Here is a 69,238-nt window from a genome sequence, read left to right as displayed (position 1 = left end):
TATCTCTGTATTGCTCTTTTTTTAAAATCATTATTTTTAGTTGTTAATGGACCTTTATTTTATTCGCTTATTTATATGCAGTGCTGAGAATTGAACATGCTAGGCAAAGCACTCTACCACTGAGCCACAACCCCAGCCTTTCTCTCTGTATTACTCTTGCAGAAGGCACTGGCTCTTGCCCTTCCCTCCCTCTCAAGAAGCTAGGCTTCACTGGGTGCAATGGCACACACCTACAATCCCAGGGCCTCAGGAGACTGAGGCAGAAGGATTGCATATTCAAGGTCAGCTTCAGCAATTTAGCAAGGCCCTCAGCAACTTAGCAAAACACTATCTCAAAATAAAAAATAAAAGGACTCAATAGTAAAGTGCACCTGAGTTCAATCTCCAGTACCAAAACAAAAAAAAAAAAAAAAAAGAAGAAAAAAAAAAAAAAAAACCTTGGCTCTTATTTCTCTCAAACAAACAAAAAAGAAGAGCTAGACTTCCTTAGTTCTCGGGTCTCTCTGACCCTCAGTTGGAGATCAAGAAGAGCCTTTGTGAGTGGTCCAAGCAGAAGCTCTTGCCTCTGCTCACTTTGGAAAGGTGAAGATGTCCAAACCCCCACCTTGCCTCAGCCTTGGCAGGGGAGCCCCAGGGAGTTGGGGGCCTGGTCTGGATTTGGAGCTGCAGGGACTGCTCATAGGGGTGGGTAGGAGAGTTCTGAGCACCTAGATTTCCACCAGAGACAGAACAGAAGAGACTTCATGACTCTCAAGATGCAAAAGAGGCTTCTGGCAGGGCAGTAACAGAAACAAGACCATTTTTTACACATCCTTTTTGACTATTTTATTCCTTGAGAGAGAAAGAGCCAAGTGTTTAAAGGGGGAAGGAAAAACTCCGTCAAATAGCAGGTTTGTTGTTCCTTGGGCCCAGCATCTGGATTTTCCAAAGCCTTTCCTACCCTATCCTTTGCCAGCCTAGGAATGAAAGCTGCCCCAGATACAACTCTGGCTGGGGTGGGGAGGGTGTCAGGCTGCCTGGAGCCCTGGTATTCATCCACGAGTACAGCTCCTGAAGGCTTGCCTTGGGGTCAGTGAAGGGCAGAAAAGCCCTCTGGCCTGGGTCCATGTCCCTGGTGCCTCTCCTGGGGTTCCATATACCTGGGAGCCTAGCCACCCCTGTGCCACTCACCCAGTACTGAGTTCACCTTTCAGAGGATAGGGGAGGATCCAACCAATTTAGGTTGGCACTGCCTTAAGCCCAGTCAGCTTTGGCTTCTGTGGCGAGAGCTGGTTTTTTTGGGCCATTCTCCAGGCCCTCCTTGGAGCTAGGCCTAGGGGTTCACCTTGCCAAGACAAATTGTGGTTGCCAGTGGAATGTGATAAAGTGGCCCCAACCTGGTAGACCTGCCAATAATGCCTCTACTGGTTCCCCAGCATGGAATTGTGCAGGTCCATAAGGTCAGGCCAGGCCAGGAGCAGGTACCAAGAGACTGCCAGGCATCTCTCTGATCCATTGGTGAGTGAGGCAAGGGTGTCCCCTCTCTTGGTCTTGGCTGAAAACCAAAAGCCTATCATCAAACCTCCAGGTTGACAGAATTCCTCCAAACCCATTTCCTCTGGGGAGCAACTCATTGCAGAAGGTGTTGAGAGAGGAGAAGTGCAGGGTGGCATAGGTGCCTGAGTGTGCCCAGGCAAGGGTTGGGTTTGCAGCAGGAGCTGCCTGAGAAAAAGAAAGAGCTCTCAGGAAGCCTCCTTTTTCTTCCACACAACCACTATGATGGGTCTACATTGCAATCAGGTCCTCAATTTATTCAGTGTGCAACACAGCCTGAGGTGGGATTCCCTGGAAGCAGATCTCAACCTGGGGATTGGGGAACACATGAAAGTGATTTCTGGGCAGAAAAAAAAAAGGAGGAGGAGGAAGAGGAGGAGGAGGAGGAGAAGGAAAGATCAGGACTGGGGGAAAAGCTAGACAAGAATATGGTCTCCATGGGAGGCTGGCATGGTCACCACTCTGGAGACTGGAGGGTTACATAGTTGGACCTGCCTTGTAGACAGGAGATTGCTTTAGTATCCCTGTGCCAGTCAGTCATTGGCTGCAAATTGCTGGAGTGGGAGTGGAGAATGTGGAGCACCTCCCTTTTGGCCATGAGCAATACTTGGGAGAGGAGGCAGCAGTGAGCTGTTACCAACCAGCCTTCACTATAGTGGAGGGGTGGGCGCACTGGTTGCTAAAGAGGATCTGGGTGGGATATTTGGAGCCTCCACTGTGCCCATCTACCTAGTCTCTCCAAGAGCAGGAGCAAGGCCTTCTTTTAGGGCACCCCAAGTTCTTGGGTGAAGACTCCCCTCTATTTCAAGTGAAGCTTACAGGATGTGTTCTAGGCCTCTGAAAAACAAAGGGCAGGGCTCCACCCAGGAAGATGAGGTGAGGCAGGGTAGAGCTCTGCAGCAGAAGTGCACACATACAGCAAACAGACAATTGACTTGATCTTGGTCACTCACTGGGAGGGCAGTAGTGGTGTCTTTGTTGTCTCTGTTAACACAGTTGTTGCCACAAACGTTGCTAAAATCAACCCCCTCTCTTGTGCTTGTCCTCCTCCCACTCACTCCCTACCCATGTTGGGTTCCCTTTCCCTTCTCTCTTACCTCCCAGGAGGTGACCCTGCACCAGTCCCCAAGGTAAAGTGATGAGTGGAAGTCTTGCTGTTCCTCTGGTCTCTTTCCAAGAGATCATCTTGGCTTCACCTTCTGTTTTCCTTTCCTTTTGATGCTCCACACAAAAATAAATACTGAGCCTGCTCTGTTTATCTCATTGTACAGCCAGGACAGCAATCCTAATTCTCCTTCAGGTAGTATAGACACTACAGATTGATTAGGAGAAAGATCACAGAAACATGAAAAGGAAGTCCACAGGGACACAGCTCAGTGTCCAGAGAATATACAGCAGCATGCTCTTGGAGGCTGAGTGCAGAGAAAGGGGCACTCAACAGGTGGTGGGAGAAGTGGGAAAATATAAAGGATGTGTAGAGAGCACTTTATGCACCAAGAAAATAAATCAAAGAGCTGTAGAAAGTTCCTAGAAGGTGGAGTAATGTAGTTTTCCTTATTCCTTCTGCTAACTTAAACTCAGTCATTATATATAAGATTATATATAAGACAAACATAAAAGGACTCGAGGAGAAAAGGAGGCAGATTATCTAGGAACCTCAGCATTTGAGAAAAGACTGTGGCAGAGAGTTCTCTGCATTATCCTTTTGCCCCATAGGTCCTGATTTGGAACTTTCAAAGCCAGAAACCAAATACCAATGTGTGCAAAAACAACAACACAATAACAGCACCACCAACAAAAACCTTGCTCTCTCTAGCCAAAGGATCAAATAAGGAGTGAGCGAATAAGACAGAAACTTAGAGATAATAACCACTGTACTCAGACCAAACCCCACAGGAAAAACTGTGGCCCCATCTATTTCCACACCAGCAAGCACCCAGCAGAGAGCCTGAATTCCACCCTTCAAGGGCTGCGATGTGATATCCCAACAACTGCTGCGAGAGTGGTGTCAGAGAAGAGCAAGTAGAGAACTGAGATATTCACCCATGTCAGCCAGGAAGGAGGCCTCCTCCCACCTATGTGTCTCACTGGCTCCTCAGCAAAAACCGCACAAGGAACCTGGATTTCCACCCACTGCTCAGTAGTGACAAGGGACCACTCACTGTCCCTGCTGGTGTCACAGGAAGTCCAGTGTGGGGTCACTGTTTTCACCACGGCCAAGAGATAATAAGGCTGTTCCCTCCCACACATGTACACCATGATGACCGTGGAGATGACCCTTGGAGCAAGAAAGACCTTCTACCCTTGGTCATCAGTAAAAAGGGACACCTACTCCAGAAGTCAACAGAAATCGTGGGGTACCTGGATTTTCTACCTCCATCTGGTAGAACGGTCCCCACCTCTTACTGAACCTTGCCCTGCCAGATTGGTGTCAGTAAAAGGCCAGTTTAAAACACATTTATAAAAGATTCAAAGTCTCATAATAGTACAAAATGTCCAGGTTGCAATTGAAATCACTCATCATGCCAAAAACCAAGATCAGAATGGGAAAAAAAAAAAATTCCTCACTGAAAAAAAAAAAAGAACATTTAACACTGAGATGACAGAAAAACTAGATTTAACCTATGACAGTTTTCAAGCAGTCATGATAAAATGTTTCAACAAACAATTGCGAATATGCTTTAAATAAATGAAAAAATAGACTCAGTAAAGAAACAGAAAGTCTGTGAAAAATAAAAGGTCTAAATAAGAATCAGATGGGCACATTAGAACTGAAAAATACGACCAATAAAAATCTCAGTGGGTGGATTCAGCAGCCAAATGAAGAGGACGAAGGAAAAAAAATCAGCGAACTCAATGACAGGCTAATAGAAATGACCAAATCTGTACAAAGAGAAAATAGAGGGGCTGAGGCTGGGGCTAGAGTGGTAGAGCGCTTACCTCGCACACATGAGGCCCTGGGTTTGATCCTCAGCACCACATAAAAATAAACAAATAAAAATATTGTGGTGTCCATCTACAACTGAAAAAAAAATATTTAAAAAAAAGAGAAAGAAAATAGACTAGGGGAAAAAGAAGATAAAGAAAACCTTAGAGTCCTTTGGGATTATTACAAAAGAGATAACATTAGTCTCATTGGAGTTTCAGAAAGTGGGGGAAATAATGGCAGGGCCGAAAAAGTCCTTGAAGAAATACTGGCTGAAAACTCCCCACTTAACTCTTATTTCATAGGCGCCCACAACCGTCTTCACCATTTGAAGAGAGACCTCTGATGTCTTGGCATGATTTAGTAACTTAATTCCATACAGTTGTGCTGATAAAGGCGTAATTAAAAGAACATCTGTGTCAGGCATGGTGGAACACGCCTGTAATCCCAGCAGCTCAGGAGGCTGAGGGAGGAGTTCAGCCTCAGCAACTTAGGGAGACCCTAAGCAACTTAGTGAGACCCTGTGGTAAATGAAATATTTTTAAAAGAGCGAGGATGTGACTCAGTGGTTAAGTGCCCCTGGGTTCAATGGCAATATTAAAAAAAAAAAAAAAAAAAAAACCAAAAAACTCCAAACCATCTGAACTTCAGAATTTCAAGAAACCTGAGGAGTTAAGTCACTATGTTGATTGTGCTCCCCTAATTCTTCTTCCTGCATGGAGATTTTAGTGAGTGATATTTTAAGTGATAGTTTTAGTGATTGGTAGATTTAGTAAGTGACAGTTTTACATTAAATTTTTGAGCCTATGGTCATTTGTTTCCTTCACGCTGTCTTTGAAAATTGGAGACATTTAGCTTGAGTCTTCTCTCTCATCTTTGTCTTTCTGTCCTTGGACATCAGATAGGTTTCTTTCTCAAACATAGTACATACAATATCTTTGTATAAATCATAAAAGAGTGTCTCTTCCTCAAGTTAAAAAAAATTGCTACATTAATATTTATTTCTTAACAACAATTAGGACAAATATACAGAAGCACCCTGCCTCTCCCTCAAAGCTGACAGCCTCCGTGTCACCTGCTATATGGGCTGGAGTTGTCACTGGGTATCCATGGGGTACTGGGTCCAGGATCCCCATGCATGCAAAATCTGTGGATGCTCAAGCCCTTATATGAAATGTTGTGGTATTTGCATATAACCTACATACATCCTCCCAGATACTTTAAATCATCTCTGGATTATTTACAATACATAATATAATATAAATGCCATATAAATAATTATAATACTGCATTTGTGTAGGGAATAATGACAAGAAAAATAGTATGTACATACTCAGTGTAGATTTATTATTCATTCTGAATATTTTTGATCTGAGTTTGGTTGAATCTATGAATTCCAATTTGGAGGTCCAAATCTGTTCCTAGGTAAGGAATGTGTTATTTCCAGAATCCAGAGACTGTTAAGCACTGTGCTTCCTTCTTTCTGGTAGGGATATAAGCAATTAGTCTCTTATTTTAGAGGCAATAGCCTGGCATTCCCTTGAACAATTGACCTATAAACTTTACCAAAAAGGCAGATTCGATAACTCTGAATCTTCATAGGGTTATCTCTCCTACTGTCTGAAGTATATTTGTCTTACCAAGATCTCCAGTGTGATAGCCATGTTGTGCTCATTCTGTAGAACTGGCATGATGTCAATAACATAAGGAATCATTGTATTATTCTGCAACATACAGGTAGTCCAGAGATCCTCAAACTATATTATGGTAGATGCCAAAAAAATTAACACAGCCCTAGAGCAAAACTCTAAGTTCATATTTTTTTATCACTTTTTGAAAATTTTTCTGTTCTTCTGTTTCATTTGGAGTGGAATTCTAATATAAAATTCACCATAATAGCAAGAAAAAAATTATCATCTCCACAGAGGCAGAAAAAGCATTTGACTAACCTGACATCTAACATAAAAATTCTTAGCAAACTAGGCATAGAAGGGTCTGTCCTCCTTTGATAAAGGGCATCTATGAAAATTTACCAATTAACATCAGACTGAATGCCCACTCTTACTCCTCTATTTGGGGGTTCCTTCTATGCTTCTTTGAATTTTTGTGAATATGTATGTCTTTCACCAAATTTAGAGGTTTTCAACCATTGTTTCTTAACTCCGATTTAATATAAGACTGGAAATCCTAGCAAGTGCAATAAGGCAGAAAGAAAGAAAAAAAAAAAGAATGGAAAAAAAAAACAGGTTAATCTTGGAAGGGAAAAATAAAACTATCTCCATTCTTGGAAGATATAATGATCTATTCAGAAAACCCTAAGAGATTTTTTTTAAAAGCTTTTATGTACATTTAGCAAGATCACAAGACTTGAGTCCATATACAAGTCAATCATATTTTAGTATCTCAGCGATGAACAATTGGAAAATGAGTTTTTTTTTTAATCTTAAAGTTTTGCTAAGAATAGGGTGGCTAAAACAATAGAAATTTATTTTCTCACAACTTTAGAAGCTGGATATCAAAGATCAAAGTGTCAGCAGAGGGCTTGGTGTGTAGCTCTGTGGTAGAGCACATGCTAAGCATGCACAAAGCTCTGGGCTCAGTCTTCAGCACACACACACACACACACACACACAAAGGAGCATCAGATCTGGTTTCTGCTGAGACCTCTCCCCTTGGCTTGCAGATGCCCACCTTCTCCCTGTGTCCTTAAATGGCAGAGAGAGCAAGTTCTGGCACCTCTCCCTCTTCTCATAAGGATACCAGTTATATTGGAACAGGGTCCACATGACCTTATTTAACCTCAATTACCTTGGCTCTGTCCCCAAACACAGTCACATTCTGAAGGACTGGAGGTTAGGACTTTAACAGATGAATTTGAGAAGATGCAGTTTAGTCTACAACAGTATTATTTAACAGTTTGATCAAAAATGATTATAGAGATATAAATCTTAAAAAAAAATGTGCAAGATCCATATGGTGAAAACTTCAAAATGTTAACGGAGATCAAAGAAGACCTAATAAATGGAGAAACATACTGTGTTCATGGACTGAAAAAAACACCGTGTTACCAGAGACCTAGGCCAGACCCCCAGAGTCTGGGGTCCCCAACCAATCAGGTCTGGCCACTTGCCCTGAAAACCAAATGGAAAAGTAATAGTGACAAGCAGGAAAGGAATTTTAATATAAGTATGGTCACATTGGGAAGGCAAGGGACCAGCATTTCCAGCCCTGTCTTTGGGGATACTAAGTGTGCACAGTCAAGCAGTCTTGGTCAAAAAAGTGATCTGACCGATCATTATTTCAGGATTGATCGGGTGGAACCTTGTAGGCAGCTTTAAGAGAGTTCCTGTTGCCTGGGAGGTAGTTTCAACTCATCACAAGCTGTTTATTGATCAAACATATTGTTCCTGGAATACAGTTTAAATACAATTTAAATTTCTGCAAATATTTTTGACCATTCTGTGGATTGTCTTTTCACTCTATTGATAATGTTCTTTGATGAACAAAAGTTTTTAGTTTTGATAAAGTCCAACTTACTTATTTTATTTTGTCAAAGAGAATGACTTAGAGCAAAGGAGACCCTGATTTTTTTCAGGGTTGCTTTTTTTTTTTTTTTTGGAGTTTTATATTGTAGTAAAATATGCATAAGTTCAAATTTATCATTTAGCCATTTTTAAGTGTATAATCAATGACATTAAGCACATTCACAACATTGTACAACCGTTGTTATTATCTATTTTCAGAATTTTTTCATCATCCCAAACAGAAAATCTGTTCCCATCAAATATTAACTCCTCACTCTTTACTCCCAGCCCCTGGCCATCTCAATTCCATGTTCTGTCTATGAATTTACCTATTCTAGACAAATTAAGCAAGTTGAATCATATATTTGTCCCTTTGTATTTGTCTTATTTTACTTAGCATAATGTTTTTAAATTTTATCCCTACTGTAGCTTACATCAGAATTCTATTCCATTTATGGCTAAGAAATATTCTGTTTGTGTTGATTATACTTTGTATATTCATCTATCTATTGATGGACACCTGGATTTTTTTCACCTTGTGGCTGTTGTACAAGTATCTGTTTGAGTTCCTGCTCATACTGAGAAATGTAACTGCTGGGTCACATGGTAATTCTGTTTAATTTTTTTAAGCAACCACTAAACTATTTTCCACAGTGGTTGCAACATTTTATATTCCCACCAATGCACAAGGGTTCAGCTTTCTCCATATCATCACCAACACTTTTTTCTTTTAAATTTTATTGATAAAAGTCAAATTAATTGGTATAAAGTGATATCAAGTTGTGGTTTCAATTTTAATTTCTCTAATGACTAACGGTGACCAATCTATTAATGTGCTTATTGGTCATTTGCATATCTTATTTGAAGAAATGTCTTTTCAAATCCTATGTCAATTTTTAAATTATGTTGCTTGAGTTTTTTGCTGTTGTTGTTGAGTTGTGGAAGCTCTTTATATATTCTGTATATTTAAATTTCTGTAAATATTTTTGACCATTCTGTGGATTGTCTTTTCACTCTATTGATAATGTTCTTTGATGAAGAAAAGTTTTTAGTTTTTTTATTTTTTATTTTTCGGTGGACACAACATCTTTGTTTGTATGTGGTGCTGAGGATCGAACCCGGGCCGCACGCATGCCAGGCGAGCGCGCTACCACTTGAGCCACATCCCCAGCCCCAAGTTTTTAGTTTTGATGAAGTCCAACTTACTTATTTTGTTTCTTCTTCGCTGTGCTTTGGGGTTATATCCAAGAAATCACTGACAAATCCAATGCCATGAAGATTTTTCCCATTTTCTTCTAGGAGTTTTATAGTTTTAGCTCTTAGAAGTTTAGGGTTTTGATCCATTTTTTAGTTGATTTTTATATACAGTGTAAAGTAATAGTCCCATTTAATTCTTTTACTTGTGCACACTACCTATTTTTAAGATGTATCATGAAGCTGTGGTAGTTGAAACAGTGTGGTATTGGTGAAAGGATAGATACATACTGACATGGTCAGCTTCCCTGCTTCCACCCCATCCCACCCCCTGTACAGTAAAAACAGGATCCTTAGGCTTAGGGTTGAACACCTTTTAGAGGAAATAAGACAGCCAAGCTAGCTCTCTGTCTTCTGGAAAGTTAGGAGTTAAAAGACGCACCAGTCTTCAAGGCTATGGGAATGAGATTATATGCCAGGAGATGGGAGGCTGGGAAAGTTATCTTAGTCTTCTGAGATTTTGTGGTCCACAAAATGCCAGCTAAAGCCAGACATCAGACTTTCCCAGATGATAAGGGGCAACTCCAAGTAGTGAAGGACAGGTGCACACATAGAATAGTCACGAAACTGACCCCCAGTTATTAGCCTAGTAAAATGCACACCCCCAGGGGAAGACTTATGATGGTAGTGAGAGCCAGGTACAGTGGCTCACATGCCTCTAATCTGTGATTTGAGAGGCTGAGGCAGGAGGATCCCAAGTTCAAGTTCAGCCTCAGCAACCTAGTGAGGCCCTTAGCAACTTAGCAAGATCCATCTCAAAATAAAAAACAAAAAGGTCTGGGGATGTAGCTTAGTGGCCAAGCACCCCTGGGTTCAATTCCTGGTACAAAAAAAAAAAAAAAATGGCAGTGCATGAAGGAGCATGATGCAGGGGCTAATGTCCCACCTTTGTCTGTGATGACACAGAAGGTCCCAGCTCCTGCCTACCCCACAGATGCATAAAAGCTGTTCATCTTTGTTCTTTGCTTGAACTGGCCTAACACACTCTTTCAGTGCTATAACTTCCTTCTGGCTTGAGCAGAAGTCCCTGATAAAGCCTTGCCTGTGCTTAAATTCTTTCCAGATCCAGTGTTCATTTCCACAACTCTGGATCCAAGAAGCAAGAGTTTGGTAACAATCCTAATGCAACAGACTGAAAATTCCAGAAATACACCCACACGAGTATGATCAACTGATTCCCCCCTTCCTATTTTTCCCTTTTGTTTTTCTTTATTTTGGCCAACTGATTTTTGAAAAAAATATTTTTTTTTTCAATAAAAAACAGTTTTTTTTTTCACTAAAACTTCCCCAAAAGAAGCTACATGGTGCCTTAATGCCAGATTCTGCCTATTAATGTTTGCCCCATTCTTGTCCTCAGAAGCTCTACTCTGAATTGCAGGGATGCCGGGAGCCTACATTCTGTAGGTTACAGTTGCAATTTTGCCTGTGGACTTCAAAGGCTAGAGATTATAAAGTAGAAGGTAGAGATTGTTGTTTCAGGCTGTAGCAATGGCAAGTGACCACAAGTGATCACAGGTGAACACAGATGACGGTGGGCTCCAGAAACAACATAAGCAAATACAGGCTTATGGACACAAGACCAAAGGTGTTATCAGCTTTCTGGGTGAAATTTTCTTCTCCCTTTTTCTCACCCAGCTCTTTGAACATATTCATATCCACTTTCTAGAATTAAAATTTCCCCTGCATGAAATAACTAGAATTGGTTATTTTACCAGCAACACATAGAATTCGCACATAATTCCTCCTTCAGTCTGACAGAAACTAATCTGAGCCTATCATTTATCAACACTCCCCGAGAATATCTGATGAGGCAAATTCAAATGCTCTCAGCTAATCTATCTTTGGTTCCCTTCTTCCTGGAGGAACCCCCATACCCAGCCCACTTTCCATCATGAACTCCCTAGAACCATCATCTCTGTTACTCTCTTGATTGACACAATCGGTGCAGGTCATCCCTGCTGACCGGCATTGTTGTATTTGCCATGTGTGTGACTTCCTGCCTACACTTCATAGTAACTGGCCTCCACTTGGCATGTCTCTCTATGTATTAAACTGTCCCCTCTTGACTGGAAGCCTCAGGAAGCTGGGTAGACATTTTGACCCTTGCATGCTTGGCAGGTGCTTACAGAGTGTAAGGGCACCTCCAGCAGAAATTTGCAGGCACAAATGTATTGCTTTGCCAAGACCCGTATCCAAGGCTCCAGGTAAGATCCTCTTTCCACACAGTCTTCAGAAGTCACCTGGTGAGAGTGGGTGCACAACAGGATAAGAGGTGGGCTGAGGCCTGCCCTTGGGGAGAAGATCTGGGACATGGAGACAACAGGAAGATCAGCTAAGGTGCCAGGTAGCTTTAATGAGCTGAAGCACCCCTACCCCCACTTTGTCCCTCCCTCCCCACTCTTCCCCTTCAGTTCTGGACAGGTCCAGCCTGTCCAAGACGTTGGCTCTCTTCAGCTTAATCCTTCTGTCCCCTCAATCGCTCCAGTCGCCTTCGAAGATCTGGGGGCACCTTGACCCCTGCTGCCAGCAGCTCTCTCAGTCTTTGTTTGGGAGTCTTGGTGAGCATGAAATTGCAGGGGACAGGGCCCTCTTCAAAGGTGACCCGGCAGGTCCGTGTCACTGAATGGTAGCCCTCAGCACTGGCGGTCACCATATAGTCCCCTGGGGTCAGCAGCCGCCAGTAATCCCCGCCCCAAGCTGAGGGGAGTAAAAGGCAAGGTCAGGGTCCAGCAATCCTCAGCTCCTGACCCAGCCTGAAGTCTTCGAGCTCCTCTCTCAATACCCCCCCAGCCCCTCCTTCACTCCCCCCCCCCACATACCCGTTGTAACGTCATGGTTAATCCCCTCCACGGCAATGACAGCATCAGCAATCCCAAGCTGTGTGTCTTTGTCCCGCACAACTCCTGCAATGCCCATGCGCACCTGTGTGGGAAAAGGACATCAAAACCCTTTCCCCTCTGCACAGAATGTGACTCTCAGCTAGCTTTCTGGCTCTGGTCCCCTGCAAACTCGATAAAGAGAGTATGTCTACTACATGTTCCTAGGTGACAACATTTCTGGTAAAATTTCCTCCTGGTTAATAAATTACATCTGGACTGGTAGGAAGAGAAACCTTTGGGCTTCCCCAAGTTTAGTAGCCATTGTCTTTTGTAGAACCCTTGGAAGTTGCTCTTATGGAGCCATCGCAAGGCATAGGAGTCCCTGATGAACATGATGTTTCTGTGTCAGGGAAGTTTCTGCCACTACCTAATGTTTTTTTTCTGAGAAGAGCTCTTCTGAGGATAGGTCTAGGACAGCTCTAGGACCACCTCTAGACTGCTCTGGGGTCTAGTCCCACTGGCTTACAATGCCTGACACTGTCCCACTTACAAAACATTTCCTGTCCTAGATCCTTCCAAAATTATCTGATGTCAGGTATCTTAGAAGATTCCCTGACAATCGGGCATGGTAGCACACGCTTGTAATCCCAGCGGCTAGGGAGGCCGAGGCAAGAGGATCACGAGTTCAAAGACAGCCTCAGCAACAGTGAGGCACTAAGCAACTCAGTGAGATCCTGTCTCTAAATAAAATACAAAATAGGGCTGGGGATGTGGCTCAATAGTTGAGTACCCGTGAGTTCAATCCCCAGTATCCCTGCAAAAAAAAAGAAGACTCCCTGGTGGTAACTACAGCCTAAATGGAGAGTGGAGTGGTCAGGACACAGGCATGCTGAGGGCTGTGGGGATTCACATCCAACCTGCTCCAGGTAGGTGAGGAGGGCGTCTTTGTTGTTCTCCCATTCTTGGGGCAGCTCGTTCTCATGAGGGAATTTGTCACAGGACAGCTCCACAGTGACCTCAAAGCAGTTGGTATGTAGGTAGCTGAAGTCATTCATGCCTAGAGGTATCACAGACACTGCAGCCTAAGGAGCAGGATGGGAGTCCCACCCTCCTGGGGCCCTCCCCCAGGAGACACTTCAGAGTGGGAATTGCCATGAGCACTGCACGTAAGAGCAGACTGTCTTATGGGGCAGGGATTTACAGGGATGGGGCCAACTCCACCCTCTGGCACATACTCCCGGGGACTGTGTGCCAGTCAGCCCCGTTGATGATGTTGCCATGCAAAGAGAAGTCCTGGCTGTGGCAGGGTCGGCGATCTGTGTCCTGCATGACCCGATTAGTGCCAGCATAGACAGTGCTGAGCCAGCGAAAGACAGCATCATCGGGCGTCGGGGTGAGTTCACGGGCAGCCCACGGGGTCCGAGTCATGTCGAATGGGTAAGACACCACCAGCTCACCCCCATGGAGATTGGCACTCAGCACAAAGGGGATCCGCTTCATCCACTCAATCACTGCCCGTGTTTCAGGAGCCACCTGAATAGGGGTGGGTCAGGAGGGCCGGACACAGAGACAAGGCTCCCCTAGGTGGTCCTCCACCACTGCCCCCAGAATACTCACAGTGGCATTGGGCAGAGTGTAATAAGTAGGCAGTGGCACATGATGGTTGGGGAAAACGTGGGGCACCAGCCCATCATCCTCGGCATCCCACAGTGGTGTGTTGAGGTCAGCAAAATTGTGGTTAAGGTCAATGCCCTGGTGGTTCCAGCGACCTTCTGCCCAGCCCACAAGCTCTGAGCCCTGACAGAGAAGGGGCTTGTTTAAGCCATACAGGCTCTGGGCACCAGGGCAGAAGGGGCAGGGGGCCCTCGTGCCAGGTGGCCTACCCTGCGGTAGGCGGTCTCATAGCCATCAGGGTTCATGGAGGGCAACAGGTGAATGCGCATCTCAGTGAGCAGCCGGGTCACTCGTGGGTTCCCACGCAGGAACTCATGGCACAAGAACTGCATCAGGAGCAGAAGCAGCTCCCGCCCCAGGGCCTCATTCCCATGCATGCCAGCCACATAGCGTACCTCAGGCTCTCCTGGGAACACAAGGGGCTAGCACCTGGCTCACACCCATGGTCTGCCCTGGGCCCACCTCTTCCCCATGCCACCTGCCAGTACCCAGCTCATGCTCCCCAGGCTGGTCTGACATTTCCATCACATATAGCTTCAGGCCCTGGTAGCTCTTCCCAATGCTGTAGATGCGGGTGATGTTGGGGCATTGCTCATTCACCTCCTTCATCAGCTGAGGGACAGAGGACAGCATGATATGAGGCATAGAGGGATTACATGCAGGGCTTAGATCACATGTAACTATGGAAGGATTTACAGAGTCAGTGGTGGCCCAAGAAGAGAGCAGCGTACCAGGAAGGAAGGGGCAGAGCAAGGGAAGTGCCATGACAGGGCAATTGGGGGAAAGCTTAGTGGTCAACAGAAGAGAAGCAGGAGATAGGGGTAGGAGACGTAGTAGGGGATGTGAGCAGTCAGAATTGTTATGCCTGGGTGAGAGAAGGACCCCAGCTAGGCAAACCAGCCTTCATAGGGTTATAGGGTCATATCTGACCTTCCTCATGGCCTTATAATTGTGATGCCGAAAGTCCAGAGGGTCAGAAGATCCCAGTGAATGGGCCTCCGGGGGTAGGTCATTAGGATCTGGTAGTGGATGAGTTCAAGGCAAAGGGTAAGTTCACAGTGGGGGATTCACCCTGTACATCCAGGCCCTGCCCATCCAGCCTCTGCCCAGTTGCCCACCTGAGACAGGGCAGGCCAGGATCTCTGCCCGGAGGCAAGGCGCACCTTCCTGGAACCAGGTCTGGGGCAGCAGACGAATGAAACGGGCCACCTGAGGCTCTGGCAGGAGGTTCAGCACTGGGGTTTCTGGGTCTGAATTGGCAGGAAATACCTGGGGACATCAAGTCCTTTGCTGAGGCTGCCCAAATCCCAGCCTGGCTCAGGATCCAGGGAAGAAGAGCAGGCCTCCAAGTTCACCAGTGAACCCTTCCTGGTAGTTCAGCTATAGATTTGCACTTTCCTCTGAATGTGGACCCCTTCCTTGCCCAAGCCCCTGCCCATGGGCAGCCCTAGAGAGTCATGTTTTCTGGCTTGGTCACAGCTCATTAGATCAAGATGGCTACATAACTTGGGAAAAGCCTATCTGTAGTCTGGTATAAAAGGGGTCACTGACTTAGAGAAACCCAGAGCAATGAACAGATGAGAAGTGATTCAAGCCAGAAGGGATGTCCCCAGAGGAAGCTGAGCAGGAGGTAGCATCCACCCCATGGCAGAGTTATCAAGGACATGGACACATACCAAAGCAGCCTGCTCCCAAGATACCTGCTGGTGTCACCCATCCTGACCAAAACACTCTTTCTCCTGGATCGGTTAAGTGGACATCTATTATCCTCAAAGGAGTCTCAGTCCAGCCAAGCACACCATGGTGGGTTGGGTGCCCAAATCCCAGCATAGAGGGTCCCAGTAACTATGGGACCACTCACCACATCCATCCCACTGCTGTGGTTCCGACTTGTCCACCAGGTCCGACTGTCATTGCTGAACTGGACCTTGTATGATGTAACCCAGTCATACCTGGCAGGAGAGGTGAGATATCAGTGCCCCCAGGAGTCCCACAGCAGCCCTCCTGTGTCCACCCACAACTACCTGGCCAAGGGCTGGCCTGCCTCACCTCCAGACAGAGTTCCTGCCCTGTGTGACAATGCCTGAGAAGCGGATGGGGTTCCTAGCATCCACCTGAAACCATGGCTCAGTGTCCTGCTGCTCAGCACACCAGGCACCATCGTATAGATCACCATCCTCCAGGCCTGACTGTGGACCCAAGACAAGGTGATCAGGCCCAACGGGCAGAGTAGGGTGGACTGGGACAAGAAGGGAGCAGGGGAGAAGGTCCCAGGTATTCCCCTGCCTACCCCTTGGACCTGGACTCTGAGCCAGGGTTGATTACCTGGATGTTGAGCCGACCTCGATGTGGTCCAAGACCAAAGGACTGGCTGCTGGATGCCTCAAACTGGCTATCTGAAACTCGCAGGGACTCCAGGCCCAAAGGGGGACAGCCTAGGGTAGAAAAACAGAGCATTAAGATGCTGAGCATGGTGGTGCACGCCTGTAATCCCAGCAGCTCGGGAGGCTGAAACAGGAGGATTGCAAGTTCAAAGCCAGTCTCAGCAACAAAGAGGCACTAAGCAACTCCGTGAGACCCTGTCTCTAAATAAAATACAAAATAGGGCTGGGGATGTGGCTCAGTGGTTGAGTGCCCCTGAGTTCAATCCCCAGTACCCTCCCCCCACAAAAAAATAAAAAATAGAACCAGAGAGAGTTGTCAGAGCAGGTAAGCTGAGCATAACTTGCTCCTGTGCTGGGTAGACAGAGGGGTATACCCGTGCCCATGAAGCCCCGAGAGCCCTAAGCCTGGGAAGTCTCTAGAAAGGAAGTACCTGGTTCTTGTTTCTCAGGGAGATTAGGAGACCCTGTTGGGCTGGTGGTCACCATGGGCTTGGCAGTCACTGGAGGACTGGGGCGAATTAATTTCTTTCGCTTCTTCACAATGACCTTTTTCTTTTTGATGACTCGAATCTGAATCTGTTGTTCTGAAGTCGCTAAGGTCCAGAGGGACAGCACCAGGGAGAAGGAAGAACAGCATGAAACCTCAGATGGAAAGATTTTCCAGCCAAGAAGACATGTGAGTCCATGGCAGGCTCAATGTATCAAAGGGCTTAGGATGGCAATGAAGGCATGCAGTTGGGCCCCCATCGACCTTTCCAGTCATTTCACTGGCATCCACTTCTTTCTGATAACCACATGGTTGGCCAGCCTTACTTCTGACCCTATGGAGAGATAGACCCAGCCACCAGAAACTGGTTGGTTGTTCCAAAGAGCTGAGTTTGGTTCTTTATATCCAGGCCTTGCAGTATCTGTCCATTTCCCCTGAAATATTATCCTTCCTCAGCTTCAGACCGGATTTCATGTCCCAAGGCCCCAGGGCTGCCTGTATTGGTACATTTGCCCTCTGGGCTGACTTGAAACATCCCCAAATCCACATCTGCCTGGCAGCTGGGCCTGCCTGCTCACAGCACAGGGCAGTACTGTAGTTTCTAACCGTATATGTGCCACAGCTGCCTTCAGAATGTGCCTCACATTTTGGTGTTGGGGCCCCTGCCCTTTCGCACATACTATTTTCTTCTCACCAGCCCCCTCTGGTCAGTTCATCCTGACTCAGAAATCCCTTCAGGGCCTGGATCCACTTACCTCTCTAGAAGCCCGCCATTGCCATCTCCTTGCCTTCCTCCCCTAGGCTTCCCCATCTGGGAAGTTGGGAGGTCATGCAGATGGCCTCTCCAGTCCAGAATCAGAGCTCCCTTCCTCCAAGCAGCCTCAGCCCAAAGCCTCGCCTCTCCCTCTTTTCCTTTTGTTCTTTCTCTCCAGCCCTTCTCCTTAAACTCTGTCCTGTCCAAGCTTGCCCTGAACCTTTTCCTCTGGTGCCTTTGCATCTCTTTGTCCCTTTCTTCAAGCCCTGGCCTCAGTTTCTTTATCTGAGAAAAGGGAAGGCTTGGGGCTAGAGCAGGCAGCATTCCACTGGTGTGTGTCCCAGTGCTGCTGGCTAAATCTGGCTGGGAATCAGGCCGGGATTGCTGAGTCAGCGACTATTGCTTTGGGCAGGGTGAGAGGGAGAGAGAGAGTGAGTGAGTGAGTAAAAGAGAGGGAGGGGAGGGAGGGAGAGAGGGAGGGACAGAAGGGGCGCCAAGGAGCAGAAGAATGGAGCAGGGTTTTCTGTGTGTGTGTTTGTGTGTGTGGGTGTGGGGGTGTGTGCGCGCGCGCGCGCCTGTTTGTGTTGAGGAGGGGGCACCATAAGGGGCCCGGAAGTGGGGCAGAGTGTGTGGGTGCGAGTATGTATGTGTGTTGAGGAGGGGGCGCCACAGGGGACCGGGGAGTGGGGCCACCACTAGCCGGAGCTGTGGGGTCTGGGTCCTGGAGCTCACCGTTAGTCTTCCCGGGCGGCTGTGCAGGACTGCTACGCGGAGCCGGGGTCGAGCCCGTGGCCTCGGTGGTCGCCGACGGTGTTAGGCCCAGCACTGAGGCGCTGGGCGCCCCCAGACCCAGGCCGACAGAAGGCGCTAAGGCCGCCAAGGCCAGCAAGAGACCCCACATGTCGGGCGCAGAACTCCGGCGCTCAGGACTGCGAGCGGTCGGTGGGTTTGCCTTTTCCTGCCTGCTGCTCAGGAGCCCCCCGCCCCTTCCTGCCTGCCCCACGCCCCTCTGCAGCCTCTGGTCCGCCCACTGCCGCCTCTCTGGCCCTGGACCTGCGAGGATGGGGGAGAACCGGAGCACTTCAGACCCCCGGGAGAGCGCGGGCTGCGACCAGGCGGCCCCGGGTCTCTGGACCTGCCCCTCCCTCTCTGGCCATCCCGGGCTAACTCGCCTCATCCGTGCGCTGTCCTTTACTATCTGCAAAGCCATATATGTCGCTAAGTCCTGGGAGGCGCTTGTCCCCACTGGGAGCACCTACTTTGCACGGTACACGATGCCAGGCACTTTATGCGTGGTCTTTCCGTCAAACCCCATTTTACAAAGTGGTAAATTGAGGTTCAGAGCGGCTGACTTAACCAAGGGAGCAAAGCTGAGAAGTTTGGGGTGGAAATAACCCGAGAGGGAAAGCCATCCAGAACCACAGGTTACCTTGCCAGGGCGGGCGGGACAGAAGGGGAAGAAGAGGACGGGGAAACTGAGGCAGGGCACTGGGTGCTGATGGGAAAGGACTTTCGTCCAGGAATCCTTCTGACAGACTACTCCAGGGACTCAACCAGAGTCGACTCTTCCCATCACCACCCCCACCCCCACACCGCCCCCAGCCCCGCCTCCCCTCTCTCCTCCCCTCCCCTCCCTGCTCCTTTGCTCCCTCGGCTGCCACGTTCTGTTCCGGGGTTACATAACTCGAGGAGAGCGGCCAGAGTGATACCCGGCGGGCTGGGGCCAGCAGGAGAGGAACAGAGACTGGACCCCCTCCCTCCCTTCCCGGCTCCATCTCCTAGCCCCTTCCCATTGTTCCCTTCCGGGAGTCCGCAGCCCTGATTCTCCATTCGCCCGACTACCCCAGATCCCGGAATTACAGAGCGCAGGACCATTCTTATCTTGCCTCCAAGGTCCCCTTTGAGTGCTTCCAAGCCGGGGTCACCTCTTCGGGGAAGAAAATGCGTCCACTACGCGCCTTTGGCCAGCTCTTTGCTGTCATCCCATGAAAACAGATGCCAGAGGCAGCCAAGAATCATCTGGAATGCTCGGGGTCCTGGGCAAATATTTTTTTATTTTATTTTATTTTTGCTAGGCCACTCTCTCTATAAGCAATTCGAATCACCCCAAATCAGCGTGTCAGCACCATGCTAGCGGAGCAAGTTCACACGATCCCTCGAAAGAAATACCGCAAGGCGCTCCCAAAACTGAGAACTACCACTGACAGGGAACATAACTTAGGCACGAGCCCTTTAGCTCCTCAGGGCATTTGGTGCACTCCACGCGTCCTGGCTAGAGGGCTAGAGAGTCCCCGGAAAGGGGGTAATTGGACAGGGCCCACGCGTGACCATATCCCTTCTTGGAGCACTCCACTTAGACAGCATTGTCTGGTCCAGGGCACAGGAGAGAGGAACATTGAAAATTTAAAGGGAACCGCTCCAAAGCGGGGATTCCCTTGGCACGGGGCTGAGACAGATGGACAGTATTGCAGACTGACACTTGCCTGCTTTCCCGGAGTGGGAGGCCACGGTCTGAACAGTTACTGGGGGGGTGGGGGCTGCCGGGGCTCCACAAATGCCCAGTCTGACAGCTTCTCTGTCTCTGGCCCCAAACGCCATTCAGGTTTCCCTGAGAGGTGTAAAAAGGTGGAGGGGGTGGGGTGGGGGGTTGGTGCACAAGAAACCGGATATCTTGCTGGCCTTAGGGCCTCCAAAGGCTGAGACTGAAGGATTGCATGCCAGGACAATTTAGCAGACCCTATCTCAAAAGGGGGGGAGGGGGATTGGTGGGGATGGGGGCGGGGCACTGGGGATGTAACTCAGAGTAGTTCAGTGCTTGCCAAAAATGCTTTAGGACCTGGGTTCAATCCCCAGTACGAGGGAAAAAAAAGGACATCTCTGCCTCCCAAACTTCTCAACCCCTTCCTCCAAGTCCTTCCTCATACAGCAGACAAATCCTGTCAAATTCCTCCAGCTTAAGTCCCTAGTGTGCTCACTGGCATGGTCCTTCATAACCAAGTTCTTTCCTACCCATTCGGTTCCAGCTGCATCTGCCTGTGCAATTCCCCTGGCTCCTATTTCTCCAGCCAGCCACACTGCCTTTCTAGCTGTTCATCCAACACACCAGCCCCACCCAGCTTCTGGACCTTTGCAATTGTTCGACAAGTTTGCATTCTCACAATTGAGAAATTTCCTTTCTCACTGAGATTTCCTTTCAATGTCACTTGCTTGCAAAGGCTATCCTGACCTCTCTAAAGTAAGCTTTATCTTCGTGGTCACATTCTCCCACCATCACCATCACCACTACTAGGAGGTAGGTACCCCTCCAGAAGAGCCTTTGCACCCATTGTTCACAGCCACACCTCAAGGCTTAGAACAGCGCCTGGTCCCTACTCACACTCAAAAGTATGTGTATGATATATTCAAGGTTATAGAGGACCAAACAGGGCCAGGTTATGCACAAGAGGAGAGAGCAGGCCATGAACCAAAAGCCCACCTAGCCAAGAGGACTAGAGTAAAACGATTGGCTTCCTCCCACCAGTCACTAATGGTTTGGATCTATGGGATCCTGGCACCACTTCTGTCCCAACTCCCACCCCCTCACCTTCTTTCTCACTGCTCTAAACTCCTTGCCTCTCTGCCATATTGCAATCCTTGGAGCTCCTCATGCCCTTCTGAGTCCCCCAGCACCTTCTCACATCCTTCTGCGCTTCCAGTTCAGCTATTGCCTCTGGCCCTAACCTTTCTGGGTATCTGGAGCTACAAAGGCACAAAGCCCCCAAAGGTGGTTGCTTCAGAGGCAGTAGCAGGTTTGTGCCCAAGTACCTGCCCAGCCAGATGTCTATATCTAGGTTAGAAGGTCTTTTGTGGTCTCATGACGATAAGTATGTATTACAAAGCATAACTAAGTAGGACTAGGTGGGAGCACCCAGCCAAAAGAGATTTTAGTGTAAGATTCTCAGTGTAAGAACCGGATGTGACTACACATATTTGGAATTCCAGTTACTCTGGAGGCTGAGGCAGGATGATCATAAACTCAAGGTCAGCCTCAGCAATTTAGCAAGACCCTGTTTCAAAATAAAAAATAAAAAAGTGCTTGGAATGTATCTAAGTGGTAGAGCTCTCCTGAGTTCAATCCAGAGCAGGTGGGCAGGAGAGGGAGAGAGACTGAGATTTTTAATTTAAGGAAGGGGCTAAAAATCTCCTGCCAGCTCTCTGGTATGGTCAAGTTGCTGGGAATAGAGAGGAGATACACAACTTTGGCACCAACCAGGTTTATTTTCACATCCCACTATGTTTTGTTTTATCCTTGGACACTAGGTCCGCCTTTCTACTCAGACTCAGTTTCCTCTTCCATAAAACGGGAACCATATCTTCCTCACAGGGTTACTGTGATGATGAAGTAAGATAATGTGTGGTCCCAGGAGCCCCTAGATTAGTCAGATGAATTAAAGGTAGGGGAAAAAACACAGCCCTCTTGTTCCCACATATACAGGTGGAATAAAACAAATACCAAGGAAAAGAAAGGAGGTTATGTGTCTGGCTGTACATGTACTGAAGTGACAAAATCTACTGCCTACCTGTGGCTCCCAATCTTCCGTTCCTGATGCTAAGGCAGAACTCATCCTCTGCCAGGTGCTTTATCTGTGATATAGATGAGCATTGATGGGGATTCCCATGACACTTAGATGCATAAGGTGACATTCCTCGGTACATGCCTATCTTCCCCTGACTATTGTCTCCCCAGATGTCTCTTTTTTTACCTCAATGTCTTTGACAGCCTTACCCTCAAAGTGTGGTTGAGGATGAGTAGTGTTGGCATCTCCTGGGAACTTGTTAGAAATTCGGAAACTCTGTCCCAGATGTACTGAATCAGATTCTGCATTTTAACAAGATTCTCAGAGGATTCAACCCCCAGAGATTCATTTGCACATTAAAGACTGAAAAGTACTATACAGAGGTTTAGAGCATGTCTGCCTAAAATGCATAAGATTCACAACTTTCTTAGATTGACTGTGTTTGATACTGTCACTGGAAATTTTATCTTAAACCACAATACATCATATTTCCACATATCAATAAGAAATAATCTTTTATTCATTCTAGGAGTTTTTTCCTGATCTCCATAGCATAATCCTATATTATTTGCTTTTTAAACTAAATTGTCTTTATCAAAATACTGCACAATAGAGTGTTTTGATAAAGATAATTTAGTATCAAGGTAAATCACATTTAGGTTTGTAATAGAAGACTCTTCCCTATGCCTTTCCATTTTCAAATCAATCACCTTTCATTCCTCTTGTTATTTCTCCTTTTTTATTTGCTTCTATTGCTATTTTTTGATTCTTCTGTTTACAAATTATCCCTGGATTTCCTAGTATGGAATTAAAGATGTAGCTCTCCTACGTGCACGCGCGCGCACACACACACACACACACACACACACACACAGATTTCCTTCCATCTTCCCAATAAAACTAAATCACCATTTGAAGTCAATGTTTAATACTTTTATTATGATCATGTAAATATCATTCAATTTTTGTGCTTTGTAGAATTAGTAAATGTTTTATTTTATTATTTGCTTGGTTTTCTGGGTACCAATTGTTAATATAACCCCACAATTTCCAATAGAATTGATTATTTACTCTGAATATATTTAACACTCCAATAATCAATTGATTTTATTTTCCTCTGTAGACTCTTCCTTAGAGCTCCTATCTTCTGGACCAGGCTATGTTGGTTGCCCTCTTCACATAAAGTAGGAGCCATACCAGATCTTTCTCATCATCCCTATTTTTAGACTAATTTCTTGAATGCCACATTGTCCTTTGGATTAGTTTGAGTCCTTGTTTTGCTGAAGCACATCTTCCAGTAGCTTTCTAAGAAAGGGTGCATGCAAGTCAAACTTTTGAGAACTTATACGGCTAAAAATATTCTGTCAATTGACAATCATTTGCACAGATATATGCTCCTATATTATACCTCATTTCCCCCTCAGAATTCTGAGGACATTTCTTTTGTCTCCTACCTACCAGTGTCAGGATTTAAAAGTCTGATATTCTGGTTTAATGTATGTGATCTTTATACCGTTAGGAAGTTCTTTGTAGAAACCCTCAATGATTTGAATTTTTTCATGTGCTGTGAACTGATGGGACCATATGGCCTAAAGACTTATGTCCCTCAGTTCTGAAAAGTTTCTTGATTTTTGAAAAAAATCCTTTCTATTGTAATTTTCTAAGACTAACATTATTCAAATATTGATTATCTGATTCTATTGACTTTTTCTCTTTTCTTCATGGGCTTCAGTTATTATTCTCTTTTCTGGGAGATTTCCTAACTTCTCAGAAGTATGCTGTAGCATTAATAAGTTCCATTGGTATCTTTTACCTCTGGTAACTGATCACAGTCCAGCTGCATTTCCATACTGTGGGTGATATCCAGGAATCAAAATGTCCATCCAGGAATCAAAGACTTGACAACCCCATCTTCTCATCCTTCCTTTTCTCAAATCATACTTTCACCATATTTCAGTGAGTCAAGGTTGACCTAGCGAATCCCACTTCTGACACCAATGCTTTCTGAGGGCCCAAGACGACCCTTATGTTCAGTGGTTCAGATGAAGAACTCAAAGAACTCAGCAAAGTGGTCATACACATGGTCACAGTTTATTTCAGAAAAAGGGTACAGATGAAAACCTGCAATGGAAAAAGGTACATAGGGCAGGGTCCAGAAAACGTCAGGGACAAGTTTCTGGTTGTGATATGGAAATGGAATTAATTCCATTAATTTTCCCTGTACAACGTGTGACAACATACACAGAGTATTGCCCAAAAGGAAACTCTGAGCCTTGATGTCCCAGAATTTTACTGGGGGTCAATGGTGTAGATATAGTTGGCTATCCATGTGGCTGACCTTAGTTCAACCCCTCCAGAGACCAAAGTGAGAGTGCATGGTCCAGATCCCCCAGAATGAATCACATTTGTTGGCAGAGACTATCTGATATGGTCCTTGACTCCCATTAAATGAAAACACTTGCATTAGGCAAAATATTCCAAGGACTTGGAGGTACCGGTACCTCTGCGGAGCCTAGAAAGAGATAAATTGTTCTTTAGAATGAGCAAGACTTAGATAATCCAGACTTGCTGAGTTAATTCTTTACTGCATAATATCCACCGACATATACTGGTGGTTCTCCACTCAGCCCCTTTACCAACTAGTGCTCCACCCCACTGCTGTGTTTGCTGCTCTTAGGTCACAGCTGTCTGTTCTTTTCTCCAGACAAATGCCCTCAGCTGATAGGTGCTGCCTTCACCCACCTCTTAACCACCACTTCTCTCTCCCCTTTTCTCCTTGGAGGAGCCACAGCCACTGACTGACTGGCACAGATACATGGGACAAACTCAATAGTGCAATTCACCTTGCAGAGCCAACTGCAGTCAGAGTCAGGTTAGAGTCCAGCCAAGACCACATCCTTGTTTAGATTTTATCCCGGCCCTGTCCTGCTTCCCTTTCCTCACTCCCCAAAAAGTTGTCCTCCTGAGAGTACTCCCTCTGCAAATAATGTGTACACTCTGCTTTTAGGAATTATGACCAGTATCAGGCACAGTACCTGGCACTTAATAAATGATTGTTGAATGAAAAATAAACTCTGGTTCCGTGCAGTGGTGCATGCCTGTTATCCCACCCGTGATACAGGCCTGTAATTCCAGTGACTCAGGAGATTAAGGCACAAGTTTCACAAGTTTGAGTCCTGCCTCTGCAAATTAGTGAGGCCCTAAGCAAGTTAAAGCCTGTCTCAAAACAAAAAATAAAAAGGGCTAGGGATGTAGCTCAGTGGTAAAATGCCTCTGGATTCAATCCCTGTACCAAAAAGACAGAAAAATAAACTGAGTAAATCACAAATGGAACTCTCTAAGAAACGTATGCAGAGCACCTGGCACACAGCAAATCCTTTTTTTTAATATATAAAATTTTTATTCATTAATTATATCTTTTTAGTTATACATGACAACAGTATGTATTTTGACATATCTTACATACATGAAGTATAACTTCCCATTCTTGTGGTTGTACATGTGGAGTTACACTGGTTGTGTATTTATCTATGAACACAGAAAAAATGTGTCTGATTCATTCCTCTGTCTTTCCTATTCCCATCGGTCATTGTTTAATCCAATGAACTTCTATTCTTCCCTCACCATCCACCAATTGTGTGTTAGCATCCGCATATCAGAGAGAACATTTGACCTTTGTTTTTGGGGGGATTGGCTTATTTTGCCTAGCATAATAGTCTCCAGTTCTATCCATTTACTTTCAAATGCCATAATTTCATTCTTCTTTATAGCTGAGTAATATCCCATTTTGTGTATATAAATGTATGTATACACACACACACACACACACACACACACACACACACACACATATATATATATATATATATATATATATATATATATATATCTCCAATACATTTTCTTTATTCATTCATCTGTTGAAGGGCACCTAGTTTGGTTCCATAGCTTAGCTATGCACACAGCAAATCTTTAAGGAGGATTAGTCACCCTCCATTCACCAACCTCTTGCATTATATAGTTTCCTCATCTTGGTGGAATCATTGGGATATTAACCTCAGATCTGTATGACCAGGAAAGAAATCTTACTCATGCATCCAGAATTGATCGGGCTTGGACAATCTTAAACCTCAATATTAATGTGCTTATTTACAAAGACAATTGGAACTTATGGGGGCAAAAAGCTAGGATCCTCCCTTATACTCTATCCTCTGTTATATATACCCTATCCCCTGTTATACCTGATCCCCTTATAGACAAATATATTTCAAAAGTCTAGTTGCTAGATAAAAAGAGCCAGAGTAAGAGAAATCGGTGGATGGTCCCAAGGGCTAGTGGTTTTGACTCTATGTTCTGCCAAGCCTGTTGTATGATCCTTTTTATCTATTTCCTCTTCTTAGGGGCTGTATGGTCACTGTCTTCCTTGCCCCTACCCCCATCACTTTTCCTTTGAAGTAAGATATGGGCACAATGACTCATTTCTACTCTTTCCTTTTAAGTCACTATACCACGATGTTGTGGAACACATACTATCCATTTACAGATTATCAGTGGAGATTTGTTTCTCTTCTAGGTGAACAGGCCCATCATTACATGTTTATCTTCCTTAATTTAAATATCAGAGGGTAAACTTAACCTGCAATTTGGTGCCTGCAATCTGTAGTTCTCTTAAGTATATAGCCCCTGTCCCATTTCTGGAGCCCTAGCATCCATAACACATCCCCTAAACTGTAGTGCTTAGAGGACACCTAAAAGGCCCCCTCCTATCCCATCCCCATTTGGCAGGTCACCTGAGATCCCAGCCCCAGAAAACCTCAGGTTGTATCCTGCATTCCAGGGATGCAGTTCTGAAAAACCCCACCCACACCTCACTCTCAGGGAAGAGAGACAGGGACAGAGAGATTGAATGGCTTGCTCACTCCTGCCTTGACAAACAGTTCTGGGAACTTACAGGAAGAAGAAAGCATCCCCTCCTCCCTTGGACAGCTGCCCAATCAGTGTTAGTTAATTTAAGGAAGGCAGAGTTGTCCTCTGCCTTCCTGACAACCCAGATCCCATGGGAGGGCCCTAGGACAAAGAGTGAGCAGAGGCAAGAGGATGAGTCTTAGTTCTCAGAACTCACCTGCTTGCTGGCTAAACTAGGCCACTAGAGCTTATGAGGCCAGACCAGCTGTAGCCCCCTCCCTCTCCCAGGGTCCTGCCTGGTAACAGGTCACAATGCCCCAGCTGTTCAGTCCTAGAATGGCTGATCAAAGTGGGAGGAGGTGAGAAGGGTTAGTGGGTGGGCAGGGTGGGGAGGGGAAGATACCCAGGAGCCAATTCCCTATACTCTGAGCTCACACTTGAGGACCTGCTAGACACCTACCCCCTCTTCCTCTCCACTCCTCCTCCCTGCTTCCAGCACTAGCTCTTCCCATCACCTCCAACTCCTCCATGACCCGGCTCTGCTTACCCAGGACCAAAGCCCTTGTAGATCTGAATCCACTCCCTTCCAAGGGCCTAGGTGCTGGGGAGGGATTGGGAAGTCCAGTCCATCCATGTGTGTCCCCCTGGCACCCTAGCCAGGCCCAGCTCCTGGACAGTGTCCTGGGGCTGGGGGCGCTAGGGCTGACAATTCGAGCAATCTTTTGCTCAGCTGGCCCAGCCCTGCTGCTGCTGCTGCTACTGGTCAGCTTCCTCACCTTTGACCTGCTCCACAGGTAAGTGGGCAGCAGCCTGGTAGATGGGCGTTGTACGCAGGTGGGCAAGTGGCTGACTTCCCTAAGCGCAGCTGCTTTCCCTTTTTCTCCACAGGCCCTCAGATCCCACCATACCGCAACACAGACTTCTCACAAGGGGCCAGAGTCAGGGGGCCGGTGAGGGTCCAGGACAGCAAGTGGCTCCTCTCCTCCCAACGGGGGCAATCCCAGGACAACTCAGCCTCCAAGACTCACTACTCCTGCTGGGCCTGGGCCTGGGGCTGCTCCTGGGAGCCCGAGGCATGCCCTTGGCCCTGCTGGGTGTGGCTTTCTGTCTCCATCCTTGGGCTTGACGGCTCTCCCAAAATACTGAGTGCCCTCCAAAAATACACTTGTCATCCTGCTTCTTGAGGCCTCCTTTCTTCCATCCTAGGCTAGGTATGGAGGAGAACACTTCTTTATTCTTAGCCTGAATCTCAGAGGATCTATGGCTCCACAATTCGGACAGTGGATGGCTGGGTGTGGGGCTTGGGACCAGCAAGAAAAGGCAGGATATGAAGCAGGGGGCTCCAGGCAGGAAATGTCAGGCTTCTCAGGGCCTGCAGGTTGGGGACAGCCATTCTGGCCTCCTCTGTGGTTCTAGAAAATGAGGGTCCAGAGAGGAAAACTTGCAAGAGAGTAGGGTGGGTTGGTATCAATCATAAGAGAAGGGGCAGGGATGGGAAGGGCTTCCCACAAGAAAGTCTGAGAAACTACCTCTGTTGGACTCCCCAGGGCCCCCTGCTAGCCAGGAGAGTCCATAGAGAGGGACTCTACAATGGCTCCTCTCTTGGCCAGACCCCACCCCAGCCCGGGTCACAATGGGGCTCCTCTGGGGAGGTGGGGGAGGGTAAGAGTTAGGGCTCGGATTGGCGGCCAGCCTGTCCTGGGTGCAGCAGGAAGCAACATGACTTAGGTGACTCTATCCAAAGGTAAGACTTGTTCAAAAACCCTACCCTGCCCACATTGATGCCCCCCTGTCCCATGCACTCCCACCTGCCCTGAGGTCCCAAGCATCTCCAGGGCTGCTCCTGCAGCTGGCCTGGCCCTATCCACAGGTGCACCAGCCGTGATGCAGCAGCCACGAGTGGAGACGGATCCCATCGGGGCCGGCGAGGGGCCGCAGCGGGCGGTCCCCTGGTCCGTCTGGGTCACCCGGCATGGCTGGGTGCGCTGGTGGGTATGCCACGTGCCCCAGAGCTGGGCCCAGTGGTGGACCACATCAGGTTTGCGGCAACCCCTGCAGCGCGTGCTGTGGGGTCTGGAGGGGATACTCTACCTGCTGCTGGCTCTGATGCTGTGCCACGCACTCTTCACCACCGGTACCCACCTGCTCAGCTCCCTCTGGCCTGTGGTGGCTGCCATGTGGCGCCATCTGCTGCCGGCCATCCTGCTGCTGGTGCTAAGTGCCCTGCCTGCCTTGCTCTTCACGGCCTCCTTCCTGCTGCTCTTCTCCACACTGCTGAGCCTCGTGGGCCTCCTCACCTCCATGACTCACCCAGGCCGTGCTCAGGACTTGGACCAATAGAAGGGCATCCCCATTCCGCTGCCTGTGTCTGTTGAGCCCTGACTTAGGGCGTGAGCCCTGGGGAGAGGGAGGGGAGAGGGACCTCAGCAGGCCCCAGACTCTAGTCTCAACACAAGTCAAAGCTGTGTGGTGTGACTGGAGCCAACAGGTAGATTGGCCTGGCCTCTTGCACCTTCCTCAGGCTGCTGCTGCAGGTACCTGGTGTGAGGGCCAGGCTTTGAGGACACAGGACAGATGGCTTGGCCAAGGGCAGAGCTTGGTCAAATCACTGAGAGCACCCATGTGGATGTGGTAACATCGCTGGGGTTGCCTTGGCAACTGGAAGCATCTTTTTGACACAGCTGCTCAGCTGTCTCAGATTCAGACTTTCTGAAGTAATTGGGTACCCCTGGACTTGCCATTGCTCCCACCAGTCCCCTTTTTCCACTTTCAGGAGGATCGCAGGCTCTAGAAAGGGCTCCACTGATAGAAACCTACACAGGAGAGGGCTGACCAGAAGCCCTGCTCACCTTCCTCCAGAGCTTTTTGCCCAGGCATTCCTGCTCCCTATTCTTCCTACTTTTTGCCTCAGTTTATACCACCAAATCTGGAAAATGGGCCAACCAGAGTAGTGAGTTTTACTTTCCCTCCCTCCCTCCCTCCCTCCCTTCCTTCCCCCTCCCTCCCTCCCTTCCTTCTTTCCTTCCTTCCTCCCCCACCCCTTTCTTGTGGTGCTGGAGACAGGACACAAAATTTTATGTATGTTAAGCACACACTCCAATATCAAGCTACATCCCAGCCCTTACCTATGCATTCTTTTAAGAGTCTACGTGACTGTTACAGAAAAACAAGCAAGTCCCATTGCAGTCACTTACACAATGTGTGGTTTTGGTCAATTCTTTTGAGTCTCAGGGTTGACGCAAGCCTGTCACAAGGTTGTTTTCAAAGGTAATACCTGCTTGCAAAATACTTTGTAAAGGAAAAAAAAAAGGAACATTCTGGAGGTCTTTTGACCAGAAAACTGATGAGAAAGCAGGAAGCCTCCCTAGGCTTTCAGAGAAATGCTTTGTCATATATAAAATTTTGGCTCTGATATGGGAAATAGAGGATGGATGGTGTAGACAAGATGTAAAAAGTCATGTGCCATGAAATCTCAAAATTTGCAGATGTTGAACTCTTATGATTGTGAAATGCTTGGTACTGGGGCTTGGTGTCAGAAGATGCTCACATGGCTGTGTGAATGGGGAGAAAACAGTTCAGGCATTTCCTAAACTGACTCAGCAAGCTGCTCACAGCCCAGAAAGGTTTTGCAAAGTGGTGTCACTTGATGCCCCAGATTCTGGCCATTTGCACATCTGTTGACTCTTCCAAACAAACACTGGGTAATAAGTTATTACCAAATAAAGTATATGAAAGAAAATTACCCACAGCTGGGACCTGCCCACTAACTCCCACTCAGTCCCTGATCCTCCCCAACTCCTGCCAAGACCTGGCTCCTACTTTACAGCTAACCCTAAAATCCTTGCTCCTGAAGCCCTAGACCCAAGATCACCTGTCTCCTGCCATAGAAATACTCATGCCCCAGGGACTAACCAGCCCCTAGAACCCTGGATCATTTTCCCCAAATCCACTTGCTATAGTTTTGTGCAGATGCCTTCAGCTTCAGCGTCTGAAACCCAAGAACCAGTCCTTTCCATTTCTCTGTAGTTTTCCCCTGAAACATGACCTGGTAGCAAGGGCAAGGTGGGATATGGAGGTGGCTTAGCTTTATGATTAGCATGATGTACTTTGCTGGGGCTAGGCTTAAATCTGAGCACTGTCACTGGCATTGGTGGCAATTACTAAGCCTTCCTGAACTTCATTTTTCTTAAGGATAAAACAAGGCAAGGCACTTGTCTTAGGGCTTCTGTGGAGCTCCCGGAATGTGGGGAAAGTGCTTGAACCAACTCCTAGCATCACAACCTAGAGCTGTATCATGACTATCCCACTTAGTGAGAAGTCAGACTCAGGATGGCTGATTACCAGTGGGAAAGTCAGGACTTTTGAGTCCCAAACCCCACAAACACTACTGAAGGGAAAGGCCATACAGGATAGAGGGAACACAAAAAACGAACTGAAGACTCTGCGGCTTCCCTTGTTCTCAAAATTTCCTGCTAGAGATAAAACCCAAGGCTATGGAGGTTATAAATCAAACCAGTTGATGTCTGGTGGGCCTGACTCTTCTGTATCTATGTGGTGGGGATGGACCCTAGGATGCCTGTCCTGTCCATCTTTGACTTGCTATGCCTTACTATCCAGGGACATCTCTCTGGACACTTGGGGCCATTCCAATCAAAGGAGAAAAGAGGTTTGGACCCATGCCAGATGCACAGGGGGTGGGGATGTGGGCAGGAACAAGAAAAAAAGCCTTTTCCCCACATAGATATATACCTTCCATCCTCCTACCCTGGTGCAGCAAGACTGGAGAGCAGAAGGATAATACTTAACTAAATTAGACCAACACATACCTTATGACCCAGCAACCCCAAATAAATTCTCACAAAAGTCCACAAGGGCCTTGCTCTTCAAATTATGGCAGGACCAGCAGTATAAACATCCCCTGGAAGCTGTTGAGAAATGCAAAGTCTCAGGCCTCACCTACCGAATCAGAAACTGCATTTTAATGAGATTCCCAGGTGATACTTGTGTGCATGAATGTTTGAGAAATGCTGTATAAGGGGATATGTTTGAGGATATTACTGCACTGCTCTTGGTAGGAGTAGGAAGATGGAAAGGATAAATATGGGCCAAGGAGAGGCGGCAACATAGATTAGTATTAAAATCTTAGGACTCATGAAAAGAAACCAAATGAGAAACAACACAATTCCTTTTGCATGAATTTAAAACATATGCCAGTAAAACTATGTATATGTATGTGTGTATATATATATATATAAGTGTATGTATATATATATATACACACACATATATATATACACACACACACATTACATGTATATATTTCACAAGACTACATAAAAACAAAAGATAACCAACATGGCATGGATCACAGTGGCAGGAAAATAGGAATGGGGTGTAGAGGTAAAAGATAATAAAATGAAAGACCTTGCAGAGAAGAAAAATGATGATGTCAACACAATTCCTGAAATTCCTTTTAATGTAGACATAGTCATCCAGTTAGAGTCAAAAGGCTTAAAAATGCAATAGACACGCTGGAATGAAAAAGTTCTAAGCTTTTCCAGTATGGACCAAGAAAGAACTGTCCCACTGACCTGTGTGACCTGGGTGGCTGAGCGGGTATCTTTGCTTGTCCTGCTTGGCTTTATCACCCGGTCTCTGGGCCCTCCCCCGCAGCCTGCTCTGATGGGGGCGGAGTGAGGGCGGGATCCAGCCACGTTTTGGCCTGACATGACAGGGTATTAGGAAACCGAGTGGAGGAGGGGTCATCCGCGAGGGCACTGGCAGTCAAGTAAGTCCCGGTCTTTGACTGGACGCACATACCCTTGGGGGTTCCAAGGAGCAGGTGGCAGGGGGGGGGGCGGGGGATATGCCCGGTAGGGCTTCCCTCCGCCCTAAGAAGAGGCTGCAAGGAGAAGGCGCAGCTAGAATGAGGCAAGGTCCTATAGGGCTTCGTTAGAGAGTGCTTGCTAGGGTGCATCCCTTGAGATGATCATCAGTGGCCCACCTGGGGGAAGGAAAAGGGCCCTAGGAAAGAGGAAACTGTGCAGCCCCGGGGAACTTCCAAGGGCTGGCTGCAGGAAGCCGGGAAGGGAGCATTTTCCTTCAGACTTGTGGGTGGTTGGGGTTGAGCGAAGCTGGGAGTGGGATGAGCGGCTCATCAGATCCAGCAGTCAGAGGCTGGAAATGGTGTTATCTGGGAGCTGGAGGCGGCCTGCACAGCCCTGCGAGGATGCTCCAGGATCGGGACGGGGCAGGCAGGCACAGCTGTGCGGGGGAGTGAAAGGATCGCATCCGGTTGCGGGTGCGGGGGGGGGGGCGGGGCAGGGTTAGGGGGTGGCACGAAGGCAACTGGAGCGCCTAGTCAAACAGTTGCTAACTTGAGGCTGGGGGAAAGTCGCGGTGGGGAATCCCTGCGCAGCATGGGACACTTGAGCCCAGCTGCGAGGTGCGGGGCACGGAGGGCGGCACTGCTCCTTTCCAAGGCTCAGGTGCATGATGGCTGGCAGGTGTCCAGGCTGGAATGTTGACTGTGGGGCATATCCGGAATGGTGAGGGCCTGAGACTGAGAAGGATTGGAGGGCCATAGGTAGCCAGGAAGGTGCTGGTGCTCCTGGAGCATCGGCAAGGCGCGCCCCCTAGAGGAAATCTCTGGAGTTGACAGTGCAAGATTGGGCTTGGTTGGGGGTGGGAGAAAGAGGGAAGAAGAGATGCTGGTCCCACAGACTTGGACACCACTGGGAGTGAGGAGACAGGGCCCAGGACGATGGAAGGGTATCTGGGACCCACGGTCATAACAGTGACAGCTTCGTTGCCGCCTTATCTCTTTCCCTAAGTGTCCAGCTTGGGTCCCCCCTCCAGACAACCAGAGGCATTGAAGCCAGAGACTCATGAGAATCTGGGGAAGGAATAGCACCAATGTAACCTGTTGATTTGTCAACTACTCTTGTCCCAGTCATGGTCTGATATGATCCCATTTCTTCTGGGATAAAGGGATGTTTTTCAGTAAGGTTCTGTCAGGGTCTGGAGGCACCTAATTTTGGACAAGTCATTTTTTTCTTTCCTGCTCAGCAAACGTTTCCATTTATATTTTGCAAATTTCCTTGCTTTCTTAATACTGATTCCTTGCCTTTTGAATATTTTCCATCTTAACAATAAAAGAACTTGAAAGCTGGGGTTGGGACTCAGTGGTAGACAGCTTGCCTAAGGTGTGATGCCCTGGGTTTAATTCAAAAAATAAAGAATTTAAAACTTGATTATCTGTTGTTTCTACTATATTTTCTGGCCTATACTACCTTCAAATGTCTAACCCAAAATATAAAATGAGAAATTCATCCATTTCTTGTATATATCAATAGTTCAGTTTTTTTATAGCAGAGTAGTATTCCTCTGTATGGTAAACCAACATTTATATATCTATTCCTCTGTTGATAGACATTGAATTTTTTTTTCAGCTTTTGGCTGTGACAAAAAACAAAAAAAACCCCATGAACATTCATGTATAATAAAAAGATACATTGTTGTATCTTTTTGAAAACATGTTTTAATTTTTCTTGGGTAAAAATCCTAAGAATGAAATGGCTGGATCATATGGTAGTTGTATGTTTAACTTTTTAAGACACTGCCAAATGGTTTTCCGAAGTGTTTGCACTGTTTCACCTTCCCACATGGCAAGGCGCGCCCCCTTGAGGAAATCTAGTTCCTCCATATCTTGGCCAACATGGTATGGTTAATCTTCTTAATATCAGGCATTCCAACAGGTGGACAGTATCTCATTATGGTTTTAATTTGCATTTCTCTAATGCTTAAAGATGTTTAACATTTTAATGTGCATATTTGTAATCCATTTATTCTTTTTCCTTAAGTGTCTGACCTTTTATTGGACTTTGAGATTTTTTTTTCCTGGATACAAATTCATTATCAGACAGGACTTAAAAATACTTTCTCCAAGAAATTTTTAATTTTAATGATGTGCAATTTTTTCTTTTATGAATTCCACTTTTGGTGTCATATCTAGGAAAACTTTGCCTAACTCAAGGTCACAACAATTTTCCTTTATTCTTTCTTCTAGGTTTATACTTTTAGTTTTACATCTAGATATGTTGTCTATTTTGAGTTAATATTTGTATATGGTGGGAGCTATGAATTGAGAGTAGTTTTTTCCTTATGTGAAGATACAGTGGTTGCAGCCTACTTATTGAAGACTATCCTTTCTCCATTAAGTTGCCTTTGTACCTTCATTAAAACTGACTTGTCCATATGTGTGTGGATATATTTCTGGATTTTGTGCTATTGATCTTTTAGTCTTTATGCCAATACCACAACCTCTGTCTTTAACTCTATAAGCCTTGAAATCAGGTAGTGTTAGTCCAACTTGTTCTTATCTAAATTATATCGGCTCTTCTAGATCCTTTATGTTTCTAGAAGTTTTAGAATCGGATTAGTTTCTACAAAACTGTTGGGATTTTTATTGTGCTTGTATTTTGTGTGTGTGTGTGTGTGTTTGAATTTGGAGAAAAATCAACATTTTAAGGTCTGACTCCTATCTGACCTCTTGGGCAAGTACATCTCTCCACTTATTGAGATCTTCTTGAATTTATCTCAGCAATATTTTTTAAGTGAATTCTTTTTTTTAAAATATATTTTTAAATATTTATTCTTAAGCTTTAGGTGGATACAATATCTTTATTTTACATTTATGTGGTGCTGAGGATTGAAGCCGGTGCCTTGTGCATGCTAGGTGAGCACTATACCACTGAGCCACAACCCCAGCCCTAAGTGAATTCTTTTTTCAAAATTTTTATATGTATTTTTAGTTGTTAATGGGCTTTATTTTATTCATTTATTTATATGTGGTGCTGAGAATTGAACCCAGTGCCTCACATGTGCCAGGAAAGTGCTTTACCATTGAGCCACAATCCCAGCCACCATCTTAGCAATACTTTTAAGTCATTATCTTTAGTCATATTTACCCAAAATGCTTCTTATTTTTATCATTGTAAATGGTATTTTTTATTTTATTTATTTTTTCCTTAGCTTTTTTATTTATTTATTTATTTTAGTCATACATGACGGCAGAATGTATTTTGACATATAATACATACATGGAATATACATACATCATTCATATTGTCTATTCTATTCTGCTGCCCTTCCTATCCTCCCTACTCCTCCCCTCCTCTCCCATCCTCTCTATCCAATCTAATGTGACACACTTTTTTTTCTTTTTCTCATTACAACATCATATATGTATTCTGTATAACAATGAGGTTCTCCTTCCATCTTCCATGCAACTCCCCTTCTCCCTCTTTTTCCCTCCCACTTCTCTTCCCTATTTAGTGGTAGTATTCTTCTCATGCTCTTCCTCCCTATCCCATTTTGAGTCACCCCCCCTTATATCAGAGAAGACAATCGGCATTTGATTTTTAGGGATTGGCTAACTTCACTTAGCATAATCTGCTCTAATGCCATCCATTTGCCTGCAAATGCCATGATCTTACTATTTTTTAGTGCTGAGTAATATTCCATTGTGTATAAATGCCACATTTTTAAAATCCATTCATCTATTGAAGGGCTTCTAGGTTGGTTCCACATTCTAGCTATTGTGAATTGTGCTGCTATAAACATTGATGTGGCTGTGTCCCTGTAGTATGCTCTTTTTAGGTCTTTTGGGTGTAATCCGAGAAGGGGAATAGCTGGGTCAAATGGTGGTTCCATTCCCAGCTTTCCAAGGAATCTCCATATTGCTTTCCAAATTGGCTGCACCAATTTGCAGTCCCACCAGCAATGTGAGTGGACCTTTTTCCCCACCCCCCCACCCCCCCCCCCACCCCCCCCATCCTCGCCAGCACTTGTTGTTTGACTTCAAATGGCTGCCATTCTTATTGGAGTGAGATAGTATCTTAGTTTTAATTTGCATTTCTCTGATTGCTAGAGATGGTGAGCATTTTTTCATGTATTTGTTGATTGATTGTATATCCTCTTCTGAGAAGTTTCTGTTCAAGTCCTGGGCCCATGTAAATGGTATTTTTTAAAAATTCTGTTCCTGCTCATTTCTAGTACAGAGAAATACAACTGATTTTTGTATACTGACCCTGTATCATAACCATGACCATGAATACATGAATATAAGGTCTATATAGACAATCCTGTTATCTGCTAATAAATTTTACTTCATGTTCCATAGTCTGTGTGCTTTTTATTTCTTGTGTTATTGTAATGGCTGGGACACCCAGTATACATTGAATAGAAATGGTAGAAGTAGACAGACTTGTTTCTGATCTTAGGGGAAAGTATTCCTTTTTTTTCTGTCATTAGGTATGATGTTAGCTGTAAGTTTTCTGTGGCATTGATGCCTTCTATCAAGGTGAGAATAATTCCTTCTATTCCTAGTTTGATGAATTTTTATCAGGAATGGATACTGAATTTTATAAAATGTCTTTTCTATATCTATTGAAATTACCATGTTTTAAAATTTTTAGTTTGATGTGAATTACATTAGCTATTTTTAAATGTTAAACCAAACTTGCATTCCTAGTTTTAAAAAGGAAGTTATACAGTTTGAAGGTGGTAGAGTAATGATGATAGTTTTCCATCTTGGAAATCACCCAAGTAAAGATGAAAATGAGGAAAAAAATGCAAATATTATGTCTGATGAAATCAGGAGAGAATAGAAACTATAAACAAATTAGGTGGACAGAGTGAAAAAAAAAAGAGTGTACATGGAGTAGAAATTGGTATATCCACTTTGGAGATTATCAGGGAGCATTTACTAAAGTTGAATAGATACATACTTTATGACCCAACAGTTCCACCTAAGAAACAAGTACATCTGTCTACCAAAAACCTTAAACAAAAGTGTTCATAGATGCTTTATTCATGGTAACCCAAACCTGAAAAGAATCCAATTGTCTATCCACAGAATAAATTGTTGTCTATCAGATAGGATAGTACACACTAATAAAAAGTCATAAATTACTGATAACCTGGATAAATCTCACAGATGTAAATTGGGGAGAATCCAGACACAGGAGTGCATTTTATATGATTTTGTTCCTTATAATTTCAAGAACAGGCTAATTTATAAAGCAGGTATGGTGGCTCCCATCCGTAATCCCAGCTAGTCAGGAGGCTAAGACAGGAGATTTCAACTTCAAAGCCAGCATGGACAATTTAGGGAGACCTGTCTCAAAATCAAGTATGAAAAGGGCTGGGGATGTAGCTCAGTGGTCAAGTGCTTCCCAGTATATGTGAGGCTCAGGGTTTGATCCCCCATATCACACATACATGTGCACACACCTTTTGGGGGAGGTATTTAATGAGAAGGGGCACAATGGGAAATTTCTGGGATTGTGGAAAAGTTCTACATCTTTGACCTGGGTTGTGGTTACATGGACTCACATTTGTAAAAAATTAATTGAGATATACTCTCTAGATTTGTGCAACTGGGCTAGGGTTGTGGCTTAGAGGTAAAGTGCTTGTCTAGCATGTGTGAGGCACTGAGTACTGAGTTTGCTCCTCCGCACCACATAAAAATAAATAAATAAAAATAAAGGTACTGTGTCCATCTACAACCATATATATATATATATATATATATATATATATATATATATTTTTTTTTTTTAATAAAATTAAAAAAAAAATAAGGCTGGGGATGTGGCTAAGTGGTTCAGTGCCCCTGAGTTCAATCCTTAGTAACTGCACCCCCCCCCACAAAAAAAGATTTGTACAATATATTGTATGTGAATTATGTCAATTAACAAGGAATCAGGGTTTCCCCCCCACACACAAAATAAGAGTAGTTTAATATGAAAACATAAAAATGATTTAATAAAAGAAACAAAAATAGAATTCACTGTATAAACAGAACAGAGCAGAATAACCAATTAGTCCTCATAATAATAAAAAGCAGTTTTATCATCTGATATCCATTCATGATCAAAACTGTTAGTAAACTAAGAATGGACTTTTTTTCTTTCTAGTACTGGGGATCAAACCTAGGACCTCATGTATGTTAAGCAAGAACTCTACCACTGAGCGTATCCCCAGCTACTGGAGAGGGATTTTCTTAACTGAATAAAGATTACTTGTAAAAAACCTAAACAATATCATAATTTTTAACAGTGGAAATTTAGAAGCAATTCCTTTTAAATCAGGATCCAGTTGAAAATGGTTAAGAACAGCAATTCCACATACCTTTGTTTGGGAATCTGAGTGCAGAGTAAGATGAGGAATACACAGGAAGACAGCCCATTCTAACATCTGTCTTTCAGATTCACCTGGTTTCCTTCAGTTTAGAATTTCATAACTTTCATGTGTTACAAATATTTTACAAGTACACAATAAAAATTTTAAAAACTTGAACAATTTTTAAATCCCATTTCATTAGGCTGAAAGATGCCAGATTATAAGAGAGTACCTATTGAATGATTCCACTTATAAAAATTCTATAAAATGCAAATTGGTCTGCAGTAACAGAAAGCAGATCAGTATAATGGTTGCTTGGGGACAAGAGCAAGAGAATGCAAGGAAATTGTAGGCGGGGTAAGAGGGAGAAATTATAAAGAAGTAGAAGGATAAATCTGATCATTTTAGGCTGGTGTGGTGGTGCTCACCTGTAATCCCAGCAGCTTGGGGGAGGATTGAAAGTTTGAGGCCAGCCTCAGCATCTTAGCAGGCCCCTAAACAACTTAGCAAGACTCTGTCTCAAAAAAGTAAGTAGAGCTGGGCTGTAGCTTCGGGGTAAAGTCCCCAGTATAATAATAATAATAATAATAAAAAGATTATCTTGATTGTGATGATAGTTTCACAGATGTATACATTATCAAACTGTACACTTTAAATATATGCAGTTTATTGTATATAAATTACACTTCGATAAAGCTGACTTAAAAAAAAAAGAATAGGTGCATTTACTTGCAATCAGAGTTTATCTTTCACTAGAGCATGTCTTAGATGTATCTGACATATGAACTGAACACAAACTGAACACAAAACCTATGCCACAAACTGAATAATATAACAGAAGGCAAGTTATCTACTTTTGTTGGAAAACTTCCATTTTAGATCAAATGTTTTGAAAAAAGCAATTCTACTAGTTTTAACTTTTCTTAAAAAAAAAAAATATTTCCCCTCTGGAAAGTAAAGGTTGATATCAGAGTAAAGTGCTCATACATTTTTTTGCTTCTTTTAGAATATCTTGGTATGGCAAAGGAATGGATCTAATTCTTTGAAAACCAAGATTCAAAAAACAAAACCAAGATTCCATGAGGAGACAATGCAAGACTGTCTTACTGAATGACTTGTTAATGGTCAATCATGGTTTCTGAGACAACACAGTTTGAATTCTGTTCAGAGCCAATAGTGGGCCTACATACTGGGGCAACATAAGATTTCCATTATTTTTGCATCTCAAAATAAAAGCCAGGAAATAATTTAAATGCAAATGATGGCGTGTATAAATCTATTTTTAAGTTTCTTGTTACCCAGTCATGATTGAATAAAATCTGTAATAGAGGAGCCAAATTTTTACAGGTGCTTTATACTACATGCTTATATGACAACAAATTGAAAATAATGTCTTTATTCTATTATGATAAAATTCAAATTTAAAGAGAATAGGATATTTCAGCACATTTCAATTTTAAAAGTGAAAAAATTAAGGCTAAAAAGGGTCAGGACATAGATATAAAGTAATTCACATTGCAAAATGGGGTAGAAGTGAAAGAGGTAGAATGCAGGGGAGGTTGAGCACGCAGAAGAGTCTCAAGATTGCTTACAGAGTGAGAATTCCAGAGTCAGGATGGAGTTCCAGAAGCAAGTGGAAAAACCCTGGAATTACTGAATAGGAGAGGTGACAGGGAATTCCTGGAGAACAATATGGCAAGCAACAGAGAAGGCCCAGCAAGCCTGGACAGCTCACATTGTTTTTATCCTGCAAATCAACCCAGGTGCACACTACTCTCTAGCAACAGTCAGAACCTCCAGAATTAAAGGTGCAAAAGTGTCTGGACACAAGAAAGGGTTTTGAGAAAGAAAGGCATAAAGCAGCGGCAAGGGGCTGGGAAAAGTAGATGCAGTTGAAGGGCTACTCCAGGATGGGTTTTGCTAAGGAAAAAAACTTCTTTTTCTGCAAAGAAAATTATCTATTCATATCTCTTTAAAAAATTTATTTTTGTTACGTGCCCTTTGTTTGTTTATGCCAACGAAATTCAAAAGTATTTGTTTCAGGCACTGGGTTGGTACCAAGACTGCTCTTCTAAAGGGTTTTATCAACTTGGGTTGCCTGTACCTGTTCCTCAGCACCAATGTGTTAATCACTTCCTTTTGCTTCCATTTAGTCTAGTAGATTGCTAGCCAGAATCAACAATTTTATGATCTACTATTTACCTCCTTTTGTGTTAGACATTAACATCCTTTTCAGAGGATTCATTAATAAGAATGGGAAGTGCAAGAATCATGTGCCATGCCCTCCCTCCATTCTACTTATTTAAGGGATCTTCATTTTTTTCTGCCACTACATCACTCATTAGCCCACTGCCATGTTCCATCCTGGACGCCTCCTGCCACTTCAGCCCAACATTCCACTGCTGATGCTCTTTGTAGGATCAGAATCCAAGGGTCAGGATCACTTGTCAAAGCTGAACTGCTGTACCTCTCTCTGCTTTTCTTAACTTCCACGTGGAGTTCAGCAAACCCTCTACACTACTACTCTGGTCCCGCAACCATGTTGGATTTCTTCTTTTGATTCCCACAACCAAAAGTTGGTCTTCATTTAATTTGTTCCCACTGCACAATACATCAAGTAAATAGTGAGTTTCTAACTGGTCTCCCACTTGGATTTGGGAGGTTCCGCTTTAGTTCTAAACACTTACTGAGTGCCACCATGGGCTAAGAATTATGCCAGATAAAGTTATCTACCTCCAGGGATAGATGAATATTGAATATATACATGATTACATGCAACTGGGAAATATAGATAAGAATTAGCCAGATCCAAAATTTTAGCCCTTGGTTTTTCTCAGGCCCAAAGAGCTGCTGACAATAAGAGACCTCTCCAAAATCTTTGCTAAATTTATGTGTTTTAGTAAAGATAGACATGAATGTGTTAGACAGCAGAAGAGCACATTCAGTGATTTCTAAATAGTGTGGCCAAATTTCCAATATCAGAGAAAGTGAAAGGCAACCTGACCAACTCTTAAGACCGTGGTTTGGGAGGCCCACTCCCTTTATACAGAATATGTCACTCTGTCCTTCCATGCCTTTATTGGTGACAGCAATGGACAAGAACAATGCCAGGCCCAACACCTGGGGTGCCAAGCAGGCCCTGCAGGGCTCCTGGCACATCCAGCCCCCAGCCCAACATCCAATCTACCCAGGCCATGTTCCCGAATGGGCATGTCCCCGTCTGTCCAGTTTGTATGTGTGGATCAGTCTGTCTGAGTGCCTGAGCCGTTGCCTACAGGGTCCCACCATCCTTGGCACATGGTAGGGGCTGTTGGGAACACAACGTGGCATTCCCCGGTGGACCACTGGGCCTCGGTGCTGACCATGGGAGACAGGGCCAGGGACTGGAGGTGGCAGGGGGCCAGGCACAAAGTTCACTCCAGGGCCACATCCTACAAAAGAACCAGCTGTCAGAGTGGGCTTCTGACCAGGGTGAGCAAAGCTCTGCCTTCAGGCAGCTCTGGTCTGCTAGGGTGATTTCTCTTGGCTTTGGTTTCCTCATTTGCAAAATGGGGATACCACTTCTCCTACCTCCAATGGGTAAATTATGATAATCAATGAACTGATTAAAGAGTCTGTAGGTACTATTCCAAATTGAGGGACTACTGTCACCAAACTCAATCCTGGGGGCAAAAGGAGTACCCAACTCCTCTCGGCTTACCTGGGTACAGCAGGCTGGGCTGGGGGAGGTACAAGGGGAGACTGGGAGAGGTGTTAAGGGGGGTCACAGAGGCACCTACCTAGGTTGGGTGGCATCGAGAAGTCCTCCATTGGATTGTAATTGAAGAATTCATGGGGTGGAAAGGGCTGGCCTGGGAAAAAAGGGGCATCCTGGGGCAGGGGTGGGAACAAGGGAGGTGGTGAGGGCTGAGGAAGAGGATAAGGAAAAGACATGGGAGGGGGTAAAGGAGAGGGTGGGGGTGGAGGCAAGGCCAGCTGCTCCCCGAAGTCTGGGGACTGCCTATGGCTTCCCTGGAATGGATGATCCATCTCTGGCCAGTCCTCAATCCACGGGTCTAGGAATGGGATGATTGTTTTAGAAAGGCCTGAGAAGCCAGACTGCCCTGAACTCTGGTTAGCCACACTTCCAGAGTTCTTCTCTATTCTCTCAGAGAACAGGGCTACCAGGCTGGAGTACCATGTACCTTCCACCTAGTTTTCCTCATTCTCTCACATTTTAGGCCAAGCTCAAGATATGCTCCTTTTTTCTTGCTTCACATTTCCCACTCTTCTGACTCCATCCTTCCCTCCCACACCTATTTCCTGTGCTTGTTCAATTCCTGAATCTTTAGCTTTTTCCTCTCCCCAACTCCTTCCCACAGACCAATAAATAAGCCAAATATAAAGATCTTGTTCTCCCTATTGGCCCCCCTTTCCTTACAAAGTTCTACAAGGACCATTTTGTCCCATTTCCATGTCCTCATCAATTGCTCACCATCTCTTTGGACCCTACTCCATGCCTTCAATGCATTTCCTACTAAAGGCAACCACTCATGGACATATTTAACCAATGGTCAACAGCCTCTGTCTTCCTTGAAAGTGCCTCTCTATCTTCACCTCCTTGTGTCTGCCATCAGTCCCTCTTTCCTGCCAATCTGAAGTGTGAGTACTGTTCTGCTTTCTTCTTCATGGTTCATACTCATACCCTCTACTTCTTGCCTGGTATCTAAATACAAATCCCCTGTATTTCCACAGTACCTCAGACAGATCTGCCCTAATCAAACTCATCAACTCATCCTTCCACCTCAAATCAATTCTTCCATTGAATGTCCTTAATTACTGTAGCTTCAAATTAGATTCAGAAGACCCAAGACACCACAAATTAGCCTTAAAACCTTTTCTTTGCTGGGATCAACTCTGTCATCTATAAAACAATAAAAGTCCTAATTCACCTCCCCAATGGATGCTCCAACTCCTGGCTACTAAGTTCTGGAGATCTGCCCGTATGATATTCCCAGCCTCTCTGTGTCCCCCACCCTTGTGCTGAGACAGTTTCTAACATAACTTATGCCTCCTATTCAACAAACACTGTCCTCTTGGAACTGTGTACAGAGTGACTGTGCTAGACCCTGGGATGAAAGGGGTGAATTGTGAACAAGTGAGGCAGGAAACTAGTCTTTTGAAGACAGGATGGAGGGGAAAGGCAGACACAGAAACAATCAGCCATGATGCCCCAGGTGTGAAGAGGCAGGGACTGGGAGGCTAACAAGGAAACAAATGTTTTGCAGTGTAGAATGTTATGGCTTAGATGTGATGGGAACAGTACCCCAGAACAAGCAGGAGGGGTAGAACCCTCAGAAGCCTGTGCTAGTAATGAGTGATAGGGCCAAGGACAGCAGTTCTAAGCTGCAACCAATGACACTGGGACCCTGAGGCTGAGATGAGCCAACAGGATCTTGTCCACTGAACCCATTCCTGTGAGAATAACCTGCATCATGTCTCTGCTCAGCAGTCTTATAGCTGACTGCTCCCCCTGGTCCTCTTGCCTCTGCCACACTGCCTCGACTACCCTTCCTCCATTTCTATCTTTCCATACTCCACACCTGTGCCTAGCTAAAAGTACACCCATTTTTTTCCCTGTTCACCTGTTGAGTAGAATTTTTTGACACCTGGCCTAATACAATAACCAATGCTTGCATAAGCTCACTCATGTAAACAGAGGAACTACACAATTGGACTGTAAAGAACTGGACTCAGACTAAAATGTTGTTCCTATGAGCTAACCCTCCCCAGAGGATGATGAAGGCACACTCAGGAGCCATGACAGTCCTTCAGAGACCCCAACTCTCTACCTCTGTTCCGTTCCTTTCTTGAGTCCTATGTTCTGACAGCCCTACCTGCATCACTACCCAGCCCCTCTGTGGTAGGGCTCACCAGGGGGACGGTCACGCTTGGGCAGTTCCACACCCCAGGCATCAGCCACATGGGTCAGAAGCAGATGTGAGAGGTGGCGGTGTGCATGCTGGTCCCAATGGACACCGTCTCGATGGCGGTGCCGTACTGCATGCCGGAAATGAAAGTGTAGGTCCAGGACATCGAAGCAATGGTCCCCGGCCAGTGTAGCGCTGTAGAAGTTGCCCTCAACTACATCCCGTCGTAGAGTGCCCGCCAGTGGCTGAAGCTGAGAGAGAAAGTGCAGCCTCTATGAGGGTCCCCTATCTATCAGCTAGTTTTTCATCCCCTGTCCAGAAAGGCCCCAGTTACTTGCCTCTGGCAAAAGAAAACCCCCAGTGATGCGTTTGCCTAGGGGCATTGCCATGTTCCACACCAGCAAACAGGAGTCTGGCAACACTTGGTCCATGCGCACAAACACTCGTTCCAGGTTCTCTCGGTAGCTTTCCATTGAGCAACGGCCATACCTATTACATAACACAAAGGGTGGGCAAGGAGCACAGGGGAAGAGCCATACCTCCACCTCCAACCTGTATTTACCTCTCCCCTGCCCCAACCTGGAGAGATCCCAGAGGCAGGAGTTGATGATCACCAAGTCGGGGGCAGGCCCATATGTCAGCTCCTCCAGGACGTCCTCAAGGTACTCAGAGTAAACGCGGGTGAGGAAGTAGAAGCGTACAAGGTGGTGGCCAGAACCCGAGCAGAACTGGCGGACCTCGCGATACTGTGTCCCGTTGTGCAGCTCACCCAGTTGGCCCCCAGCCACCAGCTGGTCCTGTTCAAAGCTCAGCTCCCCCTGCCCACCCCCAACCCTGCTGGTCAGACCCATGCCAGGGAGGTGGACCCTGCCAGGCCAGGGTCTGCACCCACCCACCACTGGCATAGCTGCAAAGCCTCCCTCACCTTGGCTTTCAACTGGGCAGCTGTGAGCAGTGAGTCTTTCTGGAGCAGAAGCACCAGGTCCTTATACACAGCTCTCTGGACTGCAGGGAGACAGTGATTCCCAAGGCTGAGGCAGACCTTGCCCCATCCCAGCTCTTCCCAAGTCTAAGCCTCCCATCTTCCCAGGGCTGGGCTGCCCAACACCAGCTCCATGGAATATTCACTTAGGTACAGGAAAAAAGGGAAGATTTAAAAGCCCTGGCACTGCCTGTTCTTTCTATTTGTGCCCCTCTCTGTCAAAGTAGAATATGTGACCCTAGATCACCTGGCAAAGTCAAATTGGTCAAGTCCCCCAGGAGACACATGATACAGCCCATAGCTCCTTTTGGGGAGATCATGGGAGACTGTGAGGGAGAGAAAAATGCTAAGCAAGGATGGGCAAAAAGTGCACAAGTTACATGTCAAGACACCTGTGGAAGATGTGTAGGGAATTAAAAAGGGGGGACATCTATTTAACTAGAACAGACTAGGGGGCAGAGAGACCTGAGATGGAGGCAAAAGGTGCAAACATAGAAACAGGTTGCAGATGCAGGTTTGGGACGCGTCATTTTAGAGGGGGCACTCACTGGAGTCCCCCAAGATGACCACGAACTTGTTGTGTAGCAGCTGCTGGACTTCTGAGGCCTGGAAGTGGACCATGGCGCTTCGCAGCGGGCGGTGCGGCACCTCGTTTTCCAGACAGAAGACCATGCCGCCACCGACAACGACGGGCTGCAGAGAGAGGCCACTAAGCCGCTCGAGGGCGGGGACATGGAGCAGGTCGGCCCCAGGGCCCGCCCTGGGATAAACGAGGCCTGCGCCAGCCCCTCCCAGGCTGCTCGGAGCTACAGAGAGGCGGCTGCGGCGATAGAGGGGAGCCCATGGCAGCGCCGGCCTTGGTTAAACTCCGTGCGGGAGGCGGCGGTCGCCGGGCCTGCAGGCCTCCAGGGCACTGTGGCGCTTCCCGCGCGGCGGCGCCGCCCTGCGCCCCGCCACGTGCCCGCCGCCCCGCGCATGCGCGCGCGCCCGCTCGCGCCAATTACCGAATCCCGGGGCTCCGCGCAGTTCACCGGAGAGTAGTGCGAGACCGCGCACTGCGCGCCTGGCCCGCAGCGGGCTCCAGGTCTAGCCTCATGTTCCCGCGCCCAGGGAGGCCAGTCGGTTCTGCAAAGCCCCCGCCCTGCAGAGCCCTTGCGCCCTGGTTAGCTGTCGGTGCGCAGCCCGACGCCCAGCGCTCTCCATGCGTGCGTCGCGGTGGCCCCGACGGCGCCTCGGGCTTCGGCGCCCCAGGCGGCGTCGCTCACAGCTCCCACTTCCGGTCACCCATGTCACCCCTGCGCACCCTCAACGCCCGAGGGGATGGAAAAGCGGCAGGGTCAGCTGCTAAGGGGCCCAGGAGCCAGGGTCAGGCCCACCCGGGCGGGTGGGAAGCCCGGTGCGGGCGGGGGGCACGGCGACGGCCGACAGCAGCTGCCCACAGTGGTGATGGCCGCAGAGGCGGCCTCGTCACGTGACCCGGACGGGCGGAAGCGGAAGTGCCGGCCTGGAGCCCGCGCTAGGTGGCTGTCCTAACATTGCCCAGCCGCTGTCTGCACCAGCCATGGACTGCTACACCGCGAACTGGAACCCGCTCGGGGACTCTGCCTTTTACCGGTGAGCCGCCCCGCCCTCCTGCCTACAGCCCGGCTTACCTCGCTCGCCCGCCCGCCGGCTCGGGTCTCCGGGTAGAGCTGGCGGCGTTCACCCCTGTCACTATGGGCGCTGGGGTCCGCCCCGTGCCGGCTCTCCCTGTCAGTCAGTCAGGGACTTAATGCACCGCTGCCTCTGGGCAGGGAGCCGGGCCTGCTTCAGAGAAACGACCGAGATGAGCGGTTGCCACTCCCAAGTTTAGGTCTGTCAGCCTCCGGAAGGATGCTCAGATCTCGTTGAAGGAGGCCGCCCGCGGTGACAGCGAGTACCCAGTCTCCTGCTGGAAAGTGCTGCTGAAGTCAGACCACAGGGGCGCTCGGAGGGGGGCGGGATCGCACGGCGGGCGGGGTGTCTGTGCTGACCAAGGCAGGGAGTAGGGGGCGAGTTGTCAGTGAATCCTGGAACAGCGCAAGTGAGGACCCCCTGGTCCGGGGTAGCCTTCCCGCGGGAGTCCTAAACCAGGGATTTTCATTAACTTGTAAAACATCGTTAGCCTGATCAGGATTTTTCAACAGCTTCCCTTTGTAAACTAAAATACAGTCTATGTGTTTGTCGGCCCGTATTTGTGTCTTCAACCTCATCTGTTGCTCTCTTATCCAAAGCTTGTGTTCCAGCTGCACAGAATTTCAGGGCCCCAACATACAGTGATATTTTATGGCTTTCTATGTTTGTATCAGCCTACAGTTCTTTCTGTGGGCATTGCCATTTCCCTCTTTAACTCACTGAAGAATTCTTGCTCATCTTTCAGGACTTAGTTCAAGAGTTCTTTCTAGAACCTTCCTTCGCCCTGTCCCGATTGAAATCCTTTAGGCTTCACAGGGCCTGGTGCTAAGATCTGTTATATGTGATACAGTAGGGCAATATTTGTGTGAGTTCCTTTTGCTAAACCAAGCCCTTTGAGGGCTGATATCATGTTTCTTGCATTTTTTTTTTTATCTCCAGTGCATGTTTAGAAGTGTCTTCTGTGTAACAGTTTTCCAATTAAATTTTTAAAGAATAATTTTAGAGTTGGGAATATAAATCAGTGGAAGAGCCCTTGCCTTTAGGGAGACCCTGGATTTGATCCCCAGCACTGGGGGGGGGGGGAGATATCATATGAATTACAATTAAAAGATCGCAAAGACATTGCATCAGGATATTTTTTCAATAGAAGATATTCATTTCTGCTGATGAAACTACTATTCTTACTCATGTATTCAAACTTTTAAATGTAATTTTTGATTTGCAACATGATACACTTCCTAGTTAAATGCCTGGTAACAATTTTTAGAGATCTGTTGCATTTATTCATGATAATTCTCACGAATTATCATGAAATATGCCTATACAATATGAAAAAATTGCAAAAGTTTACTTAAAATCAGTAGGAAATACTAATGATTTTATGTGTTTCAGTAGAGAAGAGATACCAGCTGACAAAGTTAGCATATCATTTAGTGTTCACTCACCACCTAGTTAACACAGCATTCACTTTTTAAAATATTAATTTGTAGTATTCTTGAAAATACATATTGCCTGCCCAGGTCTGTTGAATCAAAGACAAAAGACAATGTCCTCATTACCACTGAACTCCTGTTTAGACCACTAAAGTTTTTTTAAAACATCTAAGTCTTGAGTGCATACCATTGACCTGGAGCTGGTTGGCCAATCTACCCTTACCTGTTCTGTACTGCCAGAAAGGATTAAGGGTCTTAATCTTGCTGTAGAGAACATGTTCTAAGTTGCTAACAGATATTTAAACTTTCTTATCTACTAGACGCTATCCTGAGTACTTGTGTGTTGATTTGCTTAACCTTAACAACTTCATAATGTAGGCATCATGATTAGCCCCATCCTTTTGATGAAGAAGCTGAGGGTCACAGAGGCCAGGTTACAGTAGACCAGGTTATGTAGCTAGTAAGTGGTAGAAACAGGATTTAGACCCAAATGGTCTAGTTCTAGACTCTGCGCTAAAGCATAAGAATTGTTTTGTTTTTTTAAACAGGAAAATATAAGAACATGTTCTAGTTTCAGTACTGAAAATGCTTTAAGTAAAGGTTCTTTATTTTCTTCATATTTGTACAATCCTAGGACATATTTGTATTCTAGTACGTGAATTGAATGATAAGCAGGTGGGAGACATTGCATTTTGAGTCCTACTGGCAGGACAGGATTCTTCTGCACTAGAGGTAGTATTCTGGAAATTCTGAAATTGGGGAAGGCAAAGAGAGAAAATGGTGACCAGGTCTTATGGGACTCTAAATCTAGACTTTTTTAGTTCTGGGAATTGAATCCAGGAGGCACTGAGCCATATCCCCAGTCCTTTTTTTTATGTTTTATTTTGAGACAGGGTCTCACTAAGTTGGTTAGGGCCTTATAGATTACTGAAGCTGTCTTTGAACTTGCAGTCCTCCTGCCTCAGCCTCCTGAGTTGCTGGGATTACAGGCATGCACCACTATGCCTGGCAGAAGTCTAGCCTTTTTATCCTAAAAATACAACTTGAGCTATTGCCATTATTTAATTTGACCCAGCCTTTGCTAGTTTGAACTTGTATTGACCAATACAACAGACATGTACTCTTCCTGTTCTCATAGGGCTAACAGTCACAGGGCAAGACCATTAATAACCATTAGGTATTTGTTTGGTCTTAGTCACTATGAAGGATAATCACTGAGGTGTAGGAGCACATACCTTAAGAAAGCATATAAACTGGGTATGGTGGCACACATCTGTAATCCCAAATACTCGGGAGGCTGAATCAGGAGGATTGTAAGTTTGAGGCAAGTCTCAGTAACTTAGTGAGACATTTCTCAAAATAAAAAGGTCTGGGAACATAGCTCATTGGTATGTGTCCCTGGATTTAATTCCAATATAAAAAATGAGAGAGATGAAGAGAGTGGGAGTGGGGGAAGATAAAGAAGACTTTTCAAAAAAAATATTTCTTTTTTAGTTTTAAGTGGATACAATATCTTTATTTTATTTTTATGTGGTGCTGAGGATTGAACCCAGTTCCTCACATGTGCTGGGCGAGCACTCTACCACTTGAACCACAACCCCAGCCCCCAAGAAGACTTTTTTTAAAAGAAAGAATAATGTCCCATCCAAGAGATAAGTAGACTTAAGTGCAGGGGGAGGGTTAAAGAAGAGCATATACAAAAGTCCTGAGGTAGGAAGGTCTGAAACACTCCCAGTGACCTAAAAAGCCAGTGGGATTGGAGTGCTACAGGCAACAGGCAAGACAAAAGCTGAGGTTGATGTCCTTCTTTTAGGAGTCACACTCTACAGGAACTTATAGACCATCTTATTTGAAAAACGTGAGAAATTTAAATTAAGGAAAAGATTAACATGAATGGATTTGCACCGCTTGGGGATTGTTGTGTGTTTTAAGTTCCTTCTGGAGGCAGAAGATGGAAGTAATTGGAAGAATGGAAACAAAAGAGACTGTGTAAGGAGCCTAGGGAGAAGTTGTGGGTGGTGAGCACTGGGTTAGTGATGGTAGGTGTGGAAGGGGTCTGAGCAATTTAGTTGGTGAAACAGAAGGAGGTTGTAATGACTGCACTTGGGAGGGAGGAGGAAAAACAAGGAATCAAGGATGACTTTGAGTTTTGGCTTCAAATCATGAAAAAGGAAAAGTGAGTTTGGCAGAGAAGAGAGTGAGCACATTGACTTTCAAGCTTTTCAGAAACATTCTTATGGTAAAAGAAAGGATTATGAATCCCTGATGTTCTTAGAAGAGAGGAAGACTATTTTAGTACTATACTTGTGTTTTTGTTTTGCTTTTTTGCTAATATAAACAAATGTTTTAAAAATTGGGTTAAATACACATAATATAAATTTATCATCCTATTTTTTAATGTATTCAGTATGGTTAAGTATATTCACAGTGTTGTACCACCAATTTTCAAAACCTTTTCATCTTGTAAAACTGAAATTCTGTACCCATCAATGGCAACTCCTCACTTTCCCCTCCCCCAGCCAGTGGCAGCCATCATTCTATTTTCTGTCTCTATGAATTTGATTGCTCTAAGTACCTAATAGTAAGCAGAATCATATAACATTTGTCTTTTTGTGACTGGCTTACATAATGTCTTCAAGGTTCATTGCCATTATAGCATGTCATAATTTCCTTCTTTTTTTTTAATATTTTGTATTGGGGATTGAATCAAGGGGTGCTTTACTACTGAGCTACATCCCCAGCCCTTTTTATTTTTTATTTTGAGACAGAGTCTTGCTGAGTTGCTGAGGCTGGCCTTCAATTTATGACTCTCCTGCCTCAGTCTCCCAGGTTGCTGGGGTTACAGATCTGTGCTACCACACCTGGCATTTAGCCATATTTTAAGGCTAAATAATATCCCATCATATGTATATACCATAATTTGCTTTTCAGTTCTTCAGTCAAGAGGCACTTGGATTGTTCTCACCTCTTGGCTATTGAGAATAATGCTGGCATAAACATGGTGTACAAATACCTTTATAGTAGGGCTAGAGTTGTAACTCAGTGATACAGTGCATGCTTAGCATGCATAAGGCCCTGGGTTGGGTCCTTAGTACCCAACAACAACAAAACCTTTTTGAGACAGGTTGGAGGAATGGGATTTCAGGGGTGACAATGGGTTCTCTTTAGGGACTAGGGATTTGGGGATTATTGGGTTTTCCTAAATCAAGATCTGATGTGCTTCTCTCTCCCCAGGGCTTTGATACTCCAGCCTGTTTCACAAAGGGGCTCTTGTCACATCATGGTGCACCATGATGCTCCAGCAGTTCAACTGCATTGCCATAGGGATTTCTTTACTGTTTCTTGCAGGAGCTAGAATTGAGGCTGCCAGGACAGTCGGTATAATAGTTTTCTAATGTAAGAATCCAGGGTTCATTTCCGCTGCTCAGAAGATTTCCATTTCTGAGACCTAGAAATGGAGGAGAAAGATGTAGCTGGCCTTTCCATTTGAGGGTACAGCTTGTCCTCACCCTTAGGCTTTTCTGAGAGGCTGCCCTTCACTCTCCCCTTCCACATCCACAGCATCCTTGCAGCACAGCTTGAGTCACCTCACTGAGAAGCCTACTGTAGCTTGAAGACTTTGAGAGGTGATTTGCCTTGTTGCTCTTTGCTCCCTGACCCTTTCTTCTGTACCTCTTTCAGGGCTCCTTTATGCCTGGCTCTGCCTCTTTCATACTTGGTCTATTATTGCCAGTTTCTTAGACCACATCCGATTGGAGGTTTTGGCCCATGGCTTCTGGAGATCCCAACTTTTGCCAACTTTCAGGGTGACTTAAATGGCCACTGTCTTCACAGTGATTTTATCCACTTCAGCCACTCTCTCCCCCAGTCCCGCTCAACCCTGGTGCTCATCCAAAACTGCTCTACCTCAGAAGTGTTAAATTCACAGCCTCCTCTTGGACCATAGACTCCTGTCCGAATGGATACTCTGAAACCTCCTGGTTCACCTGCCCTTTAACCTCAGTGGGTCCCCATCCATGGAGCTCTCTTTTGTCTTGGTGTCCACATGCAGAGCCCCTTCTATAGATGTTTCCTTCCCTGTCCGGCTAGCTGGACAGCCATGGGCAGTCACTTCTTTTTCTTGCCTTTTCCCTAACAATCTTGTTCCTTTGCCCTTTGGTTGCACTTGATTGGCACAGGACCACCTCCCTGTGCACCAGTCTCTCACCATCTCTACCTGCACCTGGCTGCAGGGTCACCCAACAGCTAGGTTGGGACTACTACAGTTCCGCTGCCACAGCTTTAGCTTGATGGAGTCATTCTACACTCACTCACCTCAGGGCTCTACTTGTAAATGATTACACTATGAAATACTTGTGAGTAATTAAAATACTTGGGGAATATTAAAAATTGAAATCTCCTTGCTATCCCCTCCCAATAGCTGACTTCATCTCATGTTTCCCAGAGAACTGGAAGTTATGGCATGGAAGCCTAGGCTTCCCCTGACCAAACCTGCTCTTCCCTAACCAAAGGAAAGGTGCCCCTGTTCAGCCACATCCCTGGCTCCCTGCCTTCTTAGACATCATGTGCCGATCCCCTGTCCTCACTTAGCCACAGTGTTTCTCCAGCTATCGTCCAGGGCCCCTTGCATCAAGATCACTTGAGATGTTAGCTACGTGCAGGTTCATAGGGCAGATGCCATAGTATCTGGGGCGAGTCATAAGAATTTGATCTATATTTTCAAGGCTACAGCTCTGCGTTGTTTTCCACCATCTCTGTCCCAGTGTTCCCTATTAGATTCAAGCATACTTAAATCTCCCATCCTTCCTAACCTATAGGTCCTTCCTCACCCCTCTTTCTCTCCCTGTGTCCCGCTGAAGTCCTGACTGAAGACCCCATCTGTACTTACTTCCCTTTTCTCTCTTCTCACTGACCAATTACTCTGGCCTGAACACCATGTTCTCAGTGATATTCTTCACTGCAGTTAACATACCCCAGTCTTCATCTGAGCTTAAATCTAGAGCATCGTTCAGGGCTGACCAGTGGGAAGCAAGAAGCAGCCCTTGTGGGCACAAATGGGTTACTGGTGAGCCATAGCTGGTGGCTAGTCTGGAAGTTGAAGCAGCACTGGAAGCATTCAGAGCTGCGGGTAGGTAGACCCCCATCCCGGCCAACACTGTGAGCTCATCAAGGGATTGTGTATTCTGGGCACATTATTGGGGCAGAGAACCACCAGGTGTCCACAAACCCACAGTGCCCACAGACCACGGAGCTGCTGGAAGCAGCAGGAGAGCCCTTTCCTCCTGCAGTGTCCTTTTGGCGCCCTCTGTTGAGAAAGCTTAACATTCAGCTCACTTCAGATCAAGTACTGAAGGGTGAATTTGGAGCAGAGAGGCAATAACTTGATAACTGGCCCATCTGACTTCTTAGCTTTCTCAGGAAGCCTTCTGCACACCTATGAATTCCTTTACAATAACAAAACAATCATTTCTGGCTTAATAAGATACTATTATCCTTACAAGTAGAACTATTCTTTCACAAAATGAGAAGAGAACAATCTTAAGTTATTATCCATTATTGAATCCATTAGTTCTCACATTGAGACCCACTATCCCACTGAAAATATTCTGTTATAAAAACTAAATTGTTCTGGGTAAGGTGGCATACACCTAAAATCCCAGTGACTCTGGAGGCTGAGTCAGGAGGATCGCAAGTTGAGACCAGCCCTAAGCTTGCTCAAAATAAAAATAACAAAAATAAAATTGATCTCAAAAGTAGAAAGAATTGAGGATGTTGCTCAGTGATTAAGTGCCCCTGGGTTTAAACCCTGATATAAAAAAAAATCCCCCCAAAACTAAATTGTAATGTTAACCTCTAGTAATTTGTATATAAAATAAAAATGGGAAGTAGAAGATAATGGCTAGTATATAAATATAAGCACATTGATGTAATAAGCATAGAGAAAATAGGGAAAAATGATTCCAGTTTTCATTTCTATAATTGCTTACAAGGTCATAGTTGATATCTGTAGCTTCCTTCTTCAGTTGCCCACCCCCTACTTCCCTTGCCCTCAGCCAGAACCTCCATTGCTCTAGTTGTTTACCTCGTGGAGTCATCCAAGCCTTCATTCCTCACCCAGTCTATTTTTGTTTTTTGTTACTGAAGTTTTTCATTGAGCTTTACTGTTGGGTATGGAAACACTAAGAGCCCCCCCCCCCCCAGGACTCCCTGGATTTCAGGCAGTCCTTCTTGCTTCCATTATGTAGCAACAACTTGATTTTACTCTTTGTAATCAGAACAATCACTTTACCTAGTAAATCAACCTCATATTTTATGCCACTGTTGACTCAGTGGCATAGGACCCCAAGATGGCAAGATGATACTCTTTATCTTCTAATTCAATAAATCCATCATTGTGTTTCATTCTCCTCTTGGAGACTCAGCTTTATAAGCCATTGGATCTCAAAGTTCTGGGACTGGAAGCAACATTTTTATAAGATGGTTATTAGGTGTGATAGTGAAAGGAGCCACTCCCACTTCTACCCCTGGATTCCAGGTCCCATGTATTCTGTCTATGGGGAAGGTAATACCTAATAGTCTCTGATTCACAGCATAAGCTGCATCCTAAAAGACAGACCCTCATCTTTTTAAAGGGTGCTGGCTCCCAATTGGGTTTGCAACTGATTCAAAAAATTTTGGCCAGCCCTTTGTGGGTAATGGGATATATGGTAAGACCAGTTGGTTCCATGGCCCTAAGCCCACTGTTGCACTTTCCTTCCTGTGGAATGAAGTTCTTGATTAGATGCAGTGCTTTGCAGAATGCCGTAAGGGTGAATAAAGCATTCTGTGAATCTACAGATGGTGGGTGCTGGCAAACACATTAGAGGCAAGAAAGGAAAATCCGATTTGTCCTTCCATAATGGAAGAAGCCCAATGTAATCAACTTGCAGGCTGGCCTCCTGAGAATGGTGCCAAACTGGGGCCCTATATTAGGCACTCACTCAGGATTGTTAACCTGGTCAGCTTTAGATAGGGAAGCTTCCAAGACCTCTACCTCAAGTAGAAAATAAATAAAAAATAAAACAAAATTTAATTGTGTGGGTTGCTGAATTATAACAGTGGAATTCAACAACAAGCCATTTCTCACGTGTAGGTTAAGGCACTGATCAAAACAATGGATCCTGAAACTTGAACAGGGACTTTTGATCAGACCCAGAGGAAACTGACAATCTTGGAACCCCTGTCACTCCAAGACTCCCTTAGCAGTAAAAGTAGCTTACCTTCCCATCTCTGTAGAGATTAGCCTTCCTTGGCTTGAAAACCCTATGATTACCTTATTCAAGAATGGCAAACTTGGAAGGGGAAAGCTTTCTCCAGACTGGCACACCATTTGTGCCAGCGTCATTTTCTCTTTGTAAATGTTCATGTGAACTCATAATAATCCATCCCATACCAGAGTCCTTGTAGTCATCATTAATGCCACACGTTTAAATATGGAAGCCATTCCCAAAGCACGTGCTTCAGTTGGCACCTCATCAGAGTAAACTTCAGGCTTGGTTAATTGTGATGCCACAGCATATGATAGGTTTCTGTCATCCATTTCCCTTTGGCAAAGAGCTCAACACCAAACCAATTCCCAAATTCCCTCTTTAGGGGTTTTTCTCCTGGGGCCATTCCCTATACCAAGTCTGTATCTATCTGGATCCAGCCAGGAGATTTAAATTGGAAAAGTTAATATAAAGAATTAGTAATCTATGACATAAGTATATATAAAATATATAAGAAAATCTTATATGGTATCTTAGGGATGAGGGAGAGTACCCCAAGAATGGCAAACACGGGAAGAGAAGCCTCTCTCTAGACTGGGGTTCAGACCTTGTTGGAGAAAATATGGTTGCAGCCCACTGGATGCTGGTTGTACCAGACTAGAGCTGACTTATAGTATTGGGGAACCAAGAGGTTACTCTCTAAGGTGCAAGGGGTAGGGGATGCAGGGAAACCATAGCTGGAAGCCCCAGAATGTGCATGTGCAACCAGAGGTGGGTTCCTGTGACTGGACTACATGGCATCCATAGGTAAAGATGTACAATTGTGCAAAGGGAGTCAATGGAAAATGTGATAGGGTACAAGTGAGGCACAGCTAGTGACCAGGCGTCTTGGTATGCAAAGGAATCTGCTGCTTATCATGGGAAGGAAGCCCAAGGTGTGGTATCTTCAGAGAGCCAGGAGTTGATCTAGGCATGGTTTTCCAGATGCATAGGGGGCCTAACACCACCAGGTGTCCTCACACCCTGCCTGCTGGCCTATTCATGGCTTTCCGGAACTCTTCTACTGGGAAAGCTTAACATTGTGTTCACTGTATGGTTGAAAATTTTGAGAGTGCTGCCCATTATCATAGTACATTATGAAGGGTGAATTTGGAACTGAAAGGCAATCAATTGATAACTGGCATGATAGCTCTATGTAAATATATATTTTTATCAGACTTTTCACCCAATGATTTAAAAAAAATTTTTTTTAGTTGTTGATAGACCTTTATTTTTTATTTATTTATACGCAGTGCTGAGAAGCAAACCCAGTGCCTCACACTACCGCTGAGCCATAGCCCCAGCCCCACACCCAATGATTTTAGTAACAAAATGTCAAAAGAAATGCATATGGGTTATAAAATTCAATATTTCAGAAATTAATAAAATATTTAGTACAAAAATAAACATTACTTCTATATGTCACTCCGTTTATCACCTTTCCAAGAGATAACTGCTTTTTCTGGCTTTGTTTGGAAGCCTCTGAGCATTTTTCTATATATTTGTACACAAACATGTTTATATTTAAATGTGTTTGTCAAAAACACATACTCAGTTTTTTATTACATAAATAGGCTTATATGGTCAACGTTGAGCTGCAGCTTATTCGTTTTACTTTCCACTGTATCTCAGAGATAAGTTCACATCACTAATGACAGGTCACCTTAATGATGGCTACATAGCATTCCCCAGAATGGGTGGGCCTATTATTGTTTATTTAACTAGTCCAATTTTGATGAACTTGTTTAAAAAAATATTTTTTAGTGTTGATGGACCTTTATTTTATTCATTTATATATATACAGTGCTGAGAATTGAACCCAGTGCTTCACACATGTGAGGCAAGCACTCTACCACTGAGCCACAACCCCGGCCCCATTTTGATGAATTTTTAAAGAGAGTTTGCAAGGTTTAGGCTAAGTCAAAGGGTATTTGCATTTTAAAAGTCAAATAGATAGCACTTCATTTTCTTCTGTAAGAGCCAATCCATTTATACTTGAGTGTTCATTTCCCACATCTTCAACAGTACTAGATTTTTTATTTGTTTCTTGTTTTGTTTTTTCCAATCAGATGACCAAAACATAAAAATATTTTGGAGCACACCTGTAATTCCAGCTACTTGGAGACTGAGGCAGGAGGATGGCAGGTTTGAGCGCAGCTTGGGCAATTTAGTGAGACACTGTCTCAAAAAGAGCTGTGGATGTAGCTCATTGGTGAAGCAATCCTGGGTCCAATCCCCAGTACTGCAAAAAAAAAAAAAGAGTAAATGAAAAGTAAAAAGACTGGGTCTGTATAGCTCAGTGGCAGAGCACTAGCCTAGCCTGTGTGAGGCACTGGGTTCAATCCTTAGCACCACATAAAAATAAACAAAGAAAATAAAGACATGCTGTCCATCTACAACTATTAAAAAAAAAATGAAAACTTGGGCCTGGGGTCGTAGCTCAGTGGTAGAGCGCTCGCCTAGCACTTGTGAGGCACTGAGTTCAAGCCTCAGCACCACATAAGATAAATAAATAAAATAAAGGTTAAAAAAAATTTTTTTAAAGTGAAAACTTAAAAAATTCTTTACCTAGTAATTAGATATGTCTTCATATCCTTTGACCATTTCTTTAGTGTGTTGTTTCTTTTTCTATTGATTTGTAAAGGAGGCCTTTTTTCTTCATACTAATCCTTTGTTATAAAACTTACACATCTTTTCATAGTGGTCACTAGGCTTTTATTTTATGTACTAAATTTTTTTTTAAATTTCACTTATTTATTTTTATGTGGTGCTGAGGATCGAAACCAGGGTCTAGCACGTGCAAGGCGAGTGCTCTACCTCTAAGCCACAACCCTGGCCCATATACTAAATTTTAATATACAAATTTAAAATTTTTATGTCATAAATCTTGATAGTTTCTGAGTTGTATCTTGTTCTGAAAGACCTTTCCATAGCTCAACATTATAAAAGTATCAGCCTAGATTTTTTCAAATATCTTATGTTCAGTTTTTATTTTTAGTTAAATTGTTTGTGTGTTGATTTTATGGTGTTGGGGATCAAACTCAGCCTTATGCATACTAGGAAAGCACCTACCACTGAGCTACACCTCCAAACCTTTTATGTTTAATTTTTAAATATTTTCACATAAAACAGTATGATAGAACTCCTGACCATTTTTCTTTTAGTATAATTTTTATTTTTAAAAATTAACTGAAGCCTTTTGAGAAAATTATTCCTTTTTCCATGTATCATACACATTTTTTTCCTCTTGACATATGTCTTTCTACTTTGTTTTAAAAAATGTATAAAGGTTTTCTAATGTTAATTATTTAATAAATAACTGTAAATGTGACTCTTGGTAGGGGGTTGCTGAGGGTGGAACCTGGGACCTTGAGCATGCTAGGCAGGCTCTCTTGTTATTGTGTTTTTTTTTTTCAAAATAAATCAACGTTCTGTTACTATCCCTGGCCTTATTTAACAATTCTGCCCTTCACCTGCAAGTAACCATTCATAAGAGATTGTTGTCTTTCCACCATTTCTTAGAAGCAAATGAATGTATATTATTTTTACTTTTTAAATTTTAATTTTAACCCATTTTTTAATTTTTCTTTGTGACTTTTATATTTTATATTATTGCTTAGAAATTGCTATGGTGGCACATGCCTGCAACCCCAGCAACTCTGGAGGCTGAGGCAGGACGATGGCAAGTTTGAGGCCAGACTGGACAACTTAGTGAGACACTATCTCAAAAATAAAACATAGAAAAGGGCTGGGGATGTAGCTCAGGGGTAAAGTAACCTGGGTTCAATCCCCAGCACTAAATAAAAAATAAATTATTGCTACTTTGAGATAGTACAAATATTGAAGATCTTTTTTTCTTATATGGCATTTTTTTAACATTTAAATCTTGAAATCCATCTGAAAGATATATTATCGTAAAGATTAAGTAACGAAATAACATTATTGAGAATCTTCCCATATGGTCTCATTTCAAATATCAATTTGTACCATTTTGAAATGCTATCTTTTTTATATGCTCAATTCCCAGGTTCTTTTCTGGATTCTGCTCTCTTACATTGATCTATTTATTTTTTCCTATGCCAAAACAATAGTTTTTTTTTTTCTTTTTTTTCACATCAGGCAGGAAATGTGCCATGTTGCAACAAGTTTAGAGGGAGTTATATCTCACGCAGTGGCATGAACAACCATGCTTATGAACTGAAAAGGATCCTAAACAATAGTTTTAATTAACTTCAGTTTATATAGTGTGCTTGAAATTTGGCATGTATCTGTTCTCATATTTTCAAAATGTTTTAAAATATTTTCTGGTATTTTCCTTCAGATGATCCTCCATATCATGAACTTTAGAACCAGTTTATGCATCTTCCACAAAAAAAAAAAAATTGTGAGGAAGGATTTTATCAGAATTCCTATGCATTTATAAAACATTTTGGAAAATTTCTCCATGTCTTTTATACCTTTGAGGAAACTTCTGTGTGATTTTGCAAAAATTTTCTTTAGTTTTATTCTTGGGTATCTTGAAATTGTATTTCTATGATTTTTAAAAGTTATATTTCTCTGTCTTTCTCTTTCTCTTCTGTAGTGAGAGAGAGAATCCAGGCCTCGCACATGTGAGGCAAGCACTCCACCACTGAGCCACATTCCCACCTTCAAATGTTACATTTCAAATGAGTCTTGCTATGGTATAAAAAATATCTTTCTCTAGAAAATGGATTGATTTTTGTTGATCACCCTGTTGAGCTATCTTATGTTCCATAGGCTGCTTTGGATTTTTAAAGTAGATTGTCATATTATGTGCAAATACAGGTTGAGTATTCTTATCCAAAGTTTGGGACAAGAGGCATTTCAGATTTCAGAGTTCTTTGGATCTTAGCATATTTGCATGGATATAACAGTTGAGCATTCCTAATCTGGAAATCCAGAAACCCCAAATGCTCCAAAATCTGAAACAATGCTCAGAATGTTCCAGGATTTTAAAGCATTTTGGATTATGGGATTATGGGCACTCAACCTATAGTAATAATCTTGCTCTACCCATTTTTTTTCCTTAATTATTTTGTCTGGAACTCAAAGATATATGTCAAATGGTAGGTAATGGTGAGCATCTTCCTTATCATTAATGGGAAGGCTGCTGAAATGATACTAGCCAAAATGCCCTCCTTAAATACTGTCTCTCTTGACATCCTGGAATAGTGCCCATTCTTTCTTTGTCCTTTGGCTCTCCCCTTTTACCTACCTCCAAATATCAACGGCATGCTTCAAGTTACCTACTCCAACTTATTCGATACACACTTGGTGATTCATGCACATCTCAGATTGCAGTCATCTCATGCCTGCTCATGATTTTCTTACCTCCAATAAGCCAAGCATTCACAAATTGCCATCAATCCAGAACCCTCTCACCAGCCCAATCTCACAGAAGAGCTCCCCTTGGATTTCTTTGATGCTCTGGGACAGTTCATCATCACTCAGCATAGATGGACCCATAGGTTTAAATCTCACAGCCTGATTCATTGTTAAGAACCAGAAATAGAATAAAGATTCCTTCCCCTGAGAGACTTTCTCTGAGGGTCTTATTTCCCACCTCACCCTAGTCCTGTCTCAGTTTGTGCCTTGGATATTTGTCATGAAACCTGCCTCAGGAGCTCTTACCAATCATGGATACTAGCCCCCAAAGTCACATCCTTCCTTTTTAATACCCTCTGCTCCCTCCTCTGTTGTTCCTAGGCAGGCATGTAGTCAATTTTTAGTCGTTATTCCTCTCTCTGCCTCTACTTTGTGAGGGAACTCTCCTTCCCCATGAAGGACAAATGGGGACTTTAAGGGTTCCTCTAGGGCTTATTCTATCCAGATGCAGGGTCGTGAGGAAGTTAATATCTGCTCATCTCTGTGGACAGGAAATATGAACTGTACAGCATGGACTGGGACCTGAAAGAGGAACTCAGGGACTGCCTGGTGGCTGCTGCACCCTATGGGGGCCCCATTGGTAAGTTGTCCTTCCCCTATTGCGTGCTCTGGGATCCTGGAATGAACTTGATTCCTGAGGGCCTTGCTGTAGTTCTTTGCCAACTCACTCTGTTAAAATGCTTTTAGTTTTGGTTCTCCTAAGGTCAGCCTCACGGGTAGGCCTGAGACCCTGGTCCATGAGGCCTGCATGGGGCCTGAGAGTCTAGGACAGAAATCTCTTTTCAAACCACAGCGCTGCTGAGGAACCCCTGGAGGAAGGAGAAAGCTGCCAGCGTGCGACCAGTACTTGAGATTTACTCTGCTTCCGGTATGCCTCTGGCCAGCCTACTGGTGAGCATTCCAGACTGTCCCTGGGTCTGTGGGCTGGGCAGGGCTTCCTTATTCCAAGGATAGCCTCAGGAGTCTCTCTTTGCAGTGGAAGAGTGGACCTGTGGTGTCCCTGGGCTGGTCAGCTGAGGAGGAGTTGCTTTGTGTGCAGGAAGATGGTGCAGTGCTGGTTTATGGGCTTCATGGTGACTTCCGAAGACACTTCAGCATGGGCAATGTAAGGGGTCACAGGGGGCTGGGAAAGAGGATGGGGTTTATGACCCTGTGGTTCCCTCAACCCATGGTCCTTTTCCCCAGGAGGTGCTCCAGAACCGGGTTCTGGATGCCCGGATCTTTCACACTGAATTTGGTTCTGGGGTGGCCATCCTCACGGGGGCCCATCGTTTTACCCTCAGTGCCAATGTGGGCGATCTCAAACTCCGCCGGATGCCAGAGGTACCAGGTGAGCCCTGAGATAGCTCTTTAGCGCCACAGATGTGCCTCCAGACTGTGGGACCAGCTGAGGGCTCTATTAATCATGAGGTTGTCCCCTTCCCTGGTTGCAGGTCTACAAAGTGCACCCTCATGCTGGACCACACTCTGCCAGGACCGAGTAGCACACATTCTCCTGGCTGTGGGGCCTGATCTTTACCTCCTGGACCATGCAACCTGCTCTGCAGTGGTGAGTGCCTGAGTGAGAATGAAACGGAGGGGCGAGGGAGGCAGTGGGAAGGCTCTGAGAAGTGTCCATCTGGTATTCTACTCCGCCCTGCCCCAGATGCCTCCTGGCCTAGCCCCAGGAGTGAGCAGCTTCCTGCAGATGGCTGTCTCCTTCACCTACCGACACCTGGCGCTCTTCACAGACACAGGCTATATCTGGATGGGGACAGCATCACTCAAGGTGTGATCCTAGAATAACAGGGGATACTATACTTGTCCAATGAAAATCTGTTGGGGGGTAAGGGAGGGACTTTTCAATCAGACTGGTGACTGCTGGGATAGGGCCATGACATCCCTGCCCCCTTTCAGGAGAAGCTGTGTGAATTCAACTGCAACATCCGGGCACCCCCGAAGCAGATGGTCTGGTAAGAATAGTGGTGTTATTTGGGGATGGGAGTGAAACATGTTTCTGGGGACACCCAGTATCATCCTGTCTATTGGCCAAACCAAGTAGAGCTTGGATCTTCTATTTGGCCAATGAACACTGAAGGAACCATTGTCCTGGTGGGCTTCAGCTGCCATGGGGAGCTGTTGATACAGGGGTGAGAGGGAAGCAGACAGGTCATCCTGTGGCCAAAAGAATAGAATAAGGGCACAGTCTTGTGCAGGGCTGAACCAGGGCAAAGGGATGCAGCAGTGATGTGGGAGACTTGGCTGTGGGTCTGCTGTCCTGGAAGTGTCCCAGACTTGTGTGTATGGTGCTGTCAACAGGTGCAGTCGTCCTCGCAGCAAGGAAAGGGCTGTCGTGGTGGCCTGGGAGAGGCTGCTAATGGTGGTGGGCGATGCACCTGAGAGCATTCAGTATCCTTGAAGGGCTGCCTTGTAGTGTGGGAGGGGGGAGGGAGGTCACTGGCCCCACCCTAACTTTAGACACTCTTGGAAACCTTAACCAAGCTCAGGTTTGTGCTTGATGAGGATTCCTACCTGGTACCTGAACTTGATGGGGTCCGCATCTTCTCCCGCAGCACCCATGAGTTTCTACATGAGGTTCCAGGTGAGGTCCTCACAAGGGTATCATGTAACCCGGGGTAGAGGCTCCTCAACATCCCAGTTGCCCTAGGCCAGTGGCCAAAGGAGGATCTAGGTATTGAGGCAAGACTGAAGGTTTTCTTGCCCCATCTACACTCACCGACTCCCTCCCACAGTGGCCAGTGAAGAGATCTTCAAAATTGCCTCGATGGCCCCCGGAGCACTACTGTTGGAGGCCCAGAAGGAGTATGAGGTAAATCCATGGACTTCTTCCCAGGCCCTAAGATGGGAAGAAGTCCCTTCTTCCTGCCCCCTGACTGGTCCAGCCCTCTGCCCCTGTATGGGCATGTGTGGGCACAGCCAGGTGCCACCTATCAAGAGAGGGTTTCAGATGCCTGTATCAGCAGCTCAGGAGGCTGAAGCAGGAGGATTACAAGTTCAAAGCCAGCCTCAGCAACCTAGTGAGGCCTAAGCAACTTAGGTGAGACCCTGTCTCAAAATAAAATTTAAAATAATATTTTAAAGAATAGGGCTAGGGATGTGGCTCAGTGGTTAAGTGTTCCTGGGTTCAATCCTCAGTGCCGAGGACACATAAAAAGAGGGCTTCAGGGAGAATACTGGTGGACTGCTCGGGAATTCAAGTAACATGGGTGTTTCTCCACATGGTAATGGAGAAGGATAGGGCGTCCTTGCTATCTCCAGCTAGGCATAAGTCAGCACTACTGTTAGAAGTTGTCAAGGCCTCCCAGAGGCAACTGTGAGCCAACATGGGATGATCTCAGTTATACTGAACAGAGTGAGAGAGTTCAGGCTCCAGCCTATGCAGGCCCTCCAAACCAGCCCATTTGAACTATAGTCCAGAGGGGCTAAGGGCCAATGTGGGGTTTCTCTGTCATTTTGCTCCATCACCGAACCTCTCCCTGCAGAAAGAAAGCCAGAAAGCAGATGAGTACCTACGAGAAATCCAGGAGCTGGGGCAGCTGACTCAGGCCGTGCAGCAGTGCATTGAGGCTGCAGGACACGAACACCGACCAGACATGCAGAAGAGTCTGCTCAGGGTTGGGCTGGAGAGGGTTCTGGGAATGAGGGGATGCTGGGAAGGAGGTGAACTGGTTTTTGCAGTGGAGAAAGCTTTCTTCCATTGCCCTCTGGCTCTTCTCAGGCGGCTTCGTTTGGGAAGTGTTTCCTTGACAGATTTCCACCTGATAGTTTCGTGCACATGTGTCAGGACCTGCGTGTGCTCAATGCTGTCCGGGACTACCACATTGGGATTCCCCTCACCTATAGCCAGTATCCTCAAGCATGGAGGGAGGGTATTTATAGCTGGGGGTGACTGGGGAAGGGGCTGGAGATGTGGTCTGCAGGTACTTGGCAAACAGGACTTATCCCCATCTGGATCCTTAACCAAGGAAAATACAGATATAAGCAGCTCACCATCCAGGTGCTGCTGGACAGGTATAGAAAGCCCAGGGATGCTATAGGAGGGCTGTAAGTGGCGGGGGCATTATGGTCTTGGGTAGAGTCTTATGGTCATTGTATTTGACACATCTTAAGATTTTGGAGGCCTGAGGCACAGGCTGGGGCTTCTCTGCTCCCTTTCTCTGCCCTACCTTGTCCCTTGTGCTCTCTCACCCTCCTTGTCTGCCAGGCTTGTATTACGGAGGCTATATCCCCTGGCCATCCAGATATGTGAGTACCTGCGTCTTCCAGAAGTACAGGGCGTCAGCAGGATCCTGGCCCATTGGGCCTGCTACAAGGCAAGGATGTGGGACCCAAGGGCATTTAGGTGATTTCAGGCCCTGGTGAAAAATGTGGAATGAGGGGGTAAGGGTCTGATCAAGGCCCTGTGGGGCTGGGAGATAAGGAGTGACATATAGATGTGTATGACACCCTCCCCCATACACCTTGCAGGTGCAGCAGAAAGATGTATCAGATGAGGATGTTGCACGGGCCATTAATCAGAAGCTGGGGGACACGCCTGGTGTCTCGTACTCTGACATTGCTGCGCGGGCCTATGGCTGTGGCCGCACAGAGCTGGCCATCAAGGTGTGGGTGCCCAGCCCTCTCCAGATTCTGTGATATGAATTTTCAAGGCCCCTGTGCCAGCTCTTCTCTGCCTTCCTCCCCACCCTGCAGCTGCTGGAATATGAGCCACGCTCAGGGGAGCAAGTGCCCCTTCTCCTAAAGATGAAGAGGAGCAAACTAGCACTGAGCAAGGCCATCGAGAGTGGGGACACTGACCTGGGTGAGCAGGGTTTGGGTGAGAAGCAGACTGGGTCATCTGGGCTGAGGAGGGCCAAGGGTAGAGTTCCCAGCCTATCTTATTATTCCTACAGTGTTCACAGTATTGCTGCACCTGAAGAACGAGCTGAACCGAGGAGACTTTTTCATGACCCTCCGGAACCAGCCCATGGCCCTGAGTTTATACCGACAGGTGTGTGTGGTGGGCAGGTAGCAGGATGGAGCTGCCTGAGCCCTTGAGTTGGCATTGCTGACTGATGGCCTGCCCTCTGCCCAGTTCTGTAAGCATCAGGAGCTAGAGACGCTGAAGGACCTTTACAATCAAGATGACAATCACCAGGAGCTGGGCAGCTTCCACATTCAAGCCAGCTATGCTACAGGAGAGGTCTGAGGTCTATGGAGTGGGTGGAGCCCATGAGCTGGGGCTATTAGTCTGTTGCCTTTTCCGGGAATGTAGGCTTTAGCATTTGGTTCACACTCCATCCAACATCCTCACTGTTGAAGGGAGAGTTTGAGAAAAGGTGTGGCCAGAATGGGGGCTGGTTCCAAAGGAGCTAGTCATCCCTCTAGGACACCAGAGTGGTGCCCCTAGTGGGTAAGGCTGACCTTGGTGACCCTGGGCACAGGGACTGGGGAGCTGTCACCTGGGTGGGGAGGGCCAAGGTCCTTTGCATTGTGAACTCAGTCTCCCTTTGTCTTTGTAGCGTATTGAGGGACGCGTAGCAGCTCTGCAGACAGCAGCTGATGCCTTCTACAAGGCCAAGAATGAGTTTGCAGCCAAGGTTTGGCTTACCCTTTTCTAAGAGCTGCCTGGCCTCCCCTCTTGCTCTTGTCTCTCTCATCCCCGACCTGCCTCATCCTGGTCCCCAGGCTACAGAGGATCAAATGCGGCTCCTACGGCTACAAAGGCGCCTAGAAGATGAGTTGGGGGGCCAGTTTCTAGACCTGTCTCTACATGACACAGTCACCACCCTCATCCTCAACGGCCATAACAAACGTGCAGAACAACTGGCCCGTGATTTCCGCATCCCTGACAAGAGGTATATAGGGACCTGGGCAGCACGTGGACAACCTGCCTTTTCTGCAAAACCTCTAAGCCCAGCTTTCCGCAGGCTTTGGTGGCTAAAGCTGACTGCCCTGGCAGATTTGGAAGACTGGGAGGAACTGGAAAAGTTTTCTAAGAGCAAGAAATCACCCATCGGTTACCTGGTAAGTCAGGGGTACTCTTTCCAAGCCCCCAGTAGCGAGGGTAGTCCTGGGCAGGGAGACAGGTAGGATGACTTATTCAGGCACCTGTTCTGCTGCCCATGTATTAGCCCATGTGTGGGCAAATAGCATCCATAGTGTTGAGTGCACTGGAGGATGGGCTGGAGTCTGTCTGCAAAGGGAGGTGTAAAGTGAGCCGCTTTCCCCCAAAGTGCCAGCAGGAACAACATGTGCCTGGGCTTTCCTGCTTGAGTTGGGGAAACGGGGGTCTGAAAAGGTGCACCTGTTGGGTAGAGGAAGATATCACGTCACAGGGTTTTGTATCCTGTGGCAGGGGTTCAAAGGTGTGGCGGGCAAATTTGATAATGGCAACCATGAGAGAAAACAAGACCTGAGAGGGCAAGTGGCAGCAAATGCCTGTTGTCAAGTGGGTAGTGGTGGATGGTGGAGGAGGAGCATGAAAATAATAGATTTCAAGATTCTAACAGGCCTTTGGTTTGGGTTTTTTTCTGCCCCAAGCATGTTGAGATCACAACTGTTTTGCCATTGTTGGGACTGGTATATAAAATACATATGGACAGTGTATCCATTGGGCTTTGCTCAGAAGAGAACACAGGCTATCCTTTGTCTTACCTCTCAACCCTTCCCTCTCCTTTGAAGCCCTTTGTGGAAATCTGCATGAAACAACACAACAAATATGAGGCCAAGAAGTACGCTTCCCGAGTGGGTCCTGAGCAAAAGGTCAAGGCTTTGCTTCTCATTGGGTGCGTTGAATCAGGGCCCTGTGGGTGTGAGGTGGCTGAGAAGAGGCAGGGTTGGTGCCCTTGGGCAGTCCCAATACCATCTCCCCTTCTGCTCCAACCATAGGGATGTAGCTCAGGCTGCAGATGTGGCCATCGAGCACCGGAATGAGGCTGAGCTGAGCCTTGTATTGTCCCACTGCACTGGAGCCACAGATGGAGCCACAGCTGATAAGATTCAACGAGCCAGAGCACAAGCCCAGAAGAAGTGAGGAGCACTCCCTTCAGGGGGTTCTTCCCCTAGACCCTGGACTTGGCAGAAGGAGTACTTTATCCAGCTCCTTCCCCAGAGCAAAGCTGAGGAAGGGGCCGGAGAGGAGGGGACTCTCATTGTAAATAAAGATGGGACACTTTAGAATGCTTGTCTTATGCAGTCCAGCCTAAGAAAAGCAAATCTGAGGCAGAACCATCTAGACATTGCAGCAGAACTCCATGCATTTGATGGTGTTAGTACTGGAGGTAGAGTTTTTACAAGAGGGCCCTGTCTATCTCCATATAGTTATCAAGGAAAGTTCTATCAGGCTCACAGACCTGAGGAAGATTATGGGGATAAATAGCACAAAACTCAGCAAGAATCACACTAAAAAACACTATGTGCTTGTGCACACACTCAGGAGAACCATGTTAAACATTGTGCCATTATTATGTCGTTTCTCATGACAGTCTTGTGAGATAGATAACATCACCCCGCTAACATAAGAGGAAATTGAGGACCAGGGAGGTTGCTAATAGCAAATGCGTAGCAAAACAAGGATTTGAAACCC

At 45.6% G+C, this 69,238-nt stretch overlaps 5 protein-coding genes, 1 long non-coding RNA gene and 1 pseudogene across 10 annotated transcripts; 3 read left to right on the top strand and 4 right to left on the bottom strand.

Moving 5' to 3' along the window:
• Positions 1-11,635: 11,635 nt before the first annotated feature.
• On the bottom strand, positions 11,636-18,318 carry Cpxm1 (carboxypeptidase X, M14 family member 1). Of its 3 annotated transcripts, none has more exons than XM_027921530.2 (14): positions 18,088-18,318; positions 16,546-16,707; positions 16,056-16,165; positions 15,780-15,919; positions 15,592-15,682; positions 14,849-14,999; positions 14,661-14,749; positions 14,219-14,342; positions 13,940-14,136; positions 13,674-13,853; positions 13,292-13,589; positions 12,974-13,113; positions 12,057-12,159; positions 11,636-11,934 (listed from the first exon to the last, which is right to left on the bottom strand). In XM_027921530.2, exons 1-14 carry the CDS (start codon positions 18,254-18,256, stop codon positions 11,693-11,695), a joined length of 2,196 nt encoding a protein of 731 aa, XP_027777331.2. In that variant the 5' UTR covers positions 18,257-18,318; the 3' UTR covers positions 11,636-11,692. The 3 variants fall into 3 exon arrangements, with proteins under 3 accessions (XP_027777331.2, XP_071464904.1, XP_071464905.1); XM_071608803.1 differs by having other exon boundaries at positions 16,546-16,698; XM_071608804.1 differs by lacking the exon at positions 18,088-18,318 and adding an exon at positions 17,357-17,702.
• Positions 18,319-23,983: 5,665 nt separating this feature from the next.
• Positions 23,984-32,477, bottom strand: LOC139704586 (uncharacterized). Of its 2 annotated transcripts, XR_011706461.1 has the most exons (3): positions 32,408-32,477; positions 31,643-31,741; positions 23,984-24,423 (listed from the first exon to the last, which is right to left on the bottom strand). It is a non-coding gene; the product is annotated as an uncharacterized lncRNA (long non-coding RNA). The 2 variants fall into 2 exon arrangements; XR_011706462.1 differs by lacking the exons at positions 31,643-31,741; positions 32,408-32,477 and adding an exon at positions 24,947-25,706.
• Positions 27,279-27,942, top strand: C2H20orf141 (chromosome 2 C20orf141 homolog). Its single transcript, XM_027921546.2, has 2 exons — positions 27,279-27,610; positions 27,705-27,942. Exons 1-2 carry the CDS (start codon positions 27,345-27,347, stop codon positions 27,940-27,942), a joined length of 504 nt encoding a protein of 167 aa, XP_027777347.1. The 5' UTR covers positions 27,279-27,344.
• Positions 28,686-29,156, top strand: Tmem239 (transmembrane protein 239). The gene has a single exon (XM_027921559.2). It carries the CDS (start codon positions 28,701-28,703, stop codon positions 29,154-29,156), a length of 456 nt encoding a protein of 151 aa, XP_027777360.2. The 5' UTR covers positions 28,686-28,700.
• A 9,586-nt stretch (positions 32,478-42,063) lies between the features above and the next one.
• Positions 42,064-47,568, bottom strand: Pced1a (PC-esterase domain containing 1A). Of its 2 annotated transcripts, none has more exons than XM_027954433.2 (8): positions 47,546-47,568; positions 46,442-46,586; positions 45,837-45,916; positions 45,491-45,729; positions 45,250-45,400; positions 44,916-45,162; positions 42,782-43,057; positions 42,064-42,433 (listed from the first exon to the last, which is right to left on the bottom strand). In XM_027954433.2, the coding sequence occupies exons 2-8, from the start codon at positions 46,563-46,565 to the stop codon at positions 42,186-42,188; spliced, it is 1,365 nt and encodes a 454-aa protein (XP_027810234.1). In that variant the 5' UTR covers positions 46,566-46,586; positions 47,546-47,568; the 3' UTR covers positions 42,064-42,185. The 2 variants fall into 2 exon arrangements, with proteins under 2 accessions (XP_027810234.1, XP_027810230.1); XM_027954429.2 differs by lacking the exon at positions 47,546-47,568 and adding an exon at positions 46,898-47,301.
• Vps16 (VPS16 core subunit of CORVET and HOPS complexes) lies at positions 47,385-68,832 on the top strand. The gene is made up of 24 exons (XM_027954419.2): positions 47,385-47,507; positions 62,163-62,251; positions 62,465-62,562; positions 62,648-62,776; positions 62,857-63,001; positions 63,105-63,220; positions 63,317-63,439; positions 63,568-63,623; positions 63,970-64,059; positions 64,158-64,252; positions 64,404-64,480; positions 65,154-65,285; positions 65,390-65,517; positions 65,647-65,682; positions 65,876-65,984; positions 66,139-66,273; positions 66,364-66,472; positions 66,564-66,661; positions 66,746-66,853; positions 67,173-67,250; positions 67,339-67,508; positions 67,581-67,677; positions 68,335-68,438; positions 68,542-68,832. The coding sequence occupies exons 1-24, from the start codon at positions 47,455-47,457 to the stop codon at positions 68,684-68,686; spliced, it is 2,520 nt and encodes an 839-aa protein (XP_027810220.2). The 5' UTR covers positions 47,385-47,454; the 3' UTR covers positions 68,687-68,832.
• On the bottom strand, positions 60,379-60,473 carry LOC114081061 (small nucleolar RNA U13; annotated as a pseudogene).
• Positions 68,833-69,238: the final 406 nt, after the last annotated feature.

This window comes from Marmota flaviventris, chromosome 2, assembly GCF_047511675.1.
Source record: "Marmota flaviventris isolate mMarFla1 chromosome 2, mMarFla1.hap1, whole genome shotgun sequence".
Lineage (NCBI taxonomy): Eukaryota > Metazoa > Chordata > Mammalia > Rodentia > Sciuridae > Marmota > Marmota flaviventris.
This window is presented reverse-complemented; position numbering and strand designations above follow the sequence as displayed.

Bases quoted from the DNA above. Each gene is read 5' to 3' on its own strand.
- Cpxm1 (XM_027921530.2), bottom strand. From the start codon at position 18,256: ATGTGGGGTCTCTTGCTGGCCTTGGCGGCCTTAGCGCCTTCTGTCGGC. The intron at 16,166-16,545 runs GTACTTCCTTTC...TTTCTACCCTAG, and splicing joins CCCTGAGAAACAAGAACCAG to GCTGTCCCCCTTTGGGCCTG. The intron at 13,114-13,291 runs GTATGTGCCAGA...TGATACCTCTAG, and splicing joins CTGGCACACAGTCCCCGGGA to GCATGAATGACTTCAGCTAC.
- C2H20orf141 (XM_027921546.2), top strand. From the start codon at position 27,345: ATGACCCGGCTCTGCTTACCCAGGACCAAAGCCCTTGTAGATCTGAAT. The intron at 27,611-27,704 runs GTAAGTGGGCAG...TTTTCTCCACAG, and splicing joins ACCTTTGACCTGCTCCACAG to GCCCTCAGATCCCACCATAC.
- Tmem239 (XM_027921559.2), top strand. From the start codon at position 28,701: ATGCAGCAGCCACGAGTGGAGACGGATCCCATCGGGGCCGGCGAGGGG.
- Pced1a (XM_027954433.2), bottom strand. From the start codon at position 46,565: ATGGTCTTCTGTCTGGAAAACGAGGTGCCGCACCGCCCGCTGCGAAGC. The intron at 45,163-45,249 runs GCAAGTAACTGG...TTTCTCTCTCAG, and splicing joins GGGGTTTTCTTTTGCCAGAG to CTTCAGCCACTGGCGGGCAC. The intron at 43,058-44,915 runs GTGAGCCCTACC...TCCCATTCCTAG, and splicing joins CAAGCGTGACCGTCCCCCTG to ACCCGTGGATTGAGGACTGG.
- Vps16 (XM_027954419.2), top strand. From the start codon at position 47,455: ATGGACTGCTACACCGCGAACTGGAACCCGCTCGGGGACTCTGCCTTT. The intron at 65,985-66,138 runs GCAAGGATGTGG...TACACCTTGCAG, and splicing joins CCCATTGGGCCTGCTACAAG to GTGCAGCAGAAAGATGTATC. The intron at 67,678-68,334 runs GTAAGTCAGGGG...TCTCCTTTGAAG, and splicing joins AATCACCCATCGGTTACCTG to CCCTTTGTGGAAATCTGCAT.